Source organism: Phoxinus phoxinus (genome assembly GCF_949152265.1).
Source record: "Phoxinus phoxinus genome assembly, chromosome: 7".
Taxonomy (NCBI): domain Eukaryota; kingdom Metazoa; phylum Chordata; class Actinopteri; order Cypriniformes; family Leuciscidae; genus Phoxinus; species Phoxinus phoxinus.
This window is the reverse complement of record NC_136882.1, coordinates 23,036,900-23,108,988: the sequence shown is the minus strand read 5'-3', so window position 1 is coordinate 23,108,988 and position 72,089 is coordinate 23,036,900. Positions and strand designations below refer to the sequence as shown.

The 72,089-nt window shown below is 36.8% G+C and overlaps 2 protein-coding genes across 11 annotated transcripts; one reads left to right on the top strand and one right to left on the bottom strand.

The window, feature by feature from the left end:
* The first annotated feature begins 16,247 nt into the window (after positions 1 to 16,247).
* Positions 16,248 to 61,697, top strand: lrch1 (leucine-rich repeats and calponin homology (CH) domain containing 1). Of its 6 annotated transcripts, none has more exons than XM_079619909.1 (22): positions 16,334 to 16,698; positions 32,209 to 32,353; positions 35,014 to 35,140; positions 35,527 to 35,632; positions 41,619 to 41,755; positions 41,830 to 41,960; positions 42,824 to 42,911; positions 43,613 to 43,718; positions 44,183 to 44,209; positions 44,321 to 44,406; positions 45,497 to 45,564; positions 45,687 to 45,749; positions 46,041 to 46,118; positions 46,233 to 46,269; positions 47,401 to 47,514; positions 49,476 to 49,532; positions 49,653 to 49,722; positions 51,001 to 51,114; positions 54,087 to 54,196; positions 54,331 to 54,468; positions 55,075 to 55,152; positions 61,439 to 61,697. In XM_079619909.1, exons 1-22 carry the CDS (start codon positions 16,470 to 16,472, stop codon positions 61,550 to 61,552), a joined length of 2,223 nt encoding a protein of 740 aa, XP_079476035.1. In that variant the 5' UTR covers positions 16,334 to 16,469; the 3' UTR covers positions 61,553 to 61,697. The 6 variants fall into 6 exon arrangements, 5 of the variants coding, with proteins under 5 accessions (XP_079476037.1, XP_079476035.1, XP_079476033.1 ...); XM_079619907.1 differs by lacking the exon at positions 61,439 to 61,697 and adding an exon at positions 58,058 to 60,383; XM_079619910.1 differs by lacking the exon at positions 51,001 to 51,114.
* A 3,051-nt stretch (positions 61,698 to 64,748) lies between these two features.
* esd (esterase D/formylglutathione hydrolase) lies at positions 64,749 to 68,185 on the bottom strand. Of its 5 annotated transcripts, none has more exons than XM_079619918.1 (9): positions 68,031 to 68,185; positions 67,527 to 67,605; positions 67,363 to 67,451; positions 67,007 to 67,105; positions 66,421 to 66,545; positions 66,161 to 66,280; positions 65,973 to 66,071; positions 65,577 to 65,744; positions 64,749 to 65,111 (listed from the first exon to the last, which is right to left on the bottom strand). In XM_079619918.1, exons 2-9 carry the CDS (start codon positions 67,592 to 67,594, stop codon positions 65,031 to 65,033), a joined length of 849 nt encoding a protein of 282 aa, XP_079476044.1. In that variant the 5' UTR covers positions 67,595 to 67,605; positions 68,031 to 68,185; the 3' UTR covers positions 64,749 to 65,030. The 5 variants fall into 5 exon arrangements, with proteins under 5 accessions (XP_079476044.1, XP_079476042.1, XP_079476045.1 ...); XM_079619916.1 differs by having other exon boundaries at positions 67,875 to 68,064; XM_079619919.1 differs by having other exon boundaries at positions 67,859 to 68,062.
* Positions 68,186 to 72,089: the final 3,904 nt, after the last annotated feature.

Sequence of the window (72,089 nt, the reverse complement as noted above, 5' to 3'; positions counted from 1 at the left end):
ACAGGTCCCGGGTCATCGTTTTTTTTTGTTTTTTTCATACTTTCCTATCATTGTTAAAAGGCAAAAGATATTCTTTAAACTGATGGCAGTTAAGCTTCATCCACAAAGAAATTGAGTTCAAGTCCTGGGTCATGTTTTTTTTTGTTTTTTTGTTTTGGGATTTTGACGACAGGTCCCGGGTCATCGTTTTTTTTTGTTTTTTTCATACTTTCCTATCATTGTTAAAAGGCAAAAGATATTCTTTAAACTGATGGCAGTTAAGCTCCATCCACAAAGAAATTGAGTTCAAGTCCCGGGTCATGTTTTTTTTTGTTTTTTTGTTTTTTCATACTTTTGGGATTTTGACGACAGGTCCCGGGTCATCGTTTTTTTTTTTTTTTTTTCATACTTTCCTATCATGGTTAAAAGGCAAAATATATTCTTTAAACTGATGGCAGTTAAGCTCCATCCACAAAGAAATTGAGTTCAAGTCCCGGGTCATGTTTTTTTTTGTTTTTTGTTTTTTTCATACTTTTGGGATTTTGACGACAGGTCCCGGGTCATCGTTTTTTGTTTTTTTTCATACTTTCCTATCATGGTTAAAAGGCAAAATATATTCTTTAAACTGATGGCAGTTAAGCTCCATCCACAAAGAAATTGAGTTCAAGTCCCGGGTCATGTTTTTTTTTGTTTTTTGTTTTTTTCATTCTTTTGGGATTTTGACGACAGGTCCCGGGTCATCGTTTTTTTTTTTTTTTTTTTTTTTTTCATACTTTCCTATCATGGTTAAAAGGCAAAAGTTATTCTTTAAACTGATGGCAGTTAAGCTCCATCCACAAAGAAATTTAGTTCAAGTCCCGGGTCATGTTTTTTTTTGTTTTTTTGTTTTGGGATTTTGACGACAGGTCCCGGGTCATCGTTTTTTTTTTTTTTTCATACTTTCCTATCATGGTTAAAAGGCAAAAGATATTCTTTAAACTGATGGCAGTTAAGCTCCATCCACATAGAAATTGAGTTCAAGTCCCGGGTCATGTTTTTTTTTTTTTCATACTTTTGGGATCTTGACGACAGGTCCCGGGTCATCGTTTTTTTTTTTTTTTTTTTTTTTTCATACTTTCATATCATGGTTAAAAGGCAAAAGATATTCTTTAAACTGATGGCAGTTAAGCTCCATCCACAAAGAAATTGAGTTCAAGTCCCGGGTAATGTTTTTATTTGTTTTTTGTTTTTTTCATACTTTTGGGATTTTGACGACAGGTCCCCCCGGGTCATCGTTTTTTGTTTTTTTTCATACTTTCCTATCATGGTTAAAAGGCAAAAGATATTCTTTAAACTGATGGCAGTTAAGCTCCATCCACAAAGAAATTGAGTTCAAGTCCCGGGTCATGGTTTTTTTTGTTTTTTTTGTTTTGGGATTTTGACGACAGGTCCCGGGTCATCGTTTTTTTTTTTTTTTCATACTTTTGGGATTTTGACGACAGGTCCCGGGTCATCGTTTTTTGTTTTTTTTCATACTTTCATATCATGGTTAAAAGGCAAAATATATTCTTTAAACTGATGGCAGTTAAGCTCCATCCACAAAGAAATTGAGTTCAAGTCCCGGGTCATGTTTTTTTTTTTTTCATACTTTTGGGATTTTGACGACAGGTCCCGGGTCATCGTTTTTTTTTTTTTTTTTTTTTTCATACTTTCATATCATGGTTAAAAGGCAAAAGATATTCTTTAAACTGATGGCAGTTAAGCTCCATCCACAAAGAAATTGAGTTCAAGTCCCGGGTCATGTTTTTTTTAGTTTTTAGTTTTTTTCATACTTTTGGGATTTTGACGACAGGTCCCGGGTCATCGTTTTTTTTGTTTTTTTCATACTTTCCTATCATGGTTAAAAGGCAAAATATATTCTTTAAACTGATGGCAGTTAAGCTCCATCCACAAAGAAATTGAGTTCAAGTCCCAGGTTATGTTTTTTTTTTTTTTTCATACTTTTGGGATTTTGACGACAGGTCCCGGGTCATCGTTTTTTTTTTTTTTTTTTTTTTTTTCATACTTTCATATCATGGTTAAAAGGCAAAATATATTCTTTAAACTGATGGCAGTTAAGCTCCATCCACAAAGAAATTGAGTTCAAGTCCCAGGTTATGTTTTTTTTTTTTTTTCATACTTTTGGGATTTTGACGACAGGTCCCGGGTCATCGTTTTTTTTTTTTTTTTTCATACTTTCCTATCATGGTTAAAAGGCAAAAGATATTCTTTAAACTGATGGCAGTTAAGCTCCATCCACAAAGAAATTGAGTTCAAGTCCCGGGTCATGTTTTTTTTTGTTTTTTTGTTTTGGGATTTTGACGACAGGTCCCGGGTCATCGTTTTTTTTTTTTTTTCATACTTTCCTATCATGGTTAAAAGGCAAAAGATATTCTTTAAACTGATGGCAGTTAAGCTCCATCCACATAGAAATTGAGTTCAAGTCCCGGGTCATGTTTTTTTTTTTTTCATACTTTTGGGATTTTGACGACAGGTCCCGGGTCATCGGTTTTTTTTTTTGGTTTTTTTTTTTCATACTTTCCTATCATGGTTAAAAGGCAAAAGATATTCTTTAAACTGATGGCAGTTAAGCTCCATGCAAAATATATTCTTTAAACTGATGGCAGTTAAGCTCCATCCACAAAGAAATTGAGTTCAAGTCCCGGGTCATGTTTTTTTTTTTCATACTTTTGGGATTTTGACGACAGGTCCCGGGTCATCGTTTTTTTTGTTTTTTTCATACTTTCCTATCATGGTTAAAAGGCAAAATATATTCTTTAAACTGATGGCAGTTAAGCTCCATCCACAAAGAAATTGAGTTCAAGTCCCGGATCATGTTTTTTTTTGTTTTTTGTTTTTTTCATACTTTTGGGATTTTGACGACAGGTCCTGGGTCATCGTTTTTTTTTTTTTTTTTTCATACTTTCCTATCATGGTTAAAAGGCAAAATATATTCTTTAAACTGATGGCAGTTAAGCTCCATCCACAAAGAAATTGAGTTCAAAGTCCCGGGTCATGTTTTTTTTTGTTTTTTGTTTTTTTCATACTTTTGGGATTTTGACGACAGGTCCCGGGTCATCGTTTTTTGTTTTTTTTCATACTTTCCTATCATGGTTAAAAGGCAAAAGATATTCTTTAAACTGATGGCAGTTAAGCTCCATCCACAAAGAAATTGAGTTCAAGTCCCAGGTTAGGTTTTTTTTTGTTTTTGTTTTTTCATACTTTTGGGATTTTGACGACAGGTCCCGGGTCATCGTTTTTTTTTTTTTTTTTTCATACTTTCCTATCATGGTTAAAAGGCAAAATATATTCTTTAAACTGATGGCAGTTAAGCTCCATCCACAAAGAAATTGAGTTCAAGTCCCGGGTCATGTTTTTTTTTTTTTCATACTTTTGGGATTTTGACGACAGGTCCCGGGTCATCGTTTTTTTTTTGTTTTTTTTTCATACTTTTGGGATTTTGACGACAGGTCCCGGGTCATCGTTTTTTTTTGTTTTTTTTCATACTTTCCTATCATGGTTAAAAGGCAAAAGATATTCTTTAAACTGATGGCAGTTAAGCTCCATCCACAAAGAAATTGAGTTCAAGTCCCGGGTCATGTTTTTTTTTGTTTTTGTTTTTTGGGATTTTGACGACAGGTCCCGGGTCATCGTTTTTTTTTTGTTTTTTTCATACTTTCCTATCATTGTTAAAAGGCAAAAGATATTCTTTAAACTGATGGCAGTTAAGCTCCATCCACAAAGAAATTGAGTTCAAGTCCTGGGTCATGTTTTTTTTTTGTTTTTTTGTTTTGGGATTTTGACGACAGGTCCCGGGTCATCGTTTTTTTTTGTTTTTTTCATACTTTCCTATCATTGTTAAAAGGCAAAAGATATTCTTTAAACTGATGGCAGTTAAGCTCCATCCACAAAGAAATTGAGTTCAAGTCCCGGGTCATGTTTTTTTTTGTTTTTTTGTTTTTTCATACTTTTGGGATTTTGACGACAGGTCCCGGGTCATCGTTTTTTGTTTTTTTTTTTCATACTTTCCTATCATGGTTAAAAGGCAAAATATATTCTTTAAACTGATGGCAGTTAAGCTCCATCCACAAAGAAATTGAGTTCAAGTCCCGGGTCATGTTTTTTTTTGTTTTTTGTTTTTTTCATACTTTTGGGATTTTGACGACAGGTCCCGGGTCATCGTTTTTTGTTTTTTTTCATACTTTCCTATCATGGTTAAAAGGCAAAATATATTCTTTAAACTGATGGCAGTTAAGCTCCATCCACAAAGAAATTGAGTTCAAGTCCCGGGTCATGTTTTTTTTTGTTTTTTGTTTTTTTCATTCTTTTGGGATTTTGACGACAGGTCCCGGGTCATCGGTTTTTTTTTTTTTGGTTTTTTTTTTTCATACTTTCCTATCATGGTTAAAAGGCAAAAGTTATTCTTTAAACTGATGGCAGTTAAGCTCCATCCACAAAGAAATTGAGTTCAAGTCCCGGGTCATGTTTTTTTTTGTTTTTTTGTTTTGGGATTTTGACGACAGGTCCCGGGTCATCGTTTTTTTTTTTTTTTTCATACTTTCCTATCATGGTTAAAAGGCAAAAGATATTCTTTAAACTGATGGCAGTTAAGCTCCATCCACATAGAAATTGAGTTCAAGTCCCGGGTCATGTTTTTTTTTTTTTCATACTTTTGGGATCTTGACGACAGGTCCCGGGTCATCGTTTTTTTTTTTTTTTTTTTTTTTTCATACTTTCATATCATGGTTAAAAGGCAAAAGATATTCTTTAAACTGATGGCAGTTAAGCTCCATCCACAAAGAAATTGAGTTCAAGTCCCGGGTAATGTTTTTATTTGTTTTTTGTTTTTTTCATACTTTTGGGATTTTGACGACAGGTCCCCCCGGGTCATCGTTTTTTGTTTTTTTTCATACTTTCCTATCATGGTTAAAAGGCAAAAGATATTCTTTAAACTGATGGCAGTTAAGCTCCATCCACAAAGAAATTGAGTTCAAGTCCCGGGTCATGTTTTTTTTTGTTTTTTTTGTTTTGGGATTTTGACGACAGGTCCCGGGTCATCGTTTTTTTTTTTTTTTCATACTTTTGGGATTTTGACGACAGGTCCCGGGTCATCGTTTTTTTTTTTTTTTTTTTTTTCATACTTTCATATCATGGTTAAAAGGCAAAAGATATTCTTTAAACTGATGGCAGTTAAGCTCCATCCACAAAGAAATTGAGTTCAAGTCCCGGGTCATGTTTTTTTTAGTTTTTAGTTTTTTTCATACTTTTGGGATTTTGACGACAGGTCCCGGGTCATCGTTTTTTTTGTTTTTTTCATACTTTCCTATCATGGTTAAAAGGCAAAATATATTCTTTAAACTGATGGCAGTTAAGCTCCATCCACAAAGAAATTGAGTTCAAGTCCCGGATCATGTTTTTTTTTGTTTTTTGTTTTTTTCATACTTTTGGGATTTTGACGACAGGTCCTGGGTCATCGTTTTTTGTTTTTTTTTTCATACTTTCCTATCATGGTTAAAAGGCAAAAGATATTCTTTAAACTGATGGCAGTTAAGCTCCATCCACAAAGAAATTGAGTTCAAGTCCCGGGTCATGTTTTTTTTTGTTTTTTGTTTTTTTCATACTTTTGGGATTTTGACGACAGGTCCCGGGTCATCGTTTTTTTTTTTTTTGTTTTTTTTTTCATACTTTCATATCATGGTTAAAAGGCAAAATATATTCTTTAAACTGATGGCAGTTAAGCTCCATCCACAAAGAAATTGAGTTCAAGTCCCAGGTTATGTTTTTTTTTTTTTTTCATACTTTTGGGATTTTGACGACAGGTCCCGGGTCATCGTTTTTTTTTTTTTTTTTTCATACTTTCCTATCATGGTTAAAAGGCAAAAGATATTCTTTAAACTGATGGCAGTTAAGCTCCATCCACAAAGAAATTGAGTTCAAGTCCCGGGTCATGTTTTTTTTTTTTTTTTTTTTGGGGATTTTGACGACAGGTCCCGGGTCATCGTTTTTTTTTTTTTTTCATACTTTCCTATCATGGTTAAAAGGCAAAAGATATTCTTTAAACTGATGGCAGTTAAGCTCCATCCACAAAGAAATTGAGTTCAAGTCCCGGGTCATGTTTTTTTTTGTTTTTTTTGTTTTGGGATTTTGACGACAGGTCCCGGGTCATCGTTTTTTTTTTATTTTTATTTTTTTTATACTTCATCGTTTTTGAAGTTTTGAAGTCCCGGGTCACCGTTCCCGGGTCATGTTTGTTTTTTTTTCATACTTTTGGGATTTTGACGACAGGTCCCGGGTCATCGTTTTTTTTTTTTTGGTTTTTTTTTTTCATATTTTCTTATCATGGTTAAAAGGCAAAAGATATTCTTTAAACTGATGGCAGTTAAGCTCCATCCACAAAGAAATTGAGTTCAAGTCCCAGGTTAGGTTTTTTTTTGTTTTTGTTTTTTCATACTTTTGGGATTTTGACGACAGGTCCCGGGTCATCGTTTTTTTTTTTTTTTTTTCATACTTTCCTATCATGGTTAAAAGGCAAAATATATTCTTTAAACTGATGGCAGTTAAGCTCCATCCACAAAGAAATTGAGTTCAAGTCCCGGGTCATGTTTTTTTTTTTTTCATACTTTTGGGATTTTGACGACAGGTCCCGCCCGGGTCATCGTTTTTTTTTTGTTTTTTTTTCATACTTTTGGGATTTTGACGACAGGTCCCGGGTCATCGTTTTTTTTTGTTTTTTTTCATACTTTCCTATCATGGTTAAAAGGCAAAAGATATTCTTTAAACTGATGGCAGTTAAGCTCCATCCACAAAGAAATTGAGTTCAAGTCCCGGGTCATGTTTTTTTTTGTTTTTGTTTTTTGGGATTTTGACGACAGGTCCCGGGTCATCGTTTTTTTTTGTTTTTTTCATACTTTCCTATCATTGTTAAAAGGCAAAAGATATTCTTTAAACTGATGGCAGTTAAGCTTCATCCACAAAGAAATTGAGTTCAAGTCCTGGGTCATGTTTTTTTTTGTTTTTTTGTTTTGGGATTTTGACGACAGGTCCCGGGTCATCGTTTTTTTTTGTTTTTTTCATACTTTCCTATCATTGTTAAAAGGCAAAAGATATTCTTTAAACTGATGGCAGTTAAGCTCCATCCACAAAGAAATTGAGTTCAAGTCCCGGGTCATGTTTTTTTTTGTTTTTTTGTTTTTTCATACTTTTGGGATTTTGACGACAGGTCCCGGGTCATCGTTTTTTTTTTTTTTTTTTCATACTTTCCTATCATGGTTAAAAGGCAAAATATATTCTTTAAACTGATGGCAGTTAAGCTCCATCCACAAAGAAATTGAGTTCAAGTCCCGGGTCATGTTTTTTTTTGTTTTTTGTTTTTTTCATACTTTTGGGATTTTGACGACAGGTCCCGGGTCATCGTTTTTTGTTTTTTTTCATACTTTCCTATCATGGTTAAAAGGCAAAATATATTCTTTAAACTGATGGCAGTTAAGCTCCATCCACAAAGAAATTGAGTTCAAGTCCCGGGTCATGTTTTTTTTTGTTTTTTGTTTTTTTCATTCTTTTGGGATTTTGACGACAGGTCCCGGGTCATCGTTTTTTTTTTTTTTTTTTTTTTTTTCATACTTTCCTATCATGGTTAAAAGGCAAAAGTTATTCTTTAAACTGATGGCAGTTAAGCTCCATCCACAAAGAAATTTAGTTCAAGTCCCGGGTCATGTTTTTTTTTGTTTTTTTGTTTTGGGATTTTGACGACAGGTCCCGGGTCATCGTTTTTTTTTTTTTTCATACTTTCCTATCATGGTTAAAAGGCAAAAGATATTCTTTAAACTGATGGCAGTTAAGCTCCATCCACATAGAAATTGAGTTCAAGTCCCGGGTCATGTTTTTTTTTTTTTCATACTTTTGGGATCTTGACGACAGGTCCCGGGTCATCGTTTTTTTTTTTTTTTTTTTTTTTTCATACTTTCATATCATGGTTAAAAGGCAAAAGATATTCTTTAAACTGATGGCAGTTAAGCTCCATCCACAAAGAAATTGAGTTCAAGTCCCGGGTAATGTTTTTATTTGTTTTTTGTTTTTTTCATACTTTTGGGATTTTGACGACAGGTCCCCCCGGGTCATCGTTTTTTGTTTTTTTTCATACTTTCCTATCATGGTTAAAAGGCAAAAGATATTCTTTAAACTGATGGCAGTTAAGCTCCATCCACAAAGAAATTGAGTTCAAGTCCCGGGTCATGGTTTTTTTTGTTTTTTTTGTTTTGGGATTTTGACGACAGGTCCCGGGTCATCGTTTTTTTTTTTTTTTTTTTTTTTTTCATACTTTCATATCATGGTTAAAAGGCAAAATATATTCTTTAAACTGATGGCAGTTAAGCTCCATCCACAAAGAAATTGAGTTCAAGTCCCAGGTTATGTTTTTTTTTTTTTTTCATACTTTTGGGATTTTGACGACAGGTCCCGGGTCATCGTTTTTTTTTTTTTTTTTCATACTTTCCTATCATGGTTAAAAGGCAAAAGATATTCTTTAAACTGATGGCAGTTAAGCTCCATCCACAAAGAAATTGAGTTCAAGTCCCGGGTCATGTTTTTTTTTGTTTTTTTGTTTTGGGATTTTGACGACAGGTCCCGGGTCATCGTTTTTTTTTTTTTTTCATACTTTCCTATCATGGTTAAAAGGCAAAAGATATTCTTTAAACTGATGGCAGTTAAGCTCCATCCACATAGAAATTGAGTTCAAGTCCCGGGTCATGTTTTTTTTTTTTTCATACTTTTGGGATTTTGACGACAGGTCCCGGGTCATCGGTTTTTTTTTTTGGTTTTTTTTTTTCATACTTTCCTATCATGGTTAAAAGGCAAAAGATATTCTTTAAACTGATGGCAGTTAAGCTCCATCCACAAAGAAATTGAGTTCAAGTCCCGGGTCATGTTTTTTTTTTTCATACTTTTGGGATTTTGACGACAGGTCCCGGGTCATCGTTTTTTTTTTTTTTTTTTTTTTCATACTTTCATATCATGGTTAAAAGGCAAAAGATATTCTTTAAACTGATGGCAGTTAAGCTCCATCCACAAAGAAATTGAGTTCAAGTCCCGGGTCATGTTTTTTTTAGTTTTTAGTTTTTTTCATACTTTTGGGATTTTGACGACAGGTCCCGGGTCATCGTTTTTTTTGTTTTTTTCATACTTTCCTATCATGGTTAAAAGGCAAAATATATTCTTTAAACTGATGGCAGTTAAGCTCCATCCACAAAGAAATTGAGTTCAAGTCCCAGGTTATGTTTTTTTTTTTTTTTCATACTTTTGGGATTTTGACGACAGGTCCCGGGTCATCGTTTTTTTTTTTTTTTTTTTTTTTTTCATACTTTCATATCATGGTTAAAAGGCAAAATATATTCTTTAAACTGATGGCAGTTAAGCTCCATCCACAAAGAAATTGAGTTCAAGTCCCAGGTTTTTTTTTTTTTTTTTTTTCATACTTTTGGGATTTTGACGACAGGTCCCGGGTCATCGTTTTTTTTTTTTTTTTTTTATACTTTCCTATCATGGTTAAAAGGCAAAAGATATTCTTTAAACTGATGGCAGTTAAGCTCCATCCACAAAGAAATTGAGTTCAAGTCCCGGGTCATGTTTTTTTTTGTTTTTTTGTTTTGGGATTTTGACGACAGGTCCCGGGTCATCGTTTTTTTTTTTTTTTCATACTTTCCTATCATGGTTAAAAGGCAAAAGATATTCTTTAAACTGATGGCAGTTAAGCTCCATCCACATAGAAATTGAGTTCAAGTCCCGGGTTATGTTTTTTTTTTTTTCATACTTTTGGGATTTTGACGACAGGTCCCGGGTCATCGGTTTTTTTTTTTGGTTTTTTTTTTTCATACTTTCCTATCATGGTTAAAAGGCAAAAGATATTCTTTAAACTGATGGCAGTTAAGCTCCATGCAAAATATATTCTTTAAACTGATGGCAGTTAAGCTCCATCCACAAAGAAATTGAGTTCAAGTCCCGGGTCATGTTTTTTTTTTTCATACTTTTGGGATTTTGACGACAGGTCCCGGGTCATCGTTTTTTTTTTTTTTTTTTTTTTCATACTTTCATATCATGGTTAAAAGGCAAAAGATATTCTTTAAACTGATGGCAGTTAAGCTCCATCCACAAAGAAATTGAGTTCAAGTCCCGGGTCATGTTTTTTTTAGTTTTTAGTTTTTTTCATACTTTTGGGATTTTGACGACAGGTCCCGGGTCATCGTTTTTTTTGTTTTTTTCATACTTTCCTATCATGGTTAAAAGGCAAAATATATTCTTTAAACTGATGGCAGTTAAGCTCCATCCACAAAAAAATTTAGTTCAAGTCCCGGGTCATGTTTTTTTTGTTTTTTTTTCATACTTTTGGGATTTTGACGACAGGTCCCGGGTCATCGTTTTTTTTTTTTTTTTTTCATACTTTCCTATCATGGTTAAAAGGCAAAATATATTCTTTAAACTGATGGCAGTTAAGCTCCATCCACAAAGAAATTGAGTTCAAGTCCCAGGTTATGTTTTTTTTTTTTTTTCATACTTTTGGGATTTTGACGACAGGTCCCGGGTCATCGTTTTTTTTTTTTTTTTTTCATACTTTCCTATCATGGTTAAAAGGCAAAAGATATTCTTTAAACTGATGGCAGTTAAGCTCCATCCACAAAGAAATTGAGTTCAAGTCCCGGGTCATGTTTTTTTTTGTTTTTTTGTTTTGGGATTTTGACGACAGGTCATCGTTTTTTGATTTTTTTCATACTTTCCTATCATGGTTAAAAGGCAAAATATATTCTTTAAACTGATGGCAGTTAAGCTCCATCCACAAAGAAATTGAGTTCAAGTCCCGGGTCATGTTGTTTTTTTGTTTTTTGTTTTTTTCATTCTTTTGGGATTTTGACGACAGGTCCCGGGTCATCGTTTTTTTTTTTTTCATACTTTCCTATCATGGTTAAAAGGCAAAAGTTATTCTTTAAACTGATGGCAGTTAAGCTCCATCCACAAAGAAATTGAGTTCAAGTCCCGGGTCATGTTTTTTTTTGTTTTTTTGTTTTGGGATTTTGACGACAGGTCATCGTTTTTTTTTTTTTTTCATACTTTCCTATCATGGTTAAAAGGCAAAAGATATTCTTTAAACTGATGGCAGTTAAGCTCCATCCACATAGAAATTGAGTTCAAGTCCCGGGTCATGTTTTTTTTTTTTTTTTTTTTTTAAAGGCAAAATATATTCTTTAAACTGATGGCAGTTAAGCTCCATCCACAAAGAAATTGAGTTCAAGTCCCGGGTCATGTTTTTTTTTTTTTTCATACTTTTGGGATTTTGACGACAGGTCCCGGGTCATCGTTTTTTTTTTTTTTTCATACTTTCCTATCATGGTTAAAAGGCAAAATATATTCTTTAAACTGATGGCAGTTAAGCTCCATCCACAAAAAAATTTAGTTCAAGTCCCGGGTCATGTTTTTTTTGTTTTTTTTTTCATACTTTTGGGATTTTGACGACAGGTCCCGGGTCATCGTTTTTTTTTTTTTTTTTTTTTTTTCATACTTTCCTATCATGGTTAAAAGGCAAAATATATTCTTTAAACTGATGGCAGTTAAGCTCCATCTACAAAGAAATTGAGTTCAAGTCCCGGGTCATGTTTTTTGTTTTTTTCATACTTTTGGGATTTTGACGACAGGTCCCGGGTCATCGTTTTTTTTTTTTTTTTCATACTTTCCTATCATGGTTAAAAGGCAAAAGATATTCTTTAAACTGATGGCAGTTGAGCTCCATCCACAAAGAAATTGAGTTCAAGTCCCGGGTAATGTTTTTTTTTGTTTTTTGTTTTTTTCATACTTTTGGGATTTTGACGACAGGTCCCGGGTCATCGTTTTTTGTTTTTTTTTCATACTTTCCTATCATGGTTAAAAGGCAAAAGATATTCTTTAAACTGATGGCAGTTGAGCTCCATCCACAAAGAAATTGAGTTCAAGTCCCGGGTAATGTTTTTTTTTGTTTTTTGTTTTTTTCATACTTTTGGGATTTTGACGACAGGTCCCGGGTCATCGTTTTTTTTTTTTTTTCATACTTTCTTATCATGGTTAAAAGGCAAAATATATTCTTTAAACTGATGGCAGTTAAGCTCCATCCACAAAGAAATTGAGTTCAAGTCCCGGGTCATGTTTTTTTTTGTTTTTTGTTTTTTTCATTCTTTTGGGATTTTGACGACAGGTCCCGGGTCATCGTTTTTTTTTTTTTTTTTTTTTTTTTTTTTCATACTTTCCTATCATGGTTAAAAGGCAAAAGTTATTCTTTAAACTGATGGCAGTTAAGCTCCATCCACAAAGAAATTGAGTTCAAGTCCCGGGTCATGTTTTTTTTTGTTTTTTTGTTTTGGGATTTTGACGACAGGTCATCGTTTTTTTTTTTTTTTCATACTTTCCTATCATGGTTAAAAGGCAAAAGATATTCTTTAAACTGATGGCAGTTAAGCTCCATCCACATAGAAATTGAGTTCAAGTCCCGGGTCATGTTTTTTTTTTTTTTTTTTTTTTTTTTATACTTTCCTATCATGGTTAAAAGGCAAAAGTTATTCTTTAAACTGATGGCAGTTAAGCTCCATCCACAAAGAAATTGAGTTCAAGTCCCGGGTCATGTTTTTTTTTGTTTTTTTGTTTTGGGATTTTGACGACAGGTCATCGTTTTTTTTTTTTTTTCATACTTTCCTATCATGGTTAAAAGGCAAAAGATATTCTTTAAACTGATGGCAGTTAAGCTCCATCCACAAAGAAATTGAGTTCAAGTCCCGGGTCATGTTTTTTTTTGTTTTTTTGTTTTGGGATTTTGACGACAGGTCCCGGGTCATCGTTTTTTTTTTGTTTTTTTCATACTTTCCTATCATTGTTAAAAGGCAAAAGATATTCTTTAAACTGATGGCAGTTAAGCTCCATCCACAAAGAAATTGAGTTCAAGTCCCGGGTCATGTTTTTTTTTTTTTTCATACTTTTGGGATTTTGACGACAGGTCCCGGGTCATCGTTTTTTTTTTTTTTTCATACTTTCCTATCATGGTTAAAAGGCAAAATATATTCTTTAAACTGATGGCAGTTAAGCTCCATCCACAAAAAAATTTAGTTCAAGTCCCGGGTCATGTTTTTTTTGTTTTTTTTTTCATACTTTTGGGATTTTGACGACAGGTCCCGGGTCATCGTTTTTTTTTTTTTTTTTCATACTTTCCTATCATGGTTAAAAGGCAAAATATATTCTTTAAACTGATGGCAGTTAAGCTCCATCCACAAAGAAATTGAGTTCAAGTCCCGGGTCATGTTTTTTTTTGTTTTTTGTTTTTTTCATACTTTTGGGATTTTGACGACAGGTCCCGGGTCATCGTTTTTTGTTTTTTTTTCATACTTTCCTATCATGGTTAAAAGGCAAAAGATATTCTTTAAACTGATGGCAGTTGAGCTCCATCCACAAAGAAATTGAGTTCAAGTCCCGGGTAATGTTTTTTTTTGTTTTTTGTTTTTTTCATATTTTTGGGATTTTGACGACAGGTCCCGGGTCATCGTTTTTTGTTTTTTTTTCATACTTTCCTATCATGGTTAAAAGGCAAAATATATTCTTTAAACTGATGGCAGTTAAGCTCCATCCACATAGAAATTGAGTTCAAGTCCCGGGTCATGTTTTTTTTTGTTTTTTGTTTTTTTCATACTTTTGGGATTTTGACGACAGGTCCCGTGTCATCGTTTTTTTTTTTTTTTTAACTTTTTTTCACTTATAGATCTCATCGGTTCATATATCCTTCATGCTCTGACTTTTTACCCCAGCCCAACAGGAAGTCGGCTATTTGGCGTAGTTTAAAAAAACACATGCAATGGAATTTAAAATACTCCTCCTAGACGATTCAACCAATCACCACGAAACTCGGTGTGCATGAAGTCAAGACATTGAGGATGAAAAGTTGCGAGGGGATTTTTGATATCTCGAACAGTTTGGCCGTGGCGAGGAAACGAATTTATGGCGAATATTGGAAACAGGAAGTGTGTTATAACATCCTCATACATTAACTGATCTTGATGAAACTTCAGCAGTGTGTTCGCTGTAAGAGGCCGATCACATGGATGTGACTATTGTGAGTCAAAGTTATAGCGCCACCAACTGGCAGCAGGAAGTGTGTCACTTTCAAAATGCTTTGAAATCACCCTCTTATTTTTACCCGATTTGCTTCAAACTTCATCTGTATAATGTAAACACACGACAGATGTAGACCTGTGAAAGGATTATTGATATCTTTAATACTGTCGCCATGGCAACGCTTTAAACTTTTATATTATTTTTGGATGCATTTGAGGCTCTTAACATGCTTCAAATTGCATGAAACTCAACATGCATTTGACATTTATTGTGTAATAGACATGTGCGAAGTTTCAGAAACGGGCGTGGTAAGGGGCTCAGTAGCGCCACCTTTAGTCAAAAATGGGGTATTAGTTTTACCTACAGTAACCAAACTCGGTACGTATATTCTTCTCTTCGATCCGGACAACTTTCTAATTTACAGTCATTAGCTCTGACCAACAGGAAGTCAGATATTTTTGTTTGAATGTGTACTGTTTGGAGCATTTTCCCTCTGCCCCTCTGTGTGTGTGTGTGTGTGTGTGTGTGAGGAGGGGGGCTAGTTTAGTTTAACCCTTTCTCTGCTGTGTGCAAAATCTCTGGCACTTTTGAGGGCCTTAACATGCTCGAAAACTCTTGAAATTTTGCACACAGGTCAGAACCCGCAGCCATTAGGGCCAGGCTGAAGCTGGTACCCGGGCGTGGCAGGGGGGCTCGACAGCGCCCCCTGGAATGGGATTCGAACACTTGTCCGTATATCAAACACGCTTGCATGAATTAATATGAAACTCGGTACACATATAGATTTAATCGGGCCGAACAACTTTCCCTGGGTCAAGTTTTACGCCAGCCCAACAGGAAGTCGGCTATTACGGGTTGATTGGAGAACGCTTGCTCTCGCATTTGAAACACTTCTCCTAGAGAATTAATCCGATGACCACGAAACTCGGTCAGCATGAAGTCAAGACATGGAAGATGATAAATTGCCAGGGGATTTTTGATATCTCGAACGGTTTGGCCGTGGCGAGGAAACAAATTTATGATTAAAAAAGGATGCATAAAGTGTGTTATAACTTAGTCATAGTTTTACCTACAGTAACCAAACTCGGTACGTATATTCTTCTCTTCGATCCGGACAACTTTCTAATTTACAGTCATTAGCTCCGACCAACAGGAAGTCAGATATTGTGGTTTGAATGTGGATTTTCTCTCTCTCTGTCTCTCTGCCATTCTGTGTGTGTGTGTGTCTGTCTGTGTGGGGAGGGGAGGGGGGATGTGTGTGTGTGTGTGTGTGTGTGTGTGTGTGTGTGTGTGTGTGTGTGTGTGTGTGTGTGTGTGTGTGTGTGTGTGTGATTTTGGTTGGGTGACAGTTGTTGTAGGTTACAGTTTGACAAGAGTTTATAGTTTAACAAAAGCACAATGTTGTGTTTCATTGCGAGTGTACACAAATATAAGGAAACACTTTGCATTTTGAATGATGGTCTGTATGAACAAAATGACGGAGTATGTTTTTATGTCTCCATTGTTCGATCGAGCCTCACACACACACACACACACACACACACACACACACACACACACACACACACACACACACACACACACACACACACACACACACACACACACACACACACACACACACAGCATTCCAGCATTGCAATCTTGACATCGCAGAATGTTCATTATAGCCTTAATAAAATATAATAATAAAATAGTCAACCTTACATATAAAAATTACACTGCTCTGTTTAAATAGTCATTTGTACAGTTTGTGCCGTTCATAATAATTTTTTTTAATTTTTCTATATTGGAACGTGAGTGTACAAAGTGTACAAAGTACAAAGCCTATAAAAAGAATAGTTTAGCATCCAAAAATGTTAATAATATATATATTATTATTATATATATAATAATATATATGTTAAAAATAGGGGGAAAAAAATAATTTACATAATATATATATATATATATATATATATAATTAAAGCTGCAAGCAGCGATGGAGGGCCCAAGCCGGTGGCACCGCCACCCGGTGCCTTTAGTTCCACTAAAGTCACCAGGGTGGCGGTGCCACCGGCTTGGGCCCGCAATCGCTGCTTGCAGCTTTAATTTATAGTTACTACTGTACATCTAGTAAAGTACTAGTAACCGTCGCTATTTGTGAACGTACAGCAGATGGCGCTGTAGTAAAGGCCAGTAAACACGCTTTTGGCACGAGCTCAGTTCCATAAACAAACTGCGCAGACGCGGTAATATGGACAGTCAGATAGCGCACTAGGAGGAAATTCACCCACTGCATGTTGAGACCAGCACATTTTCTTTAGGATATAGCGATCGCAGAGCCTTTCGACGAGCTTTTTTCTCCCGACGGGGCGAATATGGCGACGCTGGGACCGGAGCCCCGTCCTCATTCCCAGCTGACTTCTGCCGCATTACAGACGAACCTGAGCGGACAGGGCTCCAACACGAACCTGCCTCTCAGCCGGGGCTTGGAGAGAGCTCTGGAGGATGCGGCGAACTCTGGATTTATGAACCTCAGCTCAAGAAAACTGAAAGAATTCCCTCGGACAGCAACAAATTACGACCTAACGGATACGGTTGAAGCAGGTAAAGTGAAGTGATGCTTTATTTGTGTTTAGCACGCTGTGCGCGCGCGTCTGCTCAGTCAGATGCTCTTTAAAATATAGTTTCAAACGGGAATGTTGCCCAATATGTTTTGTCGCATTTTTACCCATTATGTGTTGGCTGTTAAAAACTTGAATTATACATATTACTCAACAGAAAGCAGATGAAACGTCTTTAGCAGCATGCATACAATGTAACAGACTATGTTGTCGCGGACAGGACAGTGTCCTGGGCCGGGATAAAGATGTGGGCCACTTCAGTTGTGAGATGCATTACAAACGCCTAGAAAATAGCTTTGAGGATGTGTGGGATGAAAGTAGAGGATGTTGTTATTGTCGCGCGGGACTGACCATATAAACTTCCTACTATGACCAGCTTGTCTACATACTGATTGATTACTATGGAAATCCCCTTACACTTATGACTGAAAATTTCATTTCCATGTTTGGAGATAAGTAGCCTACACACCATTGCCTAAGAAATGAAAATGAATGCATTTGTGGGTTATGTTTTGAAACCAGAACTCTGAAGGGTGATGGTCATTGGATCTGCAGGGATTAGGCTAGTTCTTTTGTTTACTATTGTATAGCGTAAATAATTAACTTCCAACCTATTGAAGTTGTCATTGAGGACACACTCGTAATGAGACACTTGAGCTTCCTATAAAAATGTCCTGAATTAAAAAAAAAGATTGCTTTGATTTGATGCTTTTATGTCTACTGCGTGTTAGGATGATGACTACTTTAGTCATGCATCTCTGCGAGGCGTGTGACGTATAGGATCTCAGTGAGTCGAATCTTTTGAATCTCTTAAGCAAAATGATTCACTCGGGTATGTAGCCTATGATACATCACTTTGTTTCTTTGTGTGGTGAATCTTTCACTTAACCGATTTGTTCAAGTCAACACAAAATCAAAATCATTTTCTGTTTCTTTTTATTGAATATTGCAGCATTTGCAATATTTAGTTAAATATATTTATCTGTGCACATCATTAGGCTATTACCGGTATTATTTGTATTAATTCATGGGCCTCCCTCCCAATTCTCTATTGATGTTTTTTTAAGTGTGAGGGCTGGACAATCTTGTCTCTCCCATGAGATCACAGCAATAGTAAATTACAACGATTCAATGATCCAATAAAATCCTCCATTTTTAAATGCAACACATAATTTACAATCCAATCAACAACTGATGCAGAACCAAGTCTCCACCCTACATGTCCGTTACACTTGCATCATGCATGTATATCACAATACGGAAGAAAATATTTATCACTACCTCCGTTTCATTGCGACTTTAAGCATCATCACAGCGTTTCCCCACAAATGACAATTACATAAATGCATCTTTATTTATTTATTTAGGCCTACTACTGGGCATTTTTATCTGGTCAAAGAAAAACACCACAATAATAGTCTAAATAAATGTAGAGATTCAATAATGACCTTACAACATTAATCGCCAGTTCTGCTGTCTAGTTAAGAGCCGCTTTGAGTCTTGTTAACACAGTGGCAGTGGCTGCATCCGAAATTGCATACTTTCTTATTCCTACTGTATAGTAGGTGTAAAACAGTATGTGACTAAAGTAGTAAGTAAGTATGTCCAAATTTACAGTACTCATAAAAGATGCAAAAATTTACCCGAAAGACCTACTTGTTCCGGCGAGATTCTGAAGTGTGCATATGATGGACACTTTACTATCCCATGAGGCCACGGGAGAGGATTTGTGAATGGCAGTGAAGTGATGCAACTCACACTGGTAGGTCACATGATAATGACAACATGGTGAATGTAGTAAATCCAGATTGCATTCACACATTCATACTATATAGAACATACTTTTTTAGCGGTTGTGAACTAATTACTTAGTACCTACTACAGTACTCGAGAGGATGCGATTTAGATGCAGCCAATGACTCATTTAGTACTAGTTACACTCAATGAATTGCTCCCTTACAGTACTATTTTGAGTGCTTCAAAATAAACCGTGAACGAGTCAATATATGGAGAACCGTTCATTCACTGGAAAGATTTGGTCACCACTAGTCATGAACGGGTGCGGGAAAAGCCAAGATGACAGTTGGGAATGTTCACTGAGCGGGAGATCTGCTTCCGTTCCCCATGAATTCCTCCGCACTCCCCTCAGCTCGGAGGCAGGAGAGCAGCTAAAATAGGAAACAGGAAAGGGCAGACCGTGGAAATGGCAAATTCCTAGCATTCTTGGAAGCTCTTCTGAAGTACTTTAATGCAGGAAATTATACTTTCAGTCCATTATGATATTTGGAATGTAAGAAGTGTTATTAAGTGACTAAACAGCAAATCATTTTAGCTGGTTATGGTGTCACAGCTCACAGGGAAGTCATCCTTACCATTAGTAACGGTGAAGTTAGCACAAGATATTATTTACTGTCACTCTGCATCCTTATAGATATGTCAGATATGTTTCAAAGGGCCCCAATATTTGTGACGTGTTAGGACTCGTTCAGGTGTTCTGTGCCTGACTGTGCCACTGATGAGTTCAGCTCCCATTTCTCCCTATAGCTCTGAATTCCTTAGAAGTTGTGTGTGTGTGTGTGTGTGTGTGTGTATGTTTTTGTTTTTTTACTGATTCAAGATATTTCAAGCTGGGACATGTTGCCCTCACTGACATACACACTCTCTCTACCATTTTAAGAAAGCCTCTCAGAGTTTCACGGGTGGTGTTGGGTATTTTCCACTGCTAATAAAACCATGTGTGTACTTTTTTTTTTTTTTGTATTTGTGGCCTTGAGGTCTGTTTTTAGGGAAGAAGGTTTGCCTGATGCCTGTTGTTTGTTGTGATTAGAGTCATTATTTCAAGAAGGAGTTTTCTGTAAATTCCAACCCAACTGAAAGTGAAAACACACAGTTTAATGCCTGTTTTAAATGTGTGTGTGTGTGTGTGTACGTACGTTTATCCTTAAAAACACTTAAACTTTAATAACATTGTCAAATGTAATATTTATCAAATCTCGAAATCAATCATACTGTACATTATGTTGTTGATACCTACATTTGTAGCATTAAAAAGTTTTCTGATTAGTAAAATTTGTTTTTAAAGAAATTATTTTATTCAGCAAGTGATCAACATTGACAGTTAATACATTTATCGTGCTGCAAAATATTCCTAAGCTTTTTTTACAGCAGTCATTTGATTTTTTTTGCAATTAATTATATCTTTATTTTTGCAGTTTTTTATTTTGCAATTCTTTATTTTTGTTTGCTAAACAACTTTTATTTGCTCAATACTTGATTTTGATTTTTGAAACATATGTGGCATTATATTGACTCCATAGAAACGGTCTCTTCTTTACTCAAATTGTTGTGTTTTCTGTCAGCATTTGACTTTTTCCTCTCAAACGTTGAACTTACTGCTTATGTACAATGTGCAGTGTTTCCGTGACTGTACAAAGCACGCAAATAAGTATGCGATTGGATGTCCGTTAACCAGCTGAACCGTGCAGTGGGATCTATTGTTCAGTTCCACTGACAGCAAGGCACAGATCACATGCATCAGAAGTTAACAGATCCATTCTGTGTTCTCTAACAGGATGCACTGCAGTTTAGAAAGGCAGCACAGGCCCACTCACAACGTGATGCAGTTTGGTCTGTTTTTTTTTTTTTTTTTTTTTTGCTTTTTTGCAGCATGTGAGGTGGCGTGTGATCCACACACTCCTCTTCACATGCAAACACCTACATGCACTACATGTAACCTGTGATCATCTCTCATAGAAGAGAGAGATGATGTTATGATGAAGCCATCCCCCCTCTCTCTCTTTTTCTCTATCGCTCTCTCTCTCTCACCTCCTACTTCTTTCTGCTGTCAGCCCACACAATTACGTTACACATGAGCTCACACACATGCATACTAACCTTGTTACACAATGTACACATTTTTGTTTCATTTTTGGGACACACACATATACACAGAAACACAAACTTATACGACACACTCACAACACAAACCCTCTTCCACATGATAGCATTTTCATAAATGTGAGCATGCAAGCACAAATCCTCTCTTTGACTAGCTCTCTGAGTCATGTCTTTTGTTGCGGACGGTCAGGGTTTAATTTTAGTGCAACAACTGCTAATAGGATCGAAGTATAGAGAGAGTCTCAGAAAAGCATTTTGGCAGATAATCTCGCATCCAGATTTCTTTCTCTGTGGTACATGTATGTTAATGTTTTGGTGGGTGTATTATGAGATAAAACCCACACACATGTACACACCAATAGGCTACTCCAACCAACCCCCAAATATTGGAGTGCGTCTTGTCTCTGGGCAACAACGCTTTGGATAAACATTGTGCATTAAAGATGCATTACATCAACACCTTTCAGAGTGTTTGCTAATGCACCATGGCAACAACCTGTCACCCATTACAAAACTCAAACACTCACTGATAGAACCTGAAAGGAAGATAGGCAAAAATGCATCTGCCACAAAGGGTCGACTCTTCTCTATTTTCAGGTGTCAGAGTCTCAGAGACTTGCATGCAACACCCCTAACATTATATATATATATAATGAATCACAGAGAAAATATTGTCAGTTTAAGCTAAAGAGGTAATGTTTTACAACAATGCACAAAATTAATTAAAGGGGTGGTATAATGCCCTTTTCACAAGATGTAAAATAAGTATTTGATGTCCCTAGAGTTTGTATGTGAAGTTTTAGCTAAAAATACCCCAGATATATTTTTATATAGCTTGTTAAAGTTGTCACTTTGAGGGGGAGCAAAAACATTAAAGCTATTTTTGTGTCTGTCTTTTTAAATGCAAATGAACAGGGGGCGGGGCTTCAAGAGCTCATGTTCTTTTACCTCACACAGACATGCACTGAAAATTTCAATGTTTATTATGTCCAAAGATAAGTCAGACAATAATGGAGAGACTCAAGAAGTGACAACATATAGAATGCAATAGGACATTTCTGAATGGTTAGTTGATGAATTTATGTAGTTTATGTGTAATATATCTTCTAGTCATTGATTAGCATATTCTGTCTTGATTATCTATTAATCGTGTTCCCGAAGGCGGGGTTTATGTAAATTTTAGGGTTGGTGACGTCCGTAACCCGGGAGGAATATCGTGTAGTCCCTACCAGCCGTTTGTTGTAGTCCTTAAAAAGTGATTTCTTTAAAAGCAAATAACCCATTGCTTTGAACTGAGTGTTGTAACTTTGCAGATGTTGTTTATGCTCAAACAGCAACATTACACACAAACTAAAGTTAGAAAAGTGAAATCATAGTCAACCACCCATTTAAAACTTAATTAAAATGGTTGTAACGGGTGGCTGCTGCAGACCTGCAGTAAACGCATGACAATGGGGTTGCACAACAAAAGTTTTTAATCAGAATATTTAACACTTGGAGATATCCAAGGAAACAACTTGTATACACAGAAATAGATCATTAACAAAACTAGAAACAGGTGCACAACTTAATCAGTAACCATGGAAACTAACAAAGAACAAGAACACAGGCAATCAGGATCACGGGAAACGAAACCAAAACAATGAAACTAAACATATCCCTGACATTGGTAAAAAATAAAATAAAATAAAAATCTGTATCAACACTCCTAGTTTCTGTTAATAAAAAAGTTTGAAAACAAGCGTAGTCATAATTGATTCATAATTTCAATGAAGTTCAGTGTGTTGACGGTAATGCAGTAAGTATCATGAACTAACAATTAACAATATTTACAACATTTATTAATCTTGGTTAATGCTATTTTTTTACATATATTGTGTTAAGATTTCAAGTTGTGTAAATGAACATTAATGTTTCATGATTAAGCATGCATGATACACATTTAATATTAACCTAGAATTAAATCTGTAAAAATTGTGGTTAATTTTGCATTGCGTTAAATAATGCATTAACAAACATAAATACATGTAACCTTATAAAGTAAATTATTACTGTTCAGACAATATTGGGGCCTGTTAATGAGGATTTAAAAAATAAATAGTACTTGCGTTGGTGTATGTGTGTGTGACTTAATGGGGGCATCTGTGTCCTGAAGGGTTTTGGCTTAGTACCCTTGTAGGGCTTTCCAACCTACGCCATTTTCTGTAGGTTTGTAAGAGTGTCACAGCATTGCATGATGGTTGTGAATATATTGTATTGCTGTAAAGTCAGATGCTGTGTGATAGTCCTTAAACCAACTGTTGGAAAGAACGTTGTTGTCAGAAAGAAGAGAATGACAGAAACGAGAAATCTTGAATGTGTTGTCCATCCATTGACTTCTATTGTTCATAATTTCAGATTACAATTGCTCACACACTTTTTGTGAGGGCATTTTCAGGAAATGTGGTCTCGCATGAACAGCCAAGCAAGTTGACACTTTTTGACCACATGTCATGCTTATCCATTAGCTCAATTCTTTCTGTTTTATTTTTGCTTTTACTTTAGTCATTATGGGAATCGTTCCATAGTTCAAGACTAACTTCAGCACACATTTAGTTTGCTAGCATGGTTTATGGTTTTACAGTTTCTGTAAAAAGTGAGTGTGACAACTGACTTTGTAATGATTGTAATATTTATTCAAAACTGTTAGCCTGCAATGTCTGAAACTTTTGTTGGATAGCATTATTTTGTTAATTTGTCATTTTGATAGCCAGTGTTTGGTTTTTGTGCAAATGTGTGTCTTTGGATATCAAAAAAAAAAAAAATCAAATTTCATGTAGTTGTAGGAATTGTCCTAGATACTATTGAATGACCTTGCAGGATGTTTATAAGGTTTATATAGTATGTATGAATACATTTACAGTTATGTATCACACAGCTTAGTTATGACAAGCACACATTATTTTTATGCTTAATTCATGTAATACTTAAATACTTAAACCCATATGTTTTGCTATCTGAGAAATTTATAAACTTAAATTATAAATACTAAATATAAAAAATTCAGGATGTTTCTTAGTAAATATATATTGCTTTCGTGGGCCACAATAAGAACACCATAAACAACCTACACATTAAACTAAAGTTAAAAACAAATACAATTGTCATAAAAAGCAAATCAGGGACAAACCAAATACAAAATGCATGCTCCTTTTTCAATTAAACTTTTCACTCATGTTGTTATAATAATAATAATGCAGTTTGTAATCAAATATTTTATATTAAGTTGATGCATTTTTACTAGTGGTCTCAGATTTTTGGACCCCACTAGTTCTTAATAAACGGGTCACTGCACATTGTGTCAGGCAAATACAAACTAGGCCGTCTGTCGGAAGTGACTGGTCAAGTCAAGTCATGAATCTTTGTCAACCTGCTTGCTTGAGTAATTGTCACAGATGTCATTTATATCTGCATACTGTATGAATAAATTATTAAATCTTATTTAAAAAAAAAAAATATTAGAATGATCCAAATGCCCAATCAAAGCATTGTGAGATTTATTTGCAGGCAGTACCCAAACAGGTTTTCATGTGTTTGGGAAGGGGTGTGTAAATGTGTGTGCGTTTCCCATGATTCTCCTGGAGGAAATGGCCTTTTCTGCACATGTTGTCATACAATGAGCCAGGGAGGAGACAACATCCTGCCTCTGTCTTACAGAATAAACCTGTGTTATGCTGGTATACTTAGAAAGATATACAAATGAAATCAGGGGCATCTGACCAATGTTCAAGAGAAAAACATCATCATTAGAAGAACACCGCATCATCAACATGGTTCATTATTACACCCTGTCTTTTGTTTTTAACTCCATAAGTCATGTTAGTATAAGTTATATTAAATGTAATAAACTGCTCCTTTTATTTAGGACAGTAAAGAACCTCCTACTACCTCTACATATAGGCTACCTCGTTCAAAAGTTTGGGTTGGTAAGATTTTTTAAAATGTTTTTAACATCTCTTATGCTCACCAGGGTTGCATTTATTTGATCAAATTACACTAAAAACAGTAATATTGTTAAATGTTATTAAAATTTAAAATAACGATTTTCTATTTAAATATATTTAAAAATAGAATACATTTTTAGCAGCCATTACTCCAGTCATTATGGAAGCTTATAGGTAGCAAATTAGCAATATTCAATTTGAAATGTAATATGCAAAATGACAATGCAATATGTAAAATGGCAATGCATTTCTGTATTTCAATTTGAATTTCCCCATACATTTGTGCAAAGTTTGGTGCAAAATGAAAATTCAATTATATAATTTACATTTGCCATTTCATACACTAGTTTTAATATGTAAATTGAATACATATTTTTTAAAATTAAAATGTATTACAGAAATTATTAGATATGTTTAACATGTTCAAGCTAAAACCGTAAGTCTTCAGTGTCACACAATCCTTCAGAAATCATTTTGATTTATTATCAAAGTGTTAAAACAGTTGTGCTGCTTAATATTTTTCTGGAAACTGAGATACATTTTTTTCATAATTCTTTGATGTATAGGAAGTTCAAAACAACAGTATATTATTTAAATAAAAACCTTTTGTAACATTATGAATGTCTTAACACCTTTGATCAAATGAATGTATCCTTGCTGACCATGGTATTTGCCTGGTAAATGGTGACCTGTTCAGTTTAATATAAGGTTGTGTACAGACACCAGCTGTTTGTGTCCTTTAGACTGTGATATTACCCAGATTCATCTGCCCTACATACAGTCTGAGACACTCGCTTTATCAGAGGTCCACATCGACACCAGAAAGAGGGTCAAAGTGTGTGTCTGTGTGTGTGTGTGTGTGTGTGTACTGATGAAGGTGATATGTTATTGATAGTATATATTTTATTATTGGATAGTTCTCTTGATCTTTGAGTTAATCTTTGAATATGTTTATGGCCTTGCTATACAATGCTCATATAATTGACAAAAGTCTTTAAATATGTGGAAAACTCCCCTGCTATCTAAAGGAAAATGGTTCATAGAGAGACTAAAGAATATCTTAAATAACTTCTACAAATTACTAATCTGTGTTACTTGGCATAATTTATGAACCGTATGAGAAGTCCCCAGTCATACAGAAAGGAAAGGGTTGTGTGGGTGGTTATCTCATATGTGGATATGTGTGTGTATGTTATGTGGGGTATTGAAATGGTTTTTGAATGCGTACTCGCTGTCATCAATATCACGTGTACTCTGTGTATAGGGAGCTGCGGTGCTGACTGCACATTTTACAAGATAAGATATTTGTCAATGACTCTCGGGATCTGTTGTGCACCCAATCCTCCACCATCGTCTTGTCAGTCATCTCATCTCTCCTTACTCTCGTCACGTGACAAGTGAAATCTGACTCCTGCTGCACTGTGCTTCAACTCTGCAGCTTGTGCTGTATGGAGCAGAGCAGATGCTTTCAGTTCATTGTACGTGTCACTTGTAAGTACGGTTGAACACCATGTAATACCGACTACTGCAGCAAGCCATGTGTGTGTGTGTGTGTGTGTGTGGACAGATGGACTGAGCTTGCTAATCAGGTCATCATATGGTAGAATACAGCAGACCTTCTAGCTCTGGGTGTGCAATGCATTGATGGATTGATCTGACAATGAAAATGAAGTGCATCGATTATGCAATTTAAAAATCAATTATGATAATAATAATACACATTGCGCTATTCCTTACCCAAAATACTTTTTAACATTTAACAAATCAGTTGTGAGTTGTACCGAAATCAGCTAATCGAATCAAACTGCAATGTGACGGACTGGAATGAATCAGACTGAAAATATCAGATTTCTTAATGCATCATAAAGAATCATAAACATGTTGAATCATTGTCAGAGCAAATGTGGCACACCGGTCAGTTTTTTCCAATACAAATTTGATATTAGCATGTTGCTAAGCTAAGGATCAGCCTGTCAGTCACAAACCGTTTGAGAGAAAAAAAAATCAGTTGTAAAGCAAATGACATCAGATGACCTGTATTGTTAACCTTTCTGGAATTGCCATGATGCCCTGCGAAGCATATAAATACACAAATATTTGTCAATATTTAAAGTCAAAATGAATTAAATCAAAATCGACTATTGTTTTTAATTGAATATTGCAGTATTTATTATCAAAAAAAATTGTGCACAGATGAGATCGCAGCAATAGCAAATGACAATGATCAAAACATCAAGTCCCACCTTACATTTCTTCTTGTTAAAGAAGCAATAAGCAAAATCACAATAGGGAAATATCGCAACTTACAATTCATGTTAGCTTTAATTATATTTTACTATTATTTTTGGTGATCCTCTCACTCCATCTGTGATGATCAATATGTATGAATGAAAGCACTGCTGCGATTTCTTGTTTGGATTGCCTGCTGCTCCAGAGATCTCTGCTCAACTGTGAGCTTTGATAATATGTGCCTCCTAAAGTCCTGAAGAGTGGAAAGAAACAAACACACATACTCCTCCCATCCAGTGTGTGTTGCCGCTGTCTGTCGGAGAGAGAAACAGTTTGCTTATTCAACAGAACTCAGAGCACACACACACACACACACACACACACCGTGACGATGAGAGTGGGCACAAAGAGGAATGCTGAGTGGCAGAAAATGCTCAAGCACAATTGCACCACTCCACGTGTACACGTGCATTTTGTGCACACAGTTGGTATACATTTAAGTCAGAACCATCTGTTTGATTACATACTGTAAATAAGTGCACAAGCGCGCACACACACACAGATATGCTGAGCTGATTATTTCAGCTGTACGCCGCAGGATGAGGCCACACCCTGAGCAACATAATGACAGACTGTGTTTCTACGCCCTTTTCCCACTTCAGAGACACTCTGAGGAGGACAAGAGTGTTTAGGTGAAAGAATAAGGGATTAGAGCTCAAATGAAAGAAGGAGAGATGCAATCAACTTCACTCAGTCAGAAGTATGTCTCTGTCTGTGTATAAGATACTGCTATTTCAAAATCTTACCCCAAGCCAAAGAATGTAGTTTACAGAACACAACTGTATATGCATGTATCACTGTAAAAAAAAGTTTTTACATTGGTGTTTCTATTAGTGTAAAAATACTTAAACAAAGTTATGATACACAATATACAAAAAGTTGTCGTTTAAAAAAAAAAGTACATCCCTGTGTGACATCACAATTATATTTTATATAAAATAATTAGTTTATTTTGTCTAACCATTTCGATCAACTCTAAATGAGTGCTGAGTAATCCCTTTAAAACGGCGTGTGTACCTCCCGCGGGTGCCACGGAGCTACGGGGGAAAAAAATATATTTTTCAAAACTACTGCCTTGATCAACACAAAATAGGTGTCATTTGAAAGCTTAGAGTCAGAACTTTACAATGCATGTAGCCAATTTGATTAACTCCTAAGTACTTAATCAAAGTAGTATTTGCTGATGATTAAAAAAAAAAATCATAATTTATGAAAAAAAAATTTTTGTCATTTGAAAGATATGGAGTATAATATAACAAGCATAATTGTTTTGGGCTTTGACTAAACTTGAGCAAGTTTTTGTACGTGAAGCCCATTTTCGCTCGTAACTTAATGGAACATGCATTTATCAATGATGGCACATCATTACTTGTGTGGATGCTGCTACCGATTGAAATGAGTCCAAAATCAACATAATCCACTGCATCGATCACAAGATATTCCTCACGGAGGAACAACAATTAAAAAAAAAAGCCTATTAGGGGGTGTCAAGGGCTAAACAAAAAGGCTACCTTGTTTCCAAATGCTGTAACTTTTTATTAGTTTATGCTATCACATTTGATCCAGATGCAGCTCACGTGTAACTTCACCAAAAATAATTTATAATAATTATTTCCTTCCTGAGTAATTGCATATCAAATATGAAAAAAAATAAAAAAAATATATATATATCTTTTATCAGCAGTTTCTCAGCATGATAATGGACAAATTTTCTCCCCCAAAAAATAAAACATTATTACAAGAGCATAAAAGATCGCGATCTCAACGATTCGCTTAAAAAGTAGATCACGGACGTCTTCAAGATCGATCACGATATAAAAATGTCAGATCGCCCACCCCTACTTTAATGCATAGGCCTAATAAACCTGTTGTAGGAGACCTCCAAAACAAAATGAAGAACCTTTAAAAGCATAATAGGGGCACTTGGATCCTCTACTAACATTTATTAGTTACCATAGTTCAGTGTTGTTGCGGTACAGGCTCCCATTACAGACCTACATTTCCCAGAATCCTCTTACATCAGTGTTCCCTTGACAGCCCATGTGTTGACATAGAGCTCCCATTCAAGCTCACTCTCTTCTATCCTTTCCTCCTGTTCTATTTCTCATGTGTCTGTTTACTATCATATTATCTTTAAAACCCACACACACACGCTCTTGCAATTGAGGTGTTTGTGCGCGCTTTTCATCAGGGTTAGTCTGATAATCCATGCCATCTGTGCCATCTCGATGCCCATTGTGTGCTCTGAACAGAACAAACAGCCTCAACACGGACTGCTGTTACAGCTCAGCAAGACCGAGAGACGATTCACACAGAGACGGATCGGAGATGAGAGACCGTGAGAGCGACGTCTGTAAGAAAATCAAGAGTCCTGACTGTTGTACTCTAGAAAAAAAAAAGCTTTTCTTCTAGCTCCGTCCTGCAGCACATCATGCAGGCATCTTCTGTCTCTCTCTTTCTTGGATGTACCTGACAGTAGTGGAAGCAGGGATGTTCTTCAGTAGAACAATGTTATATAATGTTCACTAGAAAAGCTTTAACAAACTCTGTATGAATGCTTTTTCAAATCCTCATTTTGTTGTTTAGTTGGTCTTATAGGCTTATCTGCACAGGCTGTAGATTTGACCTACAGGCCTAAAATCATGAAATGATTATTCATCCCTCTGTTTTGTTTTTTTAACCTTTGCCCGTAAAGCTGAGAATGGGCTGAGCCAGCAGGGCTGTTTGGTGGCACACATAGCTGTCCAATCATATTTTCCTTTCCATAAACTAATACTCTGATGTTTAATTGTAATAAGAACTGGTTGGTTACCCTTTGCCCTTAATGGTTGCCTCCAGCACATCAGTTGTTCTGTCAGCCTGTAACTAAGACACATCTAGGTTATCTGCCATGTTCACTTCAGTGTTTGAGGTAGAGAGCTTTATGGGCAGTTTTAAAAGCACTCAAAATGAAATGGCTATACATGCACATCTTTTATAATAAAATTGTGGCCAAATATTTTTAGAACCTTTGTAATTTGTCTGCCCTGACATGAGGAAATTCAGAATCTAGGATATAGATTATAGAATTACACTAAATGTATGAATAAACAGTATTATAGAGTATAAGGTAAGGCTATTAAATAGCAATCCCAAACTAGCTTTTGTTTTGTACAGTAAAGTTAGTAAGTTGATATGAGCCACTAGCCTGGCTAACGCCAGACCCAATTCTCGTTGAGACTTGGGTCTGGGAACCACATGCGCATTTTCTCGTATTTGAGGCGTGGTTTACGAATGCCCGGCGCCGTTTATTGGGTGCTAAGAATGTCTATCAAATGCGCCTGTACGTAGCTCATAACCAATCGTTTCCATTATACCAGATGACGTATGTGGAGACGCCAAAAGCTGACGCCAAAAACTGCTCTTTTTTTCGAAATAAACTTGCGTTCTAAACTACTTAGAACAATATCTAAGGCTGCATCAAAAGGTAGCTTCGCGTCTGCTGCCATGTTGAATCCATAAACAAACTGCTTAGTTGTGTCGCATAGATGTCGTCATCGTCTTGCTGCTCCCTCCCCGTTCTGTGATTGGTTCTCTAAACGAGGAGAAAATCAGGTCCATGGTTTCCAGACTGCCTTTCAGCGAGAATAAAATCGCGCTGCGCAAAGGCAGTATGGGGAAACCCAGGCTAATGAGCCACCACAGTCATCAAAAATGTAGTATTGGTGGTATTTTGGGTTAAGGTTACGGAAACTAGTGATACAGTAAATAACCAATACTAACATGTAGCTACTGTTAGTAAAACATGGACACTGATCCTGATAAATAGAACAAACATCAAACTAGCTTTTGTTTGTAGTAAAGTTAGTTGGTATACCTGCATGCAAATCCTTCCCAGCTAACACATGATCTACCACGTGTTTCATAGTTGTTGTTTTTTAACTTTCTTGTAATTTTGGTAATTGAGAACTTAACTACGACGTTGCGAGCTGCATTTTAACCGTTGCATTGCAATTTTAACTGCAAAAACACATTCTGTGTGAACCGACTATTTATTTCAGTAATTCAAAGGTGAAACTAATATATTATATAGACTCATTACATGCAAAGTGAGTTATTTCAAGCCTTTATTTGTTATAATTTTGATGATTATGGCTTACAGCTTATAAAACCCCCAAATTCAAAATTAGAATATTGTGAAAAGGTTTTCACAGCTGTAAGACTTAATCATCAAAATGATAACAAATAAAGGCTTGAAATTTCTCACTTTGCATGTAATGAGTCTATATAATATATTAGTTTCACCTTTTAAGTTGAATTACTGAAATAAATGAACTTTTGCACGCTATTCTAATTTTTCGAGTTTCACCTGTATAGCCTGACATCAGATACTGAACCATGTAATTCACAAGATGCTGCAAAAGACACGAGTGCAATGATCAAACTAATCAGCCTAGCATGTTTACATAGTAAAACAATGGAAAAGTAGTGCAGTGGAAAGGAAAAATGCGTTCTGTCTGACAGTAGAGCAAAGTCTTTGCAGAAGAGTCAACAACTTTTCAGCATGTCTTTCAAAATAAAAGTCTTCAAGCAGAAAAATATTTTTATGTAATAAGTACTGGGTCTGGTTTGGACTGTCTTTTACTATTAGCACTTGCACAGTCTCTCATAGGGCTGTGTGTACGGTTTCCTTGGAAACACTAATGTGTAGTGACAGCAGGTTATAGGTCAGTGGTGGAGTTGTCATTAGTTGTATCATTAAACACACACACAATGTACACAGGAGTTCAGTCACACACTCACAAAGCAAATTCAACTGCTGCACAGTTTCATTAATATTACTATGAATTTGATATAAAAACATGGCCTGAAAGCCAAACACCAATCACTTTAATAAAATGGTCTGGTAGTTAAACCCTCATACACACATTTGTTAAATGTCATAATTTAAACAATGACATCACCTTTAGGCACGTGAAATACTAACTGAGCTTGGGCACTACCAATTATGGCTTTCAAAGCGTGTGTGTGTGTGTGTGTGTGTGTGTGTGTGTGTGTGTGTGTGTGTGTGTGTGTGTGTGTGTGTGTGTGTGTGTGTGTGTGTGTGTGTGTGTTCAGGAAGGATACTTAACCTTTGAATCCCCTACTTCACACACCCACAGTTGTATTTGTTAGTGTTCTCTTCATTGATATCTGTTGTTATGAAAGCACCTCCTTGTGTTTAGTTAGGGTACTACAACAACAAATGTAGCATTAAGTGCAATGTGAATTTATGCTATTTGCATAATTTCTATTACCTTTTTTTTATGTGCTAGTGTTAACTGAGCTGTCTTTTTTTTTGTCAGATCTGTCGAAGAATCGCTTGATTGACATCCCGTCAGAGGTGTGTCATCTGGTCTCCCTGGAAACACTGAATCTTTATCACAACTGTATCAAAGGCATTCCTGATACCATCATCAGCCTTCAGTCCCTTACCTGCCTAAACATCAGGTGAACAACACACACACACACACACACACACACACACACACACACACACACACACACACACACACACACACACACACACACACACACACACACACACACACACACACTCCCTCCCTCTGTCTCTCTCGCTTGCTCTGTTTGAGTTCTCTCTCTTTAGCCAAATGTCTCCTGCAGAAGGCCTGATATTCACACTGAGTTAGCAATGCAATTTGTTCTGTAAGAAGTTAATGAAGCACTAAGCAATGGTTGAGAAGAGTGAACATAAACTGGAGATGGTAAATCAAGCAGAAAAACCGAGTGAGGTCATGAAAAATGAATGGAAGATATAATCAGAATATGGAAGCACCAAAAAAAGTGAAAAGACAGTCGCACACAGATTTATATATTTTTCCTCTAGTACCTCCATCAACAACACACACACACACACACACACACACACACACACACACACACACACACACACACACACACACACACACACACACACACACACAGCTAAAAAAATATATATTTGTCTGTCATTCTCTAGTCATAACAGGCAAAGTTTGTCTTCTCATGAACCCGTGAACAATTCCCTGAAGTCAGCCTTTTTCCTGTTTAATATCATATAGACAGAAATGATAGTGTTACAGGAAAACAGATTATTTATCATTTTACATTTGGATATCAATCTATTATGAGTTAGTAATGCACATAAGCCTCTATTCAGTGCCACAGCTGTTGTGAAATAAATTGTATTATAGTAATTTTTTCACACATATACATTTAATTAGAGGTCGACCGATTCATCGGTTTTGCCGATTAATCGGCACCGATTGTTGACTGGTGGAACTATCGTTATCGGCAAAAATATATACCGATAGTTTTTCCTGGTTGCGTCCATTGCTGGAGCGGCTGAGAATTGCGCGCTGTCATTCATTACACAGTGTCAGAGCTGAGAAGGGTCTGCTGGCATCATGCAGTACAAGAGCGGCCTCTAGAGGTGTAATAAAAACTTGTGCCTCGTGTTGTTTATTTCGACACGTGATTCTGCGTGCTGCACTAAGAGCACATGCTGCGTGGAGAGCGCTGACATCAGACGCGCGTTTAAAGCACCGACAGCTCAAATGTATGTATACAGTTACAGTACATTGTCATATCATTATAAAGTGATAAATTTGTTGACTAAATGCTGCATTAGTAGAGAAAGAACAGCACAACAGTATGTTTGTTTGCCTTCGAGGCTGAGAGGACGCTAACATTAGTAGTACCTCAAGCGGTTAAAACACTGACAAACATAAACATAAGTCCGACCCAAATGTTTAATGTCACAATTGTTACCTCTATATTTGCATTAGTTCATATCCAGCTGGTCACTTTTATGCATTAAATATGCAGAGAAGTTGCATATTTAAAGCTAGAGACGTAAGCAAACTGATGTTCATACAGCTGACAGAAACATAAACGAATCAGAAAAGCATTCGATTTCGGTTATTTATTTATTTTTTTTCATCTTCACTTTAATAAAAATTTTGTTACTTTTTTATTAATTAAGTTGGCTTGAAAAGAACAGTTAAATAGTTAAATTTTGAATGTAACTGGTTTTATTTGTTATTTAGAGTATTACTTTTTGTTTCAGTTTGAATGAATGTCTTTTATTGACTTAAATATTTATTCACATTTATATATTTATTTCATTTAGCATGTTTTCATGGTTCAATACAGTTTTTTTTATTTTTATAATAAAGTTCAGCACTGTTTTACTTGGAGTGTTATGTTTGTTTTTATCCAGTATCAATTTTAAAAACTATCGGTTCATTAATCGGTTATCGGCAAGTATGGCCCAACCTAGCTATCGTTATCGGTAAAATACACTATCGGTCGACCTCTACATTTAATTATGTTCATATACAATGGGTCTAAAAGTCTAAGAACAATAGTGAAAAAGCGTTATTCTTTTATTAGGACCCGAGCACCGATGGTGTGAGGTTTATTTCCTCCGTTTATTTTTTATTTTTTCCTGTTACAGATTATATTAGCATCACAATAATTTAAAAAAGTTTAACTTAGGCCTAGTTAACTTAATTAAATTTTCAGATACACTTCAGGCGTACACTTCTAAAAAAAAAAGGTGAATTTAAATATACAGAAATATATAAAAATAACAATAATGTAAAAATGTCAAAGAAAATATATTTTCTTTATATATGAAGAACATACTAAGAGAGTAGGTTACAGCACATGCATTAAAAAATTAAATAAAAAATGACAAAAATACAACACAAGGTAATCTGATAAAAGCTTCCAGACTTTTCAAAAAATAAATATAACTTTTCAGTATTGATCTATCGTAATTTCATTATACTGTATGTACAGTGTAAAGTTTACCAAGTAACCTAACCAAACATCAAATGTTTCTTGTTCACATTTTTTTTGTATTTTTATATGTTTTAACATACGTTTTTTTTTCCCATGTTTTTTTTTTGTTTCTTTTGTTTCCAGGTTCAAATTATAATTTGATTCTAATATCCCCCCCCCCCCCCCCCCCCCCCCCCATTTTGATAAATACATGTTGTCTTTGATCAGTCAGAATGAAGCTTTCCAGATAAATATTTCTGCTTGAGGAGTAGCATTGAGAAAGATGCTGTAACGTGTTTTGTTTAAATGTTGCGGTGCTGTAGCCGGAACCAGCTGTCAGTGCTGCCAGCGTGTGTGTGTGGTCTTCCTCTGCGAGTGCTCAACGCCAGCAATAACAAACTCAACGCACTTCCAGAAAGCATTGGCCAGCTCACCAATCTCATGGAGCTGGTAAGTGTGAGCATGTGTGCTGTACCTCTGATGTCTGCATATGCATGAGATGTTTGCGATACTTGTGATATCACCTTTGTTGACTCACCCTTTCTCGACTTGGCTCATATCTGCCTTTGTTAAATACGCTGTTTTTCACTCTTTCCAGTTTTTATTCTCTGGTAGTTCTTCTCTCTCTGTTTTTCATAACCATAAATAAGAACATGCACAGACCAGGATTTGTGGGGCTGTGTTAGGTGGGAAATGGCCCCTCATACTTTCCAACCAAATATAGTACAACAAGTGCTTAGTACTTTAGTGTAATGAAAGGTTTGTGCAGAAAGTTGTGTTTGAGAAGAAGATAAACATGCAACTCTAAAAAAAGTTCTCTCTCTTTTTCTCCTCAGGACGTAAGCTGTAATGAAATCACAGCTCTTCCACGCCACATTGGCCAACTCAAAGCTCTAAGGGAACTCAATGTACACAGAAACCTTCTCTGTGTTCTACCAGAGGGTGAGTCTGCAATCTGTGTGTGTGCGTGTGTGTGTGCGTGTGTGTGCCCTCCTCCAACCTTCTTATCTCTGCAGAAAAGATTTCACTACTCATCACATTACCCATAAAAACATCCTCCGGTAGCTCCACCGCTACAGGAAATCTAGCCCTTGTTTGACCTCTACTCCACCAACCTTCTTATTTACGCCCTCTCAGTGTCATAAATTGAAGGGAGGTTAGTTCACCCCAAAACAAAAATTCTGTCATCATTTACTCAACCTCGTGTTGTTCTGAACCCTAAAGACTTTAATTCACCTTCTTCAAATCACAAATTAAGACTTTTTTTCCCCCATTGAAAGTCCACGCAAACAAAACTTTGATGCTTCAAAATGTTCATAAAGACATTGTAAATGTTACTGAAGTCTTCTGAAGAGACAAAATTGCTTTATATTTATGAAGAGATTAAATTTAGGCTTTTATCAAACATAAACATTGATTAACACACATACATAGAGCACATCAAATATGGTAAGCAAACGCTCAAATGTGCTTGCTTGATGCGCCAGAACCAATGAGGTTTATTCTCTATTCATATCGAATACTTTTATGATGTCTTCTTGTACTTTTTAATGTGCTTAAGTTTATTAAGTTGCACAGAAAACATAATTTGTGTTTCGAAGATGAAATGAATACATATATGTTTGGAATGATGAGAAGGTGACTGAATGATGACGGAATAAAAAAATTTGGGGTAAACCGACAGTTCTTGCAGATCACTGTTACGACACTCATTGAGCGCATTCAGAATGCTACAGAACTTTAGTATTCAAAATACTAAACATCTAATGCTTTTGCTAAAGCTAGTTTTAAACTCTATCGCCCAGTCTGACCACTACATCCCTACTTTGTCCATGTTTTTCAGTAAGCAATCATTTTGGAACAACAGATTCACTACACATTGTAACAAAGCCAAATAAAACTCTCAGCCTCATGTTGTACTTGTATAAACTACCATTAACACAACAATTTTGTAAGTTGTTCTGAAGAAAAGCTAACTGCCAAGAACATAAACGTAAAGTGTGGGTGTGTTCCTTTAAAAGAACGGCGAGAAAAAGTGCTAAAATTATTATGTGAGCCAAGCATTGTCTTAAACGTGGCTGGAGTTATATCAACAGCTTAACTTGGCAAAACAATTTCTGTGGCTGAGATTTTGCAGCTCAACTAACGATTCAGCTAAATTATGCTGGCAGGTTATGAAAAATACGTAATGGTCTCTCCAAGCACATTGTGCCAAAATGATCTCATGGAGCTGAAGCTTTAATATAGATTATCTATAATTGTATAGATCATCTTTGATTTATTGCTGTTATTTAGTAAATAACCAGTAAATAACATTTATAAAGGCCTGCTGAGACCCAACAATATTTAATGTAGTTGGTTGTTTTTCTCTTTTTTTTTCTGGATTTAAGGTGATATAGTCTGATGTACGCTTTTTATCATCGATCTTCCAAACACTGAATATCTCTTATTTGCTTTTCAAGAGCTGTTGTGTCTTTTCCTGTTTCCCTACTGTTTTAATGTGCCCCTATTATGCTATTTTAAAGGTTTCTAATTTGTTTTGGAGGCCTCCCCTGGCGTATTAACACACAGGCTTTCATGAGCTGAAGCCCAGAGGCCTACATTGGGGAGGGACCTACTGGCTGCAAGAAAATGATATAGTTAAAATAATTATTAGTTTATATGGAATTTTACAGCAGTGACAAATGCATTCTATAAACAAACTCACACCTGTAAAATTTCAGGACTCGCAACAGCATTTTCGGCGAAGCCCTGCTGTGTGAACGGAACCGGACTAGTCATCATACAGACAGTGCGAGAGAGATGCTCTGCGCTAAACGTGGGTTCAGTATCTTACAAAAGTGTGGATATAATCTGCGTATCATCTAAAGGTTTTAGATCAGGGGCCGTATTCACAAAGAATTTTAAGGCTAAAAGTAGCTCCTAACTGGCGAATTTAGGAGTACTCCTAAAAATAATGGGCGTGTCACTCCTAACTTTAGGACTCCTAACTTTTTTCACTAAGAGTAATTCACGAAGCATTTTAGCCCTAAAAGTAGCACCTAAGTCTGGGACAGCTTAAAAGAAGTCGAGAGGACTCCTAACTCACTAAGACCTATTCACAAAGGATCTTAAAATCGCCGCGCGACACAGTGTGTTGGAGACACTCAATGACACGGAGTTATTACAAAGGTACCGCCTTAACCGTGAGGGAATACTGATTGTTGTGGATCGTGTGAGGGATGCAATAACAGCGCCAACTAATCGCAACAACCCAATCAGTGCCGAATTGAAATGTTTGATAACACTTCGCTACAATGCAATTGTGTAATGCCGACGATCTAGCGATATCCCAGACATCGGTAAGCAGATCCATCCACCAAACCATCAATGCACTCTGTAGACCCCATATTATTCAAAGTTTTCCTTTGGACATTCAAAAGCCAGCTTTATGGATATTGCCGGTGTGGTCGGTGCTATAGACAGGACACATATTAAAATAATTGCACCACGTCAAGATGTGTTTGTGAATAGAAAGAAAACCCACTCCATCAATACCCAGATTGTGTTCGATGCAAACTTCACAATTCTCGATGTTGTATCCCAGTGCCGAATTTCCCTTTTATTATGTTTTTTTTTTCCAGCACCAACTGGGCCAGCACCAACTGGGCCAGCAGCAGTAACTGATCCTGCGTCCAGTTGGGCTTTCTTTTACATTTTGGCGAGTTCATAATCCACCGTCATTTAACTATTACATTACTTCAATAGGAGCAACATTTCCTTGCTTTAAGTAGTCTATTTAGGCTAATAGGATGTCAATTAACCAAGCAAGTGTTAATGCAAGTGTCATTTTTCATTATTAGGCAAGTGGCGGTTTTCATTAGGGTATTAGGCTACCTTGATTTAATTTAATTCACAACTTCTCTCTCTCTCTCTCTCTCTCTCTTTCTCTCTCTCTCTCCCTCTCTCTCTCTCTCTCTGCCTTTTTAGAATTACACTTCACTGGGGCCTGCACAAACATGTCATTATATATTCATTTCGATGACATTATTATTATTATTTTGTGTAGGACACAGACATATTTAGATGTCGTAGCCTAATTCCATGATTTGGTGCGTCTGTGTTATGTTTCGCATGATGGGCTGTCATCTAACAACCAATCACCGTGATCATTGCGAGGAAGCTCGTGCATGAGTATTGATGTCATCCATAGCAACGAAGACTCACTCTTAGTTCAGGAGATGTCATTTTTCCTTACTAAAAGTAGGTCTGAAAGGCGTTGTGAATAACTTTTAAGAGAACACTACTAGCTAAAATCTTTTAGTGCGATTTAGGAGTACTCCTAGTGGTAAGATAAAATTCTTTGTGAAACCGGCCCCAGGTCAATGTGTTCCATCAGTGATGCTTTATGCCTGCTACTACAATCCTATATGATCATTATTAATCACACTGTACGACATGGATCTAATAAACTTGGGTACGTACGACATGTATGTAGACTGTACGATGATGACACCTATTGAATCGTAGGCTACGACGCAAGTTAGTATAGACGAATAAAACATAATCAGCATGCGCCGGTTTATCGACAAGATAATTTTCGACATGAAGCTAAAATAATATTTTTCTGGGGTACTGTAATTCTGTAGCCCAGGGCCCTCTGGTTTTCTTAAGGCGCCCTTGTATCCTACAATATGTTTACATGCATCCAAGGTCAAAAAACACTTAAATTCACCTCTTTTCTTAGTGTCTGAAACGGTTCAATAAAGGATCTGTCTCTTTAAACTCTTCCTATCTGATCGCCTACTCTGTTGTGATTGGTCTACCACTTATTAAACGTGTTGGAAACAAAATTTGACGGGTACCGGCAGGCCAAGCGAACTGCAGCCCGGGTGATTGTGGAGGCAAAAACTCGGGCCTGGGAGGAGTTCGGTGAGGCCATGGAAAAGGACTATCGGCTGGCCTCGAAGAGATTCTGGCAAACCGTCCGGCGACTCAGGAGAGGGAAGCAGTGCCCTACCAACGCTGTCTACAGTGGAGGTGGGCAGCTGTTGACCTCAACTGGGGATGTTGTCGGACGGTGGAAGGAATACTTCGAGGATCTCCTCAATCCCGCCGTCACGTCTTCCATGGAGGAAGCAGAGGCTGAGGTCTCAGAGGTGGACTCGTCCATCACCCAAGCTGAAGTCACCGGGGTAGTCAAAAAACTCCTCGGTGGCAAGTACCTCAAGTCTCTGGATGTTGCGGGGCTGTCTTGGCTGACACGCCTCTGCAGCATCGCGTGGCAGTCAGGGACAGTGCCTCTGGGATGGCAGACCGGGGTGGTGGTCCCTCTTTTTAAGAAGGGGGACCGGAGGGTGTGTTCCAACTACAGGGGGATCACACTTCTCAGCCTCCCTGGGAAAGTCTATGCCAGGGTACTGGAGAGGAGAATACGGCCGATAGTAGAACCTCGGATTCAGGAGGAACAGTGCGGTTTTCGTCCGGGCCGTGGAACACTGGACCAGCTCTATACCCTCTACAGGGTGCTGGAGGGTTCATGGGAGTTTGCCCAACCAATCCACATGTGCTTTGTGGATTTGGAGAAGGCATTCGACTGTGTCCCTCGTGGCGGCCTGTGGAGGGTGCTCCGGGAGTATGGGATCCGGGGTCCTTTGCTAAGGGCTGTCCGGTCCCTGTACGATCGAAGCAGGAGCTTGGTTCGCATTGCCGGCAGTAAGTCAGACTTCTTCCCGGTGCATGTTGGACTCCGGCAGGGCTGCCCTTTGTCGCCGGTTCTGTTCATAATTTTTATGGACAGAATTTCTAGGCGCAGCCAGGGGCCGGAGGGTGTCTGGTTTGGGAACAACACGATTTCGTCTCTGCTCTTTGCGGATGATGTTGTCGTGTTGGCCCCATCAGACCAGGACCTTCAGCATGCACTGGGACGGTTTGCAGCCGAGTGTGAAGCGGCTGGGATGAGAATCAGCACCTCCAAATCCGAGGCCATGGTCCTCAGTCGGTGAGGGAAGGATGGAACGGGAGATTGACAGACGGATCGGTGCAGCGTCCACAGTAATGCGGACGATGTACCGGTCTGTCGTGGTGAAGAAAGAGCTGAGCCGCAAGGCGAAGCTCTCGATTTACCGGTCAATCTACGTTCCTACTCTCACCTATGGTCATGAGCTTTGGGTCATGACCGAAAGGACAAGATCCCGGATACAGGCGGCCGAAATGAGCTTTCTCCGCAGGGTGGCTGGGCGATCCCTTAGAGATAGGGTGAGGAGCTCGGTCACTCGGGAGGAGCTCAGAGTAGAGCCGCTGCTCCTCCACATCGAGAGGGGTCAGCTGAGGTGGCTCGGGCATCTGTTCCGGATGCCTCCTGGACGCCTTCCCGGAAAGGTGTTCCGGGCACGTCCCACCGGGAGGAGACCCCGGGGAAGACCTAGGACACGCTGGAGAGACTATGTCTCTCGGCTGGCCTGGGAATGCCTCGGTGTCCCCCCGGAAGAGCTAGAGGAAGTGGCTAGGGAAAGGGAAGTCTGGGCATCTCTGCTTAGACTGCTGCCCCCGCGACCCGGCCCCGGATAAGCGGAAGAAGATGGATGGATGGAAACAAAATTCATTTTTCAATTTCAGCTCTGAAGGCTTCCTCAACACTTGTATACACAGTGATGCTAACAGTAACGATGGCGTCGGTTTTACCATATCAATACGAGGTCGAAGAATTACTGACAACTCGTTTCAAGCGGTTCAGAATCAGGAGACAATAACTCCATGTGTATCATCTTTGTAACTTTGCAGGCCTTTTACATTCACAAACAGCTATATATATTACACACTACATGAAAGGTAATATCTGAAAAAGCATAATAGGGGCACATTAACTTTTGGCAGCCCCCTCTGCCCCCTAGTTGCAAAATGTATTGACTTTTGTGGTTTAGTAATTTTCTGTATGTGTGTGTTTTAGATTTGGCAGATTTACCCCTCGTCAAGTTTGATTTCTCCTGTAATAAGGTTTCTACTATTCCTGTCTGCTATCGAAAAATGACCCAACTCCAATCACTACAACTGGAGATCAATCCACTTCAGAGCCCTCCTGCTCAGGTAACACATACACAAAAATGTTATACTTCCGTGCTCTCACAACTATTACTGACATTATGTTTTGCTGCTTTTAGATCTGCATGAAGGGCAAGATTCATATATTTAAATACCTCGCCATGGAGGCGTGTCGTAGTGACAAGATGGCCGATGCCTTGTACCTTCCTGTCACGGACCGCCTCAGCTTGACAAGGCCGACCAATGGGAGGTCAGTCCTCATGATTATCAAGTAGAATGATGTAATTAAACTGTGTTGTGGTGATTGATAAATTACAAAAGCACCATGTTCTGTCATCTATATGTATATTTAAAATGTGTCATGACATTTAAGAGGTCTTTGTACCATTAAAACATCCTGCATTTTACATTTGCATATATCTGTCTCCAGAGCAAAACATGGACATCCCTGAACCATAGGCCCCGCCCACTGTCGTTCAGTCTCTTATCGGCTGACATTTGCCTACGCTAAATGTGAGCGTTTCGTCATGTCAAAAGCAAATAGAACCCATTATAATCACTGATGTTGTCTACACTGAATACGGTATACAGATCCACGTTCAGTTTCTGACATACTCCACGCACTAGAGTCTGTCGACAACAAGACAAATGAAAGAGTGAATGAACGTTCTCTTTGACGCATCCATTTTAAACTGCTCGTTTGCCTCTCTGTACAGACTTCAAAAGAATACCAGTGTCAGAAACAAGTGGATGGTTTATTTTATGGTTTATCAAATGAGATATTAAATCTTTATATAGTCAGAATATCTGTCATTTTACCAATTCATGCACGTCTAGGTGGGTGTGTAAAAAGATCTGAATGTGGAATATAGTGTGGAATCTCAAAAAAAAAAAAAAAAAATCCAGGTCGTGTGTGTCTGTGTGTTGGCTGTCATTATCATCCTTATCTCAGGAGAATCCTTTTAATAGACTGCAGGGGGTCACTCTTCTGAGGGAGAGAGAGAGAGAGACCGAAAGATTTCTTTCCCTGTCTCATTGAGAGACATAGGCTACTTCTCTCTTTCTGTCCTACGCGACCCCTAACTTCTAATCCCGCTCTTCTTTTTGTCTCAGCACTGAGGACATTGATCAGCATAAGAAACTTGACAGTGACTCTGGGGTAGGCAGTGATAATGGAGACAAACGCCTTTCTGCTACAGAGGTCAGTGTGTGTAAGTGTGTGTGTGTGTGTGTGTGTGTGTGTGTGTGTGTGTGTGTGTGTGTATGTGCATGTTTGAATGGAAGAGAAGACTGCGACCATCTTGCCTATGTTCTTTGCATGTCTAATTCCATTTATTTATTTATCTGCTATATAGTGTTTTCATCAGTGTTGCAAATTTTAGGTAATAACACTATTAAAAGCATGTGTTAACTTAATGTGTTAGTTTGCTTATGGCTGGGTTGCAGTAGAAAACTCTGAGCTCATATGATTTAGGGACAAAGGTCTAGCTGGTATCTGACAGGTATCATGTAGCATACAGTGTCTGGTCAACTGTGGTTGTAAAACACTGTCCTAGCATCAGGACAGGACCGTATGTCTATTTAGTTTTTTCTGTAGTGTCATGCTGGGTAGCCCTGCCCATAGTGAAATCACATTGGTCCAAAAAATTGCTGTATGTTAAATATCAACTATTCTCTGATTTACTGTTAGTTTGTCATTATCATTTCAATAAAATATAAAAGGATGGATAAATGTGAAAATAATGCCAATTATTAAGCTTCTAAAAATATATATTTTTAAGGCCGAAATTAGTGATTAGTAAAAGTGAATTGAATGCAGTGTTATGTGTGCTAGTAAGTCTTGCCCTAACGTGAATTCACTTTCAGTTCACTTGATTTAGATGCTGTGGTTTTGTGTTCCAGCCTTCAGATGAAGACAGTCTCAGCTTGAATGTGCCCATGACCAACATCACAGAGGAGGAGGGCTTGAGCAAAGACGACTCCAGTGAACACATCAGCGCCCTGACAGGTGCTGCTCGCACACGCAAACACACCCTCATATGTGTGGACAGGATATTAAAGGCCTGTAAAGAAAAACATCCTCTTACTGGGCTGACATAACATTGCTGTGAGACTTTAGACAGCCTGCGGGTGTGTGCATGAGACCCAGGTTAAGCCCAGGGGAGGGTCCCGGACAGGAAGTGTGGATACTGGCTAGGAAGTCAGTGTCAGCACATAAGGAGAATTAAGGGAGAGGGAGTTGAAAGCAGAGAACATTGCAGGAAGAGTGTGTGTGTGCTGTACTTTCAGTGTGTGCGACTGACTGCTGATACTCTTTATGCTTTCAATAAGATGTACTTGACATGTACACACTGCATGTGTGCTGTTCATTCTAGAAGAGCACTACAGAATTTGAAGTTCTATTGACAGCAATTAGGACATAATGTTAGATTTATCTTCTTTCTTTTTTTTTTTTTTTTACAAACAATTTAGTTACAGGAACTCAATTTACATTGGCAGGTAATTAGTTGTGTACACTATAATTCCTTTAAAATTTACATTTAGTGTTTGTAAAAAAAACTCTTTTTCCTAGTCAATATAATAATGTAGCCATGTTTACGTGTCTTGTAGCAGACAGAAGTCCGTCGGAATCTCTTAAGGAACATCTGGGTTATCGAGACTCTGCACTCAGCTCTCCGTTCGTCAACTATATCAAAGTAAGCATGTTCAAGATTGTTCTTTTTCATGCTCTGTCAGAAATTCATATCTATAACTGATTCATTGATTAGCTCCAGGACTGGCACCAAGCGCCTCCCATTGTCCACAACCATATTCAATGTCCCCATGACTTTTCTAGTTGTTTATTACTTCCTGGATAATTATTAAGAAGAAGAATTTGGCATAACTAGAAATATATGTATTCATACAAAATATAAAAATACCCGTGCAGTTTTATTAATATATAACTTTTTCAAGTCTAGAAATCACCATAATTAGGCTCATATACACTTGTTCCTAGACTGGGAATTATGGTTCTTCAAAGAGTAGTAGTTGATGTGTTGAATTAAAGAAATAAATATATTTTGGCAGTTTGTCAAATATTTGTTGGCAGTTTTATCTTATTTTAAATCATTTTAAGTCATCTTGAGGCCCCGTTTGAAGTTTACTGAGGCCTGCGGTTGAGAACCAAAAGAGGCGTGTGAAACTTGATGTTCATTAAGTGTTTTTTTCTTTTCTCTCTCTCTTTTTCCCCTGAAAGATTTATGAGTAATTGCCCCACTTTACAAAATATTGTGGGCTGATCTGGTTTAAAACAGGTTTGATCTGTTTTTTGTTTCTTTTGTACTACTTTTATTTTCTGTTACTCTTAATAGTTAAAGTGTTCTAGTTTGAGCCCTAGCTGGAGTATATTAAACATCTTTTTCATGTTTTTATCTGCCCTATTTACCAGTTTATTCTATTCTTTTCATGTCATATTTTTCATCTGCCTCTCTTGGCATAGTGTTTTATGTTCCAGTAACTGTTAGTTTATCTGATAACGTCTCATTACATCATAGGATTGGCACTGACCGTGTTTATTTGTGCATTAGCAGTTCCCTTGTGAAGTAATCCACGTCTAGAGGGACATTGTGCGTATGAAGGGGTGTGTGTATTCCCATCTGTGTCTGCATCACCCTCTCCCACAGCCAGTGCTGGATCTGGTTGAATTTAAATTCAAGCAAATCAGGCCTTTAGTTTGCAGTCACATGACTGAGTTTGCAGCTGGAGTTGATGTGTGTGTGTGTGTGTGTGTGTGTGTGTTTGAAGGGTCGAGGTGCTGAGTTCGATGAGCCCCTCAGGATAGAGGAAGACACCAACTGGGCTTCAGAACAAACGTATGTTTATATTCGTATATTTATTCTCCTTGTTTTCATGCCTGTATCTCTTCTATCTTTTCTTTCTGATTTGCTCACTAGTTAAAACATCTCCATATATACCATGTTGCTTTGTTCAACAGGTCAAAGGTCAATATGATCAATCAGCTAAAGGAAGCTGTGGAGATGCTACAGGATCCTAACAGGTAGGTCAATAGGTGATTTGCTGGGGTGTTACTCATCCTCTTTCATTTTTGTCCTCATGTTACAAGTCAGCATTTTGTGTTTTTAAAATGAGTTCTATATTTAATCAATATTGCAAAGTCACTGTTAATATCTAATGCATTTCTTTGAGTTAGCTATTTAGCATTGGTAACAAAGTAAAACTGTCAAACCATGAACTGCCATAACATGCATGGTGGTCTCAGTAGAAATAATATGTATTGTGAAAAGTGCTATACAGGTAAAATTGACTTGACTCTTTTGTTTATGTTAAGGGTTAACATGAACTCGGCTGATCTCTCTGGTATTAAGCTTTATCCTGTTGAAATGGTAACAGTAGATGACTCGCTCAAGTAAGTGACTTTAGCTTATAGCAAATACAAAATAGTAGTAGTAGTACATTCAAATGCTGCTTTGCATGTTTAATTGTTTACCAACGCATCATTCTTGTTTTCGTCCTCCTGCAGTGGCCAAGAGAGTGATGATAGTCAGGCGACACCTAAGGTAAAACGCCAGTACATATGTGTCTAAAAGTTATATAATTGTTAGACAAGTTTCACTTACAGTACCTTACCGGTTCCCCTTAGCATCCTGTTCAGTTCCTCTTTATAGTGGCTCTGTAGACGGCAGAGTTCCTCTGAGATCAGTGGGCTATTGTTGAAGGTCGACCCGTTTCCCAGGATGATTGTCTTTCATACACCTTTTCGAATGTTTATATGATGTCAGTTATGTGACATCATTTTACATAGGGTTTATAATATCAAAAGTTGCTAGTTTTTCATTCATTCAAGAGCAGCTGTAAAAATCCTTTACCTTACCTTAACTAAAGAAAATGATGAAGTTCTACACTCACAGTAGCCTCTCTGATTACAAGCGCTATGTGGTTTGAAGTACTATCACTACACTTCAAAAGTTTTGGGTTGGTACACATTTTTTTAATGTCTCTTATGCTCACCAGGACTGCATTTATTTGTTCACAAATAAAGTAAAACCAGTAATATTGTGAAATATTGCTGTTTTCTATTTTACATTTTTTTAAATTACTTTATTTTTTTTATTTTTTTTTATTTTTTTTATTCTTGAATTGTCAGCAACAATTACTCCTAATCCTAATTTGCTGATTTGGTGCCAAAGAAACATGTTGAAAACAGTTGTGCTGAATTATATTTTTGTAGAAACACACTTTTTTTTTAATTATTTGATTAATAGAACATTCAAAAGAACATTTATTTGAAATGCTTTTTTTGTAACAGTATAAATGTCTTTACTTGCTGAATAACATTAATTTCTCTCTTTCTCTCTCAAAAATTTTTTTACTGACCCCAAACTTTTGAACGGTAGTATATGTTGTGCTTTCGGTGTGCAGTGGTCTATCAGTGTGGTTTTTTGTGTTGTGTTTGTGTGCGTAGTTTCCTGTGTTGTGATCTGATTATTTGGATGATAAGACTGTTGACTATTATTAAATCTAAAACTGTAATCAACTGTAGCCATGGTGTGCTAAAGTTCTGGTTAGCCTGGTAGCTTCTATGCTATAGTTACAGGCAGTTAGTCCAGGGCTGTTTTTACCAGTGTGTTGTGTGCTGTGGTTGGTAAGCCGTAGTGTCATGGTCTTAAGAGCAGTGATTGTCATTGAAGGCGGCTCCTGGAGAATGCTGGGAGTTCCAGAGGAAGAGACAGTACATTCTAGAACGGGCCCGGCTCGAGGCCCAGCTCGCATGCCAACAGTATGCCCTGCACATGGCACAACAGGTAATCTGAAAATCCTGCCATCCAGCCCATAGATACACCCTGTTTGACCGTTGAAACCTTGGCCAACTTGTACAAGTCAGCTGCTCTCTGAGGAATGATTCATCATTCGGTGCAAATGTGTTTGTCATTTGTATGCAGTTCACTTTGTACCGAATTACCCAAACCAGTGGTTCTGATGTAGCTGCCACATATGTGCTTTTTGTTTGTGCTGTGGTGACTTCATTTTTGTTGTAGTTGTGCTATTGTAAACATGCACTTCATTCCCAGCAGACCCACGCAGAATCTGTGTCCACAGAACTCATAATAAATCTTTGCAGATTTCGGCAGAATTGGAACGTCTGTCATTCATTAGTTCTATTTGTCCTCTGCCGCCCTTGCATGTTTGTTCATTAAAAACAATGTGAATTCTCATTCCTGCAACCTTTTTACTTTTGTAATATGACACATTTCTGAGTAAAAAAAGAAATGTTCAGCCAGAAAAAAATGTTGGGCTGAACTTGATTTTATCCATCTGGAAGTGACTGGATCTTGAAAAGTGGGTGCTCCACACCAGAATGTGAGATACCAGATTGCTAACTAAGACACTCTGACTCTTTTTTTCGTTCCATAACTGACTTTCTTTCTTCTGTGGGACATACCTGTATAGCCCTGGTTTCACAGACCGGGTTTAGATTAAGGTTAGGATTAGGCCATAGTTCAATTAGGACATTTAAGTAGCTTTTATAAACATGCTGTAGAAAAAAAAAACATTACTGGTGTGCATCTTGAGACAAAACAATGCCACTGACATATTTTAAGATATGTCAGTGTAAGTTGTTTTTAGTTAAAACAGTTAAAACACATATTTTATAATATGAAGATATTTTGAGAAATGTGTTTGGTTACCAACATTTTTTATGTTATTTTATGTTTGTTTTTTAATACTGTGCATTAAATCATTCACAATAACACTAGAATTTGATTGTGCTGTCATCTGTTGCAAAGAGTGAAGTACTCCAAGCTCTGTTTTTACCATGTTTAAGTCCATATAATAAGTGATTTTCACTTAAAGGTCCCATATTGTCAAAACTGAAATTCCCTGGCTTTTTTTTTTTCATGATTACAGGTCTAGGGGCTATGTAACTACCATATAAGTTTCAAAACAGTCAATCCACAGACAAATGCAGTGCACAAAGCTTGCATAAAGTAGCTGTGCCTTTTCACAAGCCTTTGTGACTTCCGTAAAAATGTGACGTCATAACTACTCAGTCACCGCCTTCAGTCACCCACCACCCCGAACACTGCCCACCGTCCCTCCCTCCTTTTGCCCAACCGCTAGACAACATTGCGTCCATGCCAATGATGAGCAACAACAACACGGAAGCATGTAGAGAAAACGCTGTTCCGTCGATGGATGTCAGGAAACTACATCATTGCACAGGCTTCTGAACAGCCAATCAGAAGAGAGGCTCATGAATATTAATTAGACAGGACAAAATCGACCTGTTCTTAACAGAGCTCCTGAGAAAGGAGCTGTACAAATATATTGAGATGGTTTTTGGTACTTCTACTGCAAATATATGTTCTTAATGACATCAAAACCTAAAATAAAACTCCAGAAAGTGTACAATATGGGATCTTTAATATACAGTATCTGTCATATTTGTGGTGCTGGATGCATTTGTTTGTTTTAATTGTGTAGTATTAATTCCAACATATTGGTCCATGTACTTTTAGTCCATAATGTAGCCTGCATGAACTGAATAGAAATTAAAAGTAAATTTACTCATGGGGATTGAGACTCATGCAATTATCCAATAAAAGAGGAAAAACAAACAGTTAGAGACCGAGAAAGAAAGACTGAGTCATATCGAATCGAGTCAGAGAACAATGATGCATTGTTTCACTATGTCTAAAGAGCTTGTTTGTTAACATCTTACATCATCTCAAGAATCTCACAGCCTGTTTTTTCTCACTCATAGGGTGACGTGATTGGCCAGGAAGGATCATATGATAGTTGTGAGATCCAAGTTACCGAGGTAAATCTTTTTAATGTTCCCATGGCTTTGCTCTGATCATAATGTGCACTTTACACTTATAAAACTGAATTTGACTTGGTTCAGTGCACTTGTGCTGAGTGTGTTTGTGTCATGTACCAGAATGAAGACAAAACCCCAGTTTCCAGCCCCACACTGAGCTCGCCTCCCTTTGGTCTGAAGCCCAGATCAGGTGAGAACAGTGTTTTACTAACACACATGGTGCCAATGCGCTGGTTGGCATGGGTGGCTTTTCACTTTAGAGGATGGTGCACATTTTGTGCTCTCTCATTATAATCAGCACATTTAAATAATAAGAGGTCGAAGAGTTTGTGTATAAAGATCTTTTTACCTGTGGCAAACACCTGTTATCCTGTCAAGCTCATAACTGTCATGCAACATTACAGTCGGGCTTTTTGTGCATACATATACTGCTGTTTATTATTACTCTCTTGGCTTTGGGGGCTAAACTGCATCTGGTTTAGAAAATAATACATGGCAACTGAATATGTCCTATTTTCTTTTTATTTACACATCAATTTTATATATTCCATCCACAAAATATACCATTCATTACTAATGTGTACAGTTAAATAAATAGACAAAACAACTTGCTTGCCTTTATCTGGATGCAGTTTAATTGATGTAGCTGTTTGTTTAGCTGCCTAGAGGCTTCTTGCTTCCCCCTCTAACATCTAAGCTAGTGTTTGCATCATTATCTGTGATCTGTTATTTATGTCTAACATTAAAAGGATAGTTCACCCAAAAATTAAAAATTCTGTGATCATTTACTCACCCTCAGGTTTTTCCAAACCTGTGTACATTTCTTTCATCTGTTGAACACAAAGAAAAATTCTATTTTTGAAGAATGTGGGAAACAGAACAGTTCTAGGGCACCATTGACTTCCATAGTCTTTTTTTTTTCTACTATGGGAGTCAATGGTGCCCCAAAGCAGCCTGGTTACAAACGTACTTCAAAACATCTTTCTTTGTGTTCGGCAGAACAAAGAAATGTATACAGGTTTGGAACAACTTGTGAGTAAATGATAACAGAATTTTATTTTGGGGTGAACTATCCCTTTAACAGCATTATCATGCCCAGAGTCTGACATAAATAATAGTCATTTGTACCAGGCGCATAACAGCATGACAACAAACTGGTACTGAAATACTGTTAACATTGACTTCTTTTGTTTTTAATATTTCTCTTTTGTGTTGTGCTTTGTTTACGTGTCACTTTGCTTTGCATATCTTCCTGTTTCCTTCTCTTCCCTTTTATTTACCTGTTTCCCTGAACTCCTGCTTGCCTGCTTGTGTGCTCTTATTACACAAACTACTGTTGCTCGGCATCCTCCCGTTTTCTGACTGATACCTGAAACCCCTGCCTGTTTCCTTTGGTTTTCCAATGAAAATCCCTTGTTTGGCTCCTCCTCCTACTGGCACTGGCCTTTATGTTGATACCTGCATCTAGCTTCGCCCTCTGTGCCATGCTCGACTCGGCCCTGTCCCCTCCCACTTACACAGGCCCTGCCCACCGATAGAGACACGCCCCCTAGCCCAGCTGAAGGAGACATGCCAAGCAGTGGTAGGTCTGCTCAATGTATCGTCCTGTACAGTCACATTAGTCTCTTTGTGTTTTCTTGTCAAAGATGAAATGTCAGGTGTTTTTATTCTTCTTTGTAATATTATAATTTGCTAATTTTTATTATTTTATTCCCTTTTTTGTTGATTGCTAAGGCATTGAGTCACTATCATAGAAATGTGAAGAATATACCTTTAACCCTAAATATTAAATTGCATGAAACTCATTCTGTAGTCTTTGTACTACAGGGTGTTAAAGCCACCGCCTAAAACACCCAGAACACCCTAGCCACCGCCTAACCATGCTCTAGTACACCCAACTCTCTAGCTATCACACACAGTAGCATTGTCTAATAACATCCTGAACACTCTAGCAACTGCTTTGCAACGCTCTGGAAACCACTCACAGTACCCTAGCATGATGGCAGCAGATTTTAGCTTGGCAAGCATTACTTTCATTATCCTCAGACAATGTAAACATCTAGTTTGTCCAACTTTTTGTCTCTTTTAATGCTTGAGTATCAGTTTTTAGAAATGACAAAGATGGCTGAATACTTCAGCCCACTGCCCAACATTTCACTGTCAACGGGTGTTTGGTTGGCTCAGAGAATTTGGCATCTTTTTGAAAGTTCATTATGTGAAAGAAATGAATTAAATAATTATTTACTGTCAAGATTCACTAGCACCAGCTTCCAATTAAAGGCTTAGTTCACCCAAAAATGAAAATGCTCTCATCATTTACTCGCATCGTTCCAAACCTGTATGACTTTCTTTCTCTACGGAAGACAAAAGAAGATATTTTGAAGAATGTTGGTAACCAAACCGCATTGCCTTCCATTGTTTGACAAAAATAACTGAGACATTTCTCAAAATATCTCCTTTTATGTTCCACATGTCAGTAAATGAGAATAGAATTTTCATTTTTGAGTGACCATACCTTTGAGCTTAGTAAAATAGTCATGACATTTTTTTGTATGAAAGTAAAAAAAAATTCTGAGGTTTGTGGTGTAGCATTAAAGGGTCTTTTAAGACTCAGGAGTGAAAGAGCGGATGTGGTTGAGCTGAAATTTGGGGTGGCCCAGTGGCTTTAAATGGAGATGCGTGTATTTATAGAGCTGCTATTTTGAAGCATTAGATAATGGCCTCAGAGGGAAAATCAGACCTCCATTTAAGAGGAAATGCTTTTAGAGGATGAAAAACTGCCAGGAGACATGTGTACTTGCTCATCGTCTTACAAGAAAGAGCTAGTAATGGGGGGGGAAAACACTTCAGTAATGAATAGCTTTGTACTAATGGGTCCTATTGAACTTCATATTAGGAGACTCGGTGGAATCTGCTGCCTTTTTACATGATCTAAACCAATTGTAAGTCTTTAAACATAAAATGTCTACACTGAACTGAGAGTACTACACTCTTTTTGGTAGTTAAAATCCTTACCAGATTAGGCAATTATGCACTTTGTGAATGATGTGGTGTTCGGATTCTACAGTGGTTTATTTCTGTCCATAAGATGAATACTTTTAGAGAACTTGGAGAATTTGTAACTTCCTGTTAGATGTCAGAAATTCTCCTGTGTTTTGTTTCTTTCTTTGACCTGTAAGTTTGTTGATAATATTCTGGAATTCTCACTGTCTTAGCACACGATGTAACCGCAAATGCGAGAATGAATCTTATTCTTGCCAATACTGGGTTGAATTTATATGTGTGTTGCTCTTAGAGAGATGGTGAGATAGAAACTAAAGTTTAGTTTAGAAACTCGGTTTGCTATTGGTAAATAAACAGATAGCCCCACCCCAAAACTTACGCCATTGGTTGAGTCAGTGTTTCTATGTTAGCCTGGCAGGAAAAAATAAGTATACATAAACATAATAAATACACACGTTTAAGTAAGTAAATAGGCTGTAAAAGACTTGCCCCTGAAGCATGAGGAATGACTTTTAAGCCATCTTTTTTTTCTCCCTGATGCTAACACTCATACACACAAGTTCAGCCATCTACATCTGGACATTCAATAGACTTCTACTGTTTTTACATACTGCTAGTTATCTTATCTGGATTTTTACAATAAAAAACAACTTTATTTACTTTGTACTATTGTTTACCAAAGGAGAGTTTGTCAGATTTAGCTAACTTTGGTGTATACATTTGCCCCAAAAATGTTTAAGTAGGTACACGTTCATGTTTTATGGGGACTTTCCATAGACATAATGATTTGTATACTCTACAAACTGTATGTTTTAGTCCCTTACACTAACCCTACTCCTAAACCTACCCATCACAGAAAACTTTCTGCATGTTTACATTTTCAAAAAACATAGTTTAGTATGATTTATAAGCTGTTTTCGTCACAAAGATTTCAGATATTGCCATCTTTGTGGGGACATTTTGTTAGGTTTACTGGGACCACACACACACTTTTTTTTTTTTTTTTTTTGTATTCTGCCCAGAGAAGTCTAGCATATGCTTGCTGTATTACTGTACATCAAGCACAGAAACGGCTCCAGGGCTTTAAACTGTGAGACAACAAAAAAAGGGAGGAATGTTCTGGAATAACATCCTTTTAGTGTTCCCGTCATACTCTGTCCTCTTCCTTTCGTTTTTTCACAGGATGAGTAGTTATGCAACTACAGAAGCACATTCAGATGTGTGGAATGAAGTGCTGTGCTCTTGTCTTTCTCAATCTTCATTTCTCTCATGTCTAGACCAGTGCTCCCCCTTGTGGGGAAATATCATATAATAAAGGCTGTGAGCTGTCAGATATGGAACGTGCCTTCAAAGTTCAGAATGTGAAGAAAAAGCAGCATAATGCCAGAAGTAGTGACATTTAATGTCAAAATCGCGATATGTAACCTAAAGTTGAAAGTTTTCGGATATCATGATGGATTTGACTTTAAATTGTGTCTTTATGCATGTGGGAATAAGACAAGAGACATAATGTGCTCTGTGCAGACTGATGACGGTTCAGTTGTGTGACAGTGTTTTTCAGGACGCAGAAGACTTTGGAATCAGTGGATCCTCAGTTCACAATGAGGAGAAAGATGGAGCAGCTCAGAGAGGAGCTGGAGCTCACAGAGCAACTACGAGAGGTACGAAACACTCACACAGAAGCGAAGTATATCAACTAACTGTAGTTAGCTTGACTGACTAAAAATGACCCCACAAGATTTAAGATTTAAATGAAAATGTTTTATTTATTACCAAATCTCATTGATTTTGCCAGAGTATTGAGAGCAGACTGAAAGTAGCTCTTCCTGGAGATCTGGGCTCCTCTCTCATGGATGGGGTCGTGCTTTGTCACTTAGTCAATCACATTCAGCCGCGGTCAGTGGCCAGTATCCACGTACCATCCCCTGCCGTGGTGAGTCCTCTCTGAATGATCCACACATTCACACAAACACTATACACTACCGTTCAAATGTTTGGGGTCAGTAATATTTTTTTTTAAGTTTCAATTTTTTAATTTTCTTATTCTACATTTATTAGTAAAAACGGTACTATTGAGAAATATTATTACGATTTCAAATAATTTTCTATTTTAATAAATGTTTAAATGTGTTTTATGCCTTTGATGGCAAAGCTTCATTACTCCAGTGTTCAGTGTCACATGATCCTTCAGAAATCATTCTAATATGCTGCTAATTTGATGCTCAATAAACATTTCTTATTACTATCGATGTTGAAAACCGTTGTGCTGCTTTCACCGTGATACTTATTTTGTTCAGGAATTCTAGAAAGTTCAAAAGAACAGCATGTATATGAAATGGAAATCTTTTGTAACTTTTTTAATGTCTTTACTGTCAATTTAGATTAATGCATCCTTGAAGTATAAATTCTTTCAAAAAAATGAAATGTTTTGACCCCAAACGTTTGAACAGTTGACTGAAGTGTGTGTTGACTGAAGTTCGTTAACCTGTTTTTTCTCTCTTTTTTTTATATCTGCACATGGACACGTTAAACCTTCCAGCCCAAGCTTAGCATGGCTAAATGTCGCAGAAACGTTGAAAACTTTTTGGACGCCTGCAGGAAAATGGGAGTCCCTCAGGTGAATATGTCATTCTTTTTTGTGAATGCCAAATGAACTAGATCTGTTTTTTCAAGGGCCACTGTTTGTACGGGTTTTGCTGTTACTACCGGTAGTCTCTCATGGACTATCCTAAATTAAAAGCATTCATTTACTGGTATTGGTGGGGTAAAATTACCTTTTCTCAGTATAAGAAGTCAATCTCAGATTAAATATATTGTTAGTTTTACTGAACGAAAGAAGCACAATTTATTATACTATTTTTGTCTGATTCGGTTGCTTAGTTGAAATGTATTATTACTGACAAACAGTTTCTAACAGTTTCAGTCTTTCCCCATTATAGTAAATATGAGCTCTTCTTGTATTCATATTTCCTACATAGAGAATAGCTGCTGGTATTACTGCCAACTGAGCTCTTTAAGAGACTGTAGTCTAATTCGAATTTGGTGAAAATTCACCCTGTGACTCTGATCCTATACATTTCACAGATTATAACTTGTCTGTCATTGAAGTGGACTGTTAATGGGTATTTCCACTGAATTTCCTGACTGATCTAAATCTCTTTCTGAGAAACCTGCCCGATTAGTTCAAATGAGTTTTTGTGAAAATAAACCTGTACACCTAGGGCTTCTTAAAAAACAGGTTCTGGTTAAAAACATGTTATCACTTGATGACATAACTGATTTTGATCATCAGCCACCCCTAATCTGATTGGTTGAAGCAGCTGAGATTGCCTCAAACTGGCCTATGATCAGTCATGCCTTTAAACGTTTTGGAGCCTTGTGTTTAGCAGCTTCCAAAACCTCCTGGACCTTCTCTATTCAATAGATTTGGGGGGAAAACTGATCATAGAACAGCAGTAACAGGCACTTTCTCACAACCTCATACTAGAGCTGCATCATGCCCTTGTGTTAAGATGTTATCATCATGGCTTTAGGCTTCATCCATTTCCAGAGCTTCATTCCATCCTGTTTCTGGCTCTGACCTGCTCTCTGATAAATGATCATGTTTCTTCGAGCTGTTACAGAGAGGGATAAACAGACAATGGAATATATACACATGAGTGGAATGAATTTCTGTGTAAATCGTCCATAAAATCATTATTTCAGTGTAACAACTTGCGTAATACATTATCCTAAAAACACAAAACTAGAAGCAATTAGTTTTTGTCCAAATTAGTAACAATGAGCAGAGCACAACGACCATGTTCCTTTGAAACATGGACGAAATGTGTGTTGTCATATCTCTTTTTGTGTGCATGTGGTCAATTTTGGGTCCACTTTTTACATTCTTGCTCAAACTGTGCAAAAGTTTCTATTGGTTGTGCCATCCTACCCTCCAAAAATGGCTATTCTACCATATCAGTGGCCTTTCTAGTAGGAACCCAGATGTTGTCTTCATGTCTTTATGGGTTGAGCTTGGTCCAAGCCATTCACAACGGGCTGTTCTGATGAACGTGCCGTACAGGAACCTTGTAGTTGTCATAGCTTGTGTCTGTAGTAGCAGTAGCTACTACAAGTCTGCATGGCAGCTAGCTTTGTCATTATGTGTCTTTTGTGTTTGCTACCCTGTTACGTGTAGCTGATACTGTTTAACAGGCTATACGGTTAACGTGTTTAGGGATAATGTGGCAAGCCTTGTTTGTTTGGCAACTTCTGGTCTTATATAGGTTCATACAGTATGTCATTGTTTTTATTATTAACTTACTAGGGGTGTAGTGTAATTGTTGAGTTACGCACTAGTGTAGCTTGGCCTGCTCTCTTGCTTTGTACAGTTTTTAACGCTGTGGCTTGACTTGTGCCTGGCATATGCTCACTACTTCACATGCTCTGCTAACCACCATGCTAACAGCATCTGTCCCAGCCGCAGTAGGCAGTAGGAGGGTCCTTTTTGGGAAATGGTGCCATTTGTGCTTGAAAATTTTAGGATTTTTTTTCCTACTTTGTTTTACAAGGTGAAAAATATGATTTTTTTTTTTTTTTTTTTTTCAAACATTATTATATACGCTATTGTTCTAAAGTTTGGAATCAGTATGGTTTTATTTTTAAAGAAATGAATACATATTCAGAAAAGACACATTAAGCGGTTTAAAAGTGACAAAGTCATTTATATTTCCATTTTTAAATGTAAGCAGCACAACAGTTTTCTTGAGCACCAAATCAGCATATTAGAATGATTTCTGAAGAAAAACAAATGTATTTGCACCACCACACCACATTATTTTACATTTATTTATTCCCCTTGAAATCACCACAAAAAAAGTAATCACCATTTTTGTGTCTATAAACAGCTGAACTATTGAGATTGATGATTCCAGTGTGTGTGAGCGAATAGAAATGCGTGAAATACTGTAATATATACCTTTGTTTGAACCATGTGGTCAACAAAAACACAAATATTATGAAGTCATTTATATAGAGGTAAATGTCACAGTGAAACAGGTTGAACAAAACACTATTTATAACCCATGTAATAGTAATGAACGAGAATATTTAAATTGACTGAGATTTTGATGAAAAACTTTTGTTAACAATACTTAACAATATTTACAATAATGTTGACAATACATACTAAATCTAGTGAAATGTATCAAACCATGTGATTCTGTATCTTGTTAACTAAAGTCAGTCATGGGAACATGCATTTTTTACACATATGGCACCGTTTCCTGAGAATGATCCAGAATTCGTACCGTTTATTGAGCTCAAAGCATTTTACCTTTGACCTTTATCACTGTCTAATCACCTTCCTTATCTTTCTCTGGTGCCGAACGGATGATCTCTCCTCTTCTCATTTCTCCTCTTATTTGGCTTTATTTTCCCTTTGTTTCTCCCTCCATCTATACTTCATTCTCACTCTATTCTCTTCTCTTCTTCCTTCTCCTGGTTCTCTTTGTCATCCCCTCTATATTTTGAATCTCTCTCAGTCCTCTCTCTGTTCGGCTTATGACGTTCTGCAGTGTAACCTGCGTCCACTCTGGGCCGTGGTCGCGGCCTTGCTCATGTTGGAGAGCACAGGAACAAGGCAGAAGGAAGGAAAGGTGGAGAGTGGCAGGGAGAAAGAGACAGAGGTCAAGAAGCTTATCCCCGAGTCCACTCAGACTCCACCTCCTTCCTGGCAAATATGGGATCTGATTGGCTCAAGTCTGCTGCACGTTTTCTGTCTGGTGATGCTGTTTGTGGCCTACAGCTGGAGTGAATTTAAATAACACACATGCACTAAAACACACAAATAACACATTACAACATTTATTGTCTTAGAAAGCACATTGAACGTCTTAAAATGGACACTACCTGTTTTTTGAAAGAAAATATGTATCCCTGTCAGTTGGAGCAAATTTTATTTGTAAAAACGTATATATCTTAACTTGGCTATGGTGAAACCATACTTAACACAAAACATTTTTGTAACACAACATGTGCTCCTTAATACAGGAACTTGATGCTTTCATGTTTGAGGAAGTATTATTTATTAGTTGGCGAATATAATATTTATTAGTCTTTGCAAAATGCTAAGGAAACCATCTTTAAACAGACTTTTTGCAAACATTTACGCTGGAGGTGGACTGAGCACTTTAATAAGGAATGACACATGGCCACGTTCTCACTCACTTTCAGTCTCTCTAAATCTTGTTGCAGAAACACTTAAAAATGAAGGTTCTTTATTGGTTCCATGAAGAACCTTTAACATCCATGGCATTTTTATATACCACAAAAGGTTCTTTATGGTGGACAAAGGTTCTTTAGATTATATAAAATGCTCTTCACACAGAGGAAAAAAAGGAGTTTTGAAAAAATAATTCTTTCGAGAACCCAAAATGGTTCTATGGCATCACTGCGAAAACTCCCCTTTGGAACCTTTATTTTTAAGAGTGAAGTTGAATTTCAACAGTCATAACACTGAACATTTAGCTGGTCCTCTTGAAAAATTCACATATAAACAATATAAGTGGTATAGTTACTAGCATCTGCATGACAAAACTAAAATAATAGAAACGGAAATGGAGGTTTTGCCTCATGCCAATCATGCCAATGACCAGCAATGTATCACCAGGAATCAAGGTCTGCTTCAATAAACTATTTATAGATGATAATATGAGGACACTAGAGTAAGTGAAGGCCCAGATGTCATTAAAACGATAGCTTTGCTTTGCACAGAAGTCTTGTACGGTGAGGTTATGAATATTAATCATTAGCATAAGGGCTAATTAATCTGTTGGATGTAAAAAGCAGCAACTTTTGGTTAACAGTGTTTTTAAAAGCAGCAGTCAAGGACTGATCTTTTCAAGTTGATGTGTTATTGAAAATTATTAAATATCATGCACAGTCATACATGATTACAGTGTTATTTGATCCAAAATACCATCAATAGCATTGTCTTTCTCCTTATGAGAGAGATCCGAATAGGACTAATGGATCGTTTCTTTAATTTCCTGTTAATCAGAAAAGCAAAATGACAGAGTGAACCAAATCTATTTTTTAATTAATGTAATATGCACAATTCCACAGATAGGTGACTAATCCAAACCAAACAATGAGGAATAATGGGCTCTTCATGAAGATTTTCTTTATGTATTCTATCAGTGATCTGTAATAAAGGGCTGAGACAGGTTTTTAAATTATGATAAATCAGATTTACACAAATTGTATGAGTTCAATAATTAAGTGCAATCTCTGTTGTATGTAATAACCTGCTGTGAAGGTCTGTGCACAGAGTTTCTCTTGATTCTAATTGGTCTTTTCTAATTGGATCCTCTGATTCTATTTTAGGTTCTGATCTTTCTCTCGCATAATAGAATGACCTTGTTCATCTCATCACAGATAAAAGGAATCATTAAAAGGAGCTGTTAGCAAATGAGCCGACAGTGATGTCACTGAGGCCTCTTGACATCATTTCCTCAAAATATAAAACACTTTGAACCTTATCTATACGATCACATCAGTTATAATTGGTACTGCTTTCATCATCCAGTTTGACAAAAAATAAAAGGCAATATTGACTCTTCGGGACCTTTTGTTTGGTATAATTTCCCAGTTGTTTCCTCATTTCTCAAAAAAGCTACCAAATGCAAAAAGTGTTTGCAAAAGGCTTAAATGAGACTGCATGGGATCAGCTGCTTCTGTTTGTCCAGATCTAGACTCTTTGACTCCTCTCAGTGTTGAATTATGTGCAGTGCTGCTGCTTATGGACTTTGTACGGCGTTGGTTTTTATGATCCTGTATATGAAAAGGAATAAATGTACAGTTCAGGTTGGTTTTCTCTGCTTTGTGGTTGTTTCTTTAAGACATTTTTGTCTTGCAATTTAGCTCTTGTTAATGTTCAAACGTTTGGAGTCAGTAATATCTTGTTTTGTTTTTGAAAGAAATGAATGTATTCAGTCAGGGCTCAATAATGTATTGAGTGTCAGTAAAGAGTTTTATAATGTAACAAAAGATGTGTATTTCAAATCAATTCGATTTCAAATAAATGCTGCTCTTTTGATCAAAGAATCCTGAACAATTTCCACAAAAGTATAAAGCAGCACAACTGTTTGTGTAACTTTGATTTAAAAAAATATGAAATGTTTCTTGAGCAGCAAATCAGCATATTAGAATGATTTCTGAGAGATCATGTGACACTGAAGACTAGAGTAATGATGCTGAAAATCCAGCTTTGCCATCTCAGGAATAAATTAGATTTTAAAATATATTTAAAGAGAAAGTTATTTTATTTGTAAAAAATATTTCACAATATTACTGTTTTAACTGTATTTTGGATCAAATTAATGCAGCCTTGGTGAGCAGAAGAGACTTCTTTCAAAACACAAAAAAACTGTTATTGACCCCAAATCGTTGAACAGTACAGTATGTGTGTTTGGGCTTTAGTGTCTGAGATGCAAATATTTTATATATATAATTTTTGATTGTTTGAATAACTGATATCATATTTGGCATCACTGCTAAATGAGGTGAGTCTTTATGAGTGTAATTAACTGCATTTAGTGGCAAGTGCATTCAGTTTTAATGTCATTTTATTTCTCTTCATGGTTTCCACTCCTTTTGACCAGTCAAATGTACAGTTGTTGTGATTACTAGATTACAAGGATAAAAAAAAAAAAAAAAATTGCTCTTGATAACAATTAAATGTAAAAAAAAAATAAGGATAATTCACTTTTTAGAACATTACATGACTTGAGATTTAAATAATTTGGCATTTCATTAAAAAAACTTCTTCATGCCTGAAAATGTCCTTATAACTGTGGGGACCCTGTCTCTTTCCTCTCTGACTAAGCACTTCATGTGTCCTCTTTGTGAATCTCTCTCTCCAGGATAAATTATGTCTGCCACATCATATTCTGGAGGAGAAGGGGCTGATCAAAGTTGGCATTACTGTACAAGCTTTGCTGGATGAGACTTCCACCAACCAGACACTCTTCACATGAGTCACACACACACAAACACACACTATTCCCTGTGGATGGACCTTTAACACCAGATGATTTTTGAGAAATTCCCTGGACACTGTCCATATAATCTTTTTATCGTAGCTGATCTTCAACTGCAGGTATATGCTCATGTTTTCCTCACTTTCTTTACTTTTTTATTTAGTACTGTTATGTGATCACTGTTGCCCAGGCCATAGTCGTGTATGCAAATTTAGCTCAAAAACTAGCTTAACATATGAAATTCCTTTATTTAATATACATATTTATTAAGCAGCTAGTTGAGAGATGCACAATTCCTGATTTATATATATATATATATATATATATATATATATATATATATATATATATAAGTGTGTGTGTGTGTGTGTGTGTTTAGATTATATGATATTTGTGTTGGGCCTTTAGTGATCTAGATTTAAAACACTCATCCTCTCAGTTTTAATATTGTTTTTTTTTTTTTTGTTTTTTTGATTGCGAACACACAATCAATTCAACAATTCTCACAACTGTAAAGACCATCTCAAAGCTACACACCAACTTGAACAAATCTCAAACTTCCAGGTCAAAATCTAATTTTAGTCAAAATATTCTCTTTTGTTAGAATCAAACTTTGGCATCACAAACAAATAACAAATACACAGATTATTTTGTTAGATCAAATCACAACACTGTAAAAAAAAATCTCTGGGCAATAATATATTCGGGAATAATTTTTCAGCTAAATGTATTACAGTATACAACATAAAGGAAAGTGCAGATACAGTAAAATATAACAATGAGCTTTAGAAAAAAAATATTTCCATTACACTAAAGTGATCTTACAGTAGATGAAAAGCACTAAATACCAAAGAATTGAATATGAACCCGGTATGCAACACAATACAGTATACTGTCAATTACCGGTGCATCCTCTGCACTTTCGGCCACATGTCATTACATTATACAGTACTATAGCAGTTTCTTGGTCTTCTGACAAAAGACCTCCTCTACCTCCCTCAGGCAGTCTTCTCTCAGTTCTGCAAAAATATTGTACAATATAGCAACAAATTAATTTGACAATCACAAGGTTGATGGTGTACAGCATGTGCTATAGTTTACTGTACATACAGTAGAATAGTAATAGAATTGTAATTATACTGTGTGTAAGACGTAGTATTAAACCCCTGTAGATGATTCTTTCAGTTCTCTTTCCAGTGTTAGGATGCTTTTACTAAAGCACAATCACCTGTGCTCCTATTTATATTATTCTGAGATTTGAGATTAATTGAGATTTGAGATGAATAAGTTATAGTGTGTTGGCAATCAAGAAAAACTGTAAACCACTTTTTTACTTTTTTTTTTTAAACTTTTTTTTGGGAGCCATTGATGTTTGTCTCAGGGGAAGTGTGGCCTCACTATAGTTTTATACACTCTGCTCTGCTTGCCTGTCAGTCAGGTATTATATCACTAAAAGAAAATGTCTGAGTGTGTTTACAGTAGAACGCAACATACCTTTCTTTCTTTGTGTATGTGCATTTGATATCTTCAGGAGAGTGTTTCTTTTGTGAGAGTTAGAGAACGGGAGCACATGTTTGCACTTTTTGTATGTAAGTTTGTGTGTCTAAGGACATTATTATTATTCTTTTTTTACTTTGTTCTACTTGTGTGTACCGTATTTGCTTACGGAAAGTCTGACGTCCAAAGCTTCATCTCCTCATAGATTCAGCCACGAAACAGACCAAAACATTTGAAGCTGGAATCTCACTGGAGATTATTTGACAGTTGCCAAAATGATTTTCTTATCAAACTGATTTACAAACATAGGCCTAATCGTTTTATACAGTTCTTTAAAGGTATTTTTAAAATAAGAGTTTTGTATTTGTAGAAGGATTTGTAATGTGATATTGGTGTGTGAATGTGAAAAATGTACAGAGCATTTATATTTGATGTGCTTATTTTAGTAAGAATATATTTGGTTATTTTACTTGCGTTTAAAGCACAATTTACTTTATTAATGTGAACTGACAGGGCAAAAAAAACAACTTTTATTATTATTTAAGTTCTTATATGAAAGCAATTATAACACTTCCATATACAGTATCATTTCAGAGACTTATTCATGCGAATAATTACAAATAAAATACATTCACAAGGATTATCCCTTTAATTGGCAACAAATTTCTCATTTGATTTCTCATTTCAAAACTTATTCACATTTTTATTCTGTAATTAGTAACAAAACATCTGGCCAGAAGTTTAAACTCCAAAAATACTGTCATAATTTGATTAAAATGCATGGAATAGAAATAGGGATTAGAAAGTGTAATTTTAGAGACAATTGAAAGGGAGAGCACTTAGATTTTGGCGTTTGGTGGTAGTTTTACGAGAGGTAAGCCTTTAACATTTGCATTTATTTTAAAATCAAGTATAGATTAGACAATAGTTCCATCCTATGCACATTTTCACTGCTGTATCTTTTGATAAATTCTGTCCTTAGTTTAGATTAATTAAAGTACAGTCTCCAAATCTCTGCTACCTTGGGCAAGTTGTGCATCATTACTGTAATATCAACATTCCCCATTCAGAGAAAACGTAGTGAAACTACTTTACACTAGATTTTAATGAAGATTTGATTTTGAAATGACAGTGTTTTGCACTTTATGTATTTGGGACTCTCTTTTTTTGGCAACTGGCAAATAGTATTATGCGTGCTATTTATATTACAGTATTTGGAGGAACTATATCAGATGACTAATGTGTTTGATAAATCACCTTAAACTGCTGAATGTTATGTGGGTATTTTTTTGTCATCTTCTTCAATGTATTATAAAGAGAAAAGGCTTGTATTAAACATTTTTGTACTTTAATTTTTATAAATAGGACTTATTTTTCCATGTCTTTTCAGTGTTTGGGATTTTACCCCTTTGTAATTCTGTGAACTTTAAGGTGCATGTACAGTAATGTTTTTGGGAAAAGCATGCATGTCATTCCACCTTTTGCCTTAACCTCTGTAAATACGGTTTATTTGTACCAACTTCTACCAGTAAAAACTTTCACCTTCAAAGACTAGTTTGTTTCTTAAATAATCAGGATACTGTGACATGACATACTAGTGATGTAATTTGCTAAACTACATTAATCAGATGTCTGAACCATTTAGCCTGCTTTATGTGTGAAATGGGGACATGTAGAATAATTGTGCGCAACGGAATAATTTGCAGAATTTATGTAATTAATACAACTTAATTAAAATAATTCACTGCAGAACAAAAAATACAAAACCACAACCAAATGCCTTTATTTAAGGAAACGTCTCTACAGTTAAATATCACCCTGTTAATTATGCATAAGAAAATACAAAGGGTTACATTGTAGTTTGAGAGATGGTGAACCAGTCAAGACGTGGTTCTGATGTCATTTCCAGGTGTGTAGATGGGTTTTGTAATGATCTGGAAGGCACGAGAGCTGGTTGCCATAATCATGTTGCATAGCTTCAGGCATTCAGATATTTGGCATGGTGCTTGATGTGGTCGTTGATGAAGGAGAAGATGAAAAAGTAGCTGTGATCATAACCCTGATAGAGCAACAAAAAAACAAACAAGATTGAACAGAAAAGAACAGATTTTGTCTTAAAATATACTCCATTGTATACGGTTAAACAGAGACATCTAATCCTGAGAGTTGATTTACCGGTAGTTGCACTGATGGAGAATTCATTTAAAATATAACAAAAGTCAATGTATTAAAGTTATTATTGAGGTTTATTTAAAATTCAAAGACCCGTTCTACCACCACGTGGTCTAAAAATCTGAGACCACAAGTGAAAATGCTTTCATTTTATTATAGTTTAATACAAAAATGTTCCTTACAAATCATATTATCAGCATACAGTAATAATAATAAATTCACATGAATTTTACGGTTCTTGGTATGTGTCCATTTTGGCGTGTGGTTATCAGCACAAAAAGCCCAGGTACTGGATAATTAGATTTCCAAACATGCCATTCCTCTCATTCATCACGGTGGGTTCAGTACTGACCTGCTGAAGGCGGAAAACTACGGGAATTTTCTTCTTGGAACAGGCAGCGATCAGATTGTCAGGAAGCAGCTGACTGGAAGACAAGAACTGGTCATCACGGCCTTGATCAATCAGAATATCAAGCTCAGGACCGGAATATGATTCAGCCAATACTGTAGCGTCATACAGCTGTGGAAATGACACAAGAAGACAAATAAAGCAATGTTGTACTCGTACAATGCAGTGTGCTAAGGTAAAACTATGTTAAATAAGAACAAAATGATTATGCACTGATTATTATTTCAGAATATTACTGTTTTTACAGTATTTTTTATAAATAAATAAAAACACAAAAAAAATTATCTTACCAACCACAAATTCTGAATGGTATAGTACACACATACTATCATCTCTTACCTCCCAGGTGGACTTGTCAGATCCAAGATAGCCAGAGAAAGCTTTCTGTCCCCATGCACATTGTATGGGGTTGCAGATGGGTGCAAATGCTGACACTGCCTGAAACAGGCAAATGCACAAAATTAATATAGACTATCTGAACTTCAAATAACTAAATTATGAAGCAGTGCATATAACATGAAATATGCCTTATATTTCCCAGGATTCTTTAGTGCACAAATGAGAGCTCCATGGCCCCCCATGGAGTGACCAGAGATGGACATTTTCTCCGGATCAGCAGGGAAGTTAGAATTAATCAGTCGTGGGAGCTGAGAACAAGAGGAATGTGATGACGACGATGAGTGCGAGATCTAATGTTTACGGTGTCATTGTTTACAGTCATCAGAGTATAACTTTGTTTTCCTACTAGTGACTAAGTACGTTTTTGGAACAGAGCTAAAGTACACACCTCCTCTGTGACATACGAGTACATGCGGTAGTTGGTCTTCCAGGGCTCCTGGGTGGCATTAACGTAGAATCCTGCACCTGTCCCGAAGTCCCAGCTCTCTTCCTCTCCTTCAATATTGCATCCACCTGACGAGAGCAGAATCATCTCATTTTCTGAGAATAGGCTTATGTGTAAATGAGGACATTTCAGTTTTGGTTGTTGACTCGAATATTTCTGACAACAAAATAACAATAGCCAGAAGTTTTTCACTTTCTTACTGCAACAGTACAGACTTAAATGGCAAAATATTAGTTTACATTTGATTTATGCTTGAACTGGAATTTCTCCAAGCAGTGGAGTGACTGTCTGGTGGGAAACTCTAAACTGGGAAGTCACAATGCTATTTGATCCTCAGGGGATACTCTTTTTATCTATATGTTGCAGTAATGTTCAGCCCCAAAATCCACCTGTTTCCATAATTAATATGCGTTTGTCCGTGTATCTCCAGGATTTGGCCGAGCAGAAATCAAAATTATAGGGTGTAATGTATCCAGAGATGGACAAGCAAGACTGGAAACTGGTGTATAACAAATGTTGAGATGTTTACGTGGACTGGTGTCTGGAGCTACAATGATGATCCCATGTTCAGAAGCCGCCTGCTGGCTCCCTGCTTTAGTGATGAAGTTTTGCTCTGTGCATGTCAAACCTAGAAAACACAGTGTTACCGGTAAATACATTTTTAGTAGCATACTGGTATGTACAACAATACAATTATTGTTGGCTCTTTGACTGATTTGTTCCTCTTTTGTAAGTCACTTTGAAGAAGAAAAAAAGTCTGCTAAAAGCATGAATGTAAACGTACTTAAAGGCAACAATATAGTATACTTCAGTATGCAGTATGAAATAGTTACGCTCATTCACTCAAACTGGCCTAGAGAAGTGAATCAGAATGAATTCAAGTACCTGAAAGCCAATAAAACACTGGGCATTTGGAGCTCTCTGCCTTGGGAGGAAGGTAAATGGCGAACTTCATTTTACATTTTAACTCAGAGCTGGAAATAGAGTTGATGTTAAGATCAGTAAGTATGTTTAATTCGAGGGTTTTGATGAAGCCTACAGTCTCTCACCTGTCATGCTCGAACACTTTCTGATATCCATCACTGCACTTATTAGAAGATACTTGTGTCAGTGCCATGGCGCCGTTTACTGTGTTCAGAAAAATCAGAATTCGAGTTATGAAATTAGACAGACTCACTTTGCACTCGTACATATGCACAAATATTACTTCATGTTATGACTTTAATACATAAAGGGTGATCGCTTTCGATAACCTTTCATGTATCTGGACACCATTTAAAGCTTAGCTTATCCAATAATTTCGTTGAACAGTTAATTCATGTTTAGCACTCCACACTCATGGAGTTTGCGCATGCGCACTGCAGTAACTGGCCTGCCAAACTCTCAGCTCTGCTTACGGGATCTGCAGAAAACGACCCAAAGAAGCCCCTCGGTACGCTTGAAAGAATGCCAAAGCATACGTTGAAGAAATGTACGTTTTAATTAGTTCCCGTGTAACAGTCCTCTTCGTGCAGGATATTGGCCTGGCCTGGATATTATTTTGTAGCACTTACCTCTGCTGCAGCTAAAGGATTCAGAGTCCAGTGTGACGTCAGGGTTAGCGTAAGACGTAAAATCACGCCCCCTTACGTTTTTGGTCTGTGCTTCTACGTTTTGGTCATACAGGGGCGCTCGAGAGATATGTTTGTTTGATGTCCTTCCGTTAGTGTGCGCCCAAGAAATTACATTTACAAACTTTATATTGGATCTCTTGGAAATAAGATGTTTTTTGTTTCCCCCCCAAAAGTAAGAATGAATTAAATATAGGCCTAAAGGTCGATTATATTTTAATATTTTACAGGCGAAATATATGATGCTGGCCTTGTAGATAATCACCTTCTGACCAACTGAGGATGTCCGAATGTTTTCCTAAGGCCACGTGACCCGAGGAGTCGTCAGATCAAAAAGTATGCCTAAAACAGAAAGGTGACAAGAAAACAGTGAGCCAAACATATCTATCTATCTATCTATCTATCTATCTATCTATCTATCTATATATCTATCTATCTATCTATCTATCTATCTATCTATCTATCTATCTATCTATCTATCTATCTATCTATCTATCTATCTATCTATCTATCTAGAAATATAAAGTAGGCCTACACATGATAATTAATCAGTGTTTATATTAATGTGAACTCTTAACGGTCTGAAAGTGTTAATAAATGTGAACACCTGACATTGAAAGCTTACATAACTGGATATGTTTGTGCCTTGTTAATTATGATACAATACAAAGTATAAACTTCCCATGGTGTATATTAGTCAAGATTAGTCAAGATAAAAATTAGGACTTGATGGTTGTGTTGTACCCTGGAGCATATTAACGAGTGGATTTTTAGATTGTTTTGGACACTCGTTCATTTATGGATGTGAAGCTGCGAATGATACATCAGTGCCCTGCCTAACAGCGTAATATACAGATGGCATACTGTTATATCAGTTACAATAACGCTTTTTTTGTGTGTGTGGCTCTACTAAAATCGTAATTTGTCCTTCCTATGAAATCAAATTATTTGTTACCATACCCTAGCCGTCGCTTATCCTTATAGACCATTAATGAACTTTATTATTTTAGTGTCCTTCAACTGATTTCTGTGTCACCTTAAGTACTGCCATCATTTAGTACAAAACACTCGGCATGATTCAGTGCCTACTTCCACTGCACTGCATAAATGTGATCAGGATGAAATGACAGACTCCATGGAAACGTGTCACTTTGAGCATCTCAAACCAATAAGCCCTTCTTTTCTAAAAAAAAACTAAATAAACAGTAATGACCACATACAATGACCACATTCAGTAATGAAAATACATTAGTGTCCCCTGTTAAAGTCAAATTGTAGGCTGTCCAGACAATTACCAGAGCATGGAACGGAATGCTTACTTAATTTAACCGCAGAAACACAGTGTACTGAAGAACAGGAAGAACACAATCAGTCTCTCTCCGTCAGCCATCTGTAAAGGCATTTTACCTTCAACATTTTATTTTTATTGGTTTTCTAATAAAAACTCCAAAAGTATTTTGCCTTATCTGGTAACAACATTAATCCTTAAATTCTAATCATCGATCCACCCGGTGCTAATGTTTCCAAATTATTCAGTACACTACTGGTGATACCTTCAGACTAGAGTCATGCAGGACCCCTCACATATACTTATAAACTATTCTATGCAAAACAAAATGTGTATAAATAGAGTTGTATGTTTGACACTGAAAATTCCAAAAAGACAAAGTGCACTTAAGGGCACAACAACTGGATGACAAAATAACCTGGTAACACTTTACAATACGGTCCCATTAGATAACATTAGTAAATGCATTACCTATAACAATGAGTAATACATTTGTTACTGATTGTATTAATCTTTGTTTATGTTATTTAATACAACTTTTTTATTGTTTACTGTTAGTTCATGTTAACCAGTGTTAACAAACCTTAGTGTAAAGTGTTACCAATAACCTTATGAAGTTCTTATGCAAGATCTCACCTCGTGGGGCATCAATGATCATGAGGAAGGTGAGGGATCAGCCCAGAACTACACGGCAATGTAGTACAGTTTAAAATCCTGCAGCGCACGCAAGGTCCCCCTGCTCAAGCCAGCTCATGTCCAGGCCCGTCTGAAGTTTGCCAATGACCATCTGGATGATCCAGAGGAGGAATGGGAGAAGGTCATGTGGTCTGATGAGACAAAAATAGAGCTTTTTGGTCTAAACTCCACTCGCCGTGTTTGGAGGAAGAAGGATGAGTACAACCCCAAGAACACCATCCCAACCGTGAAGCATGGAGGTGGAAACATCATTCTTTGGGGATGCTTTTCTGCAAAGGGGACAGGACGACTGCACCGTATTGAGGGGAGGATGGATGGATGGGGCCATGTATCGCAAGATCTTGGCCAACAACCTCCTTCCCTCAGTAAGAGCATTGAAGATTGGTCGTGGCTGGGTCTTCCGGCATTACAACGACCCAAAACACACAGCCAGGGCAACTAAGAAGTGGCTCCGCAAGAAGCATCTCAAGGTCCTGGAGTGGCCTAGCCAGTCTCCAGACCTGAACCCAATAGAAAATCTTTGGAGGGAGCTGAAAGTCCGTATTGCCCAGCGACAGCCCCTGAACCTGAAGGATCTAGAGAAGGTCTGTATGGAGGAGTGGGCCAAAATCCTTGCTGCAGTGTGTGCAAACCTGGTCAAGAACTACAGGAAACTTATGATCTCTGTAATTGCAAACAAAGGTTTCTGTACCAAATAAGTTCTGCTTTTCTGATGTATCAAATACTTATGTCATGCAATAAAATGCAAATGAATTACTTAAAAATCATACAATTTGATTATCTGGATTTTTGTTTTAGATTCCGTCACTAGTTGAAGAGTATGATAAAAATTACAGACTTACATGCTTTGTAAGTGGGAAAACCTGCAAAATCGGCAGAAAAAAATGTTCTCCCCACTGTATATCATTTGGGACAAAACTATACTTTGAACATTCCACTCCAATTTAGTGCATCATCCGGGTATTTAAAGTGCACTTTTTCTTTTTGGAATTTTCAGTGTGAACACAATACTCACACTATTTATACTACAAAACGTCATACTGTACAATAGTGCACAATTATGCAAATTGGGACGCACATAGTATTCGAAAAACAATAGGCAAAAAGTGACATACTACAACTTCAGCCGAGATTCTGAATTGTGCATTCGATGGACACACGACAGTATAAACAACCTGGACATAGTCTGAATTTTACCCATAATCATACTACATAGAGCATACTTTTCTAACAGTCGGTAAGCAAATTCAAACCCAAATGTAGTACCTATACTCATTAGTTAGCAATTTCAGACGCAGCGCCAGTCTTTGGTTTCCAAAGGAACTTAGTCTTTCGAATGACTCCCACATAATATATGAACACGGAGTCTGTCTAGCTGAAAGGGAATTTGATCACACTTCCCCTGTTATGAATCATCACTAAAGTCTGAAAGGCTTACTGATTTCAAAAGCTTAATAATACTCTCAATGTTCGCATGTTAGATAAAAGGCTGACCATCAATATAAAGATGAAGTGAGCCGTAATCACCCTTTTTTTAACCAAGTGGTTTAGACACATTTGTTACTGATTTAGCTTTAGCACATACTGATAAAGCATGAGAGTGAGATTTACAGCTAAGGTGACACATACTTGCAACCTCATTTGATTTACAGCTACGCATCAAGCACAAGGCCAGTGATTTGAATGGAGTGCAAAAGAATAGAGTCTAACCTTGTGATGGTTGAGCTGGATGCCTTTTTCATGTCTCAAGCTTTCTCTAACTTCTGCTAAATGGATCTCTATTTGTTATTTTTTATACATGTTTATATATATATTATTAGTGCTGTGAAATCAATTAATTGTGATTAATCGCATCTAACATAAAAGTTTGTGTTTACAAAATATATATGTATATGTATGTATATTATATTAACACACATCAAAATAGCTTTGCCGTTTTATTTATTTTTAATTCTATTGATTTTAGTCCAATTAAATTATTGAATTACATTTTTCATTCTATTTATTTATTTTTAAAT

Excerpts from the sequence above, each read along its gene's own strand:
- lrch1 (XM_079619907.1), top strand. The coding sequence starts at position 16,470 with ATGGCGACGCTGGGACCGGAGCCCCGTCCTCATTCCCAGCTGACTTCT. Across the intron at positions 46,119-46,232 it reads ACAGTAGATGACTCGCTCAA|TGGCCAAGAGAGTGATGATA; the intron begins GTAAGTGACTTT and ends GTCCTCCTGCAG. Across the intron at positions 55,153-58,057 it reads GGAAAATGGGAGTCCCTCAG|TCCTCTCTCTGTTCGGCTTA; the intron begins GTGAATATGTCA and ends AATCTCTCTCAG.
- esd (XM_079619915.1), bottom strand. The coding sequence starts at position 67,935 with ATGCTTTGGCATTCTTTCAAGCGTACCGAGGGGCTTCTTTGGGTCGTT. Across the intron at positions 67,452-67,526 it reads AAAGTGTTCGAGCATGACAG|CTCTGAGTTAAAATGTAAAA; the intron begins GTGAGAGACTGT and ends CTCTATTTCCAG. Across the intron at positions 66,072-66,160 it reads AGAATCCTGGGAAATATAAG|GCAGTGTCAGCATTTGCACC; the intron begins GCATATTTCATG and ends TGCCTGTTTCAG.